At 36.1% G+C, this 72,089-nt stretch overlaps 3 protein-coding genes across 3 annotated transcripts; 2 read left to right on the top strand and 1 right to left on the bottom strand.

Moving 5' to 3' along the window:
* The first annotated feature begins 17,790 nt into the window (after positions 1-17,790).
* LOC129260913 (peptidyl-prolyl cis-trans isomerase D-like) lies at positions 17,791-34,871 on the top strand. The gene is made up of 9 exons (XM_054898918.2): positions 17,791-18,233; positions 22,423-22,560; positions 23,526-23,632; positions 24,584-24,775; positions 25,828-25,953; positions 26,379-26,485; positions 30,330-30,483; positions 31,526-31,655; positions 32,082-34,871. Exons 1-9 carry the CDS (start codon positions 18,158-18,160, stop codon positions 32,171-32,173), a joined length of 1,122 nt encoding a protein of 373 aa, XP_054754893.1. The 5' UTR covers positions 17,791-18,157; the 3' UTR covers positions 32,174-34,871.
* A 3,588-nt stretch (positions 34,872-38,459) lies between these two features.
* On the top strand, positions 38,460-41,531 carry LOC129260674 (uncharacterized). The gene is made up of 2 exons (XM_054898628.2): positions 38,460-38,902; positions 39,880-41,531. The coding sequence occupies exons 1-2, from the start codon at positions 38,460-38,462 to the stop codon at positions 40,526-40,528; spliced, it is 1,092 nt and encodes a 363-aa protein (XP_054754603.2). The 3' UTR covers positions 40,529-41,531.
* Positions 41,532-42,174: 643 nt separating this feature from the next.
* Positions 42,175-67,243, bottom strand: LOC129260914 (dehydrogenase/reductase SDR family member on chromosome X-like). Its single transcript, XM_054898919.2, has 7 exons — positions 67,225-67,243; positions 66,477-66,584; positions 52,122-52,229; positions 51,777-51,947; positions 50,925-51,132; positions 49,064-49,283; positions 42,175-46,466 (listed from the first exon to the last, which is right to left on the bottom strand). Exons 1-7 carry the CDS (start codon positions 67,241-67,243, stop codon positions 46,212-46,214), a joined length of 1,089 nt encoding a protein of 362 aa, XP_054754894.2. The 3' UTR covers positions 42,175-46,211.
* Between the last annotated feature and the right edge of the window lie 4,846 nt (positions 67,244-72,089).

The following is a 72,089-nucleotide window of genomic DNA, read 5'->3' as shown; positions in this document are numbered from 1 at the left end:
TCCACCATCTGCATGCCTCTGATCATTTCCATCCTTGTTTTAATACCGGCAATTATTGTATGATTAAAGATTACAAACATTAGCTATTGAATTTGGTCGCATGTCACAAGATGGTCCGATTTCGCGAACAGGGTAAAAATGGTCAAAAAATTATTTTTTGATATATGTTATAGGTATTACCATTCTGTAAATAATGAAAAAGTTTGAAGTTTCATATACCTTTATTTTTCATTAAAAGTACTAATTAACAACTAATTATGAAACTTAGTACCCCTAAATCCACATAATTCTATCGCCATTAATATTAAAATACAAACGAATACTGAGTGGGGATATCATCAGCTCACCCAATGCATATTCATGAGATATACACACCCGGCATTATGATAGAACAGTACACAGACATAATGCAAAAATTTGTATTGTCATAACTATGTTATTCTTGGTAAAATTTTGATGAATTTTTCAGTGTTTTATAAATTTTGTCTGCTTTTATTCTATCTGTTCAAATGGCTGCTTTGATGCAAGGGTGAAGAAAACGAGGACGTAAACACTTAATAAAAATACATAGGGATTCGTGCATGATCCCCCGAAACCAAACAAATATGAGCACGATGAATTGTTTGATATACTGACCCAAAAAGAGGGCATTTTAAGGATTGTTTGCAAGGACTCATTGAAGAGGATAAAATGCAGGCGCGTATCCAGAATTTTGCACCCCGGGGTCCGACCTAATTTGATTGATATTCTGACCTCAAATTTGGAAAATCTATAAGTACTTTTGGTAATCAAGAATACGATGGGTATCTATCTCAACAATTTATGCTACACTGTTAAAAAAACCTGACTTTACAGAAAAAAGAAGATTTAGCAGAAAGCAATAACAGAATCATTCTGTAAATTCATAAAACAGGAATATTTCTGCAATTTAACAGAACAGGTCTGTTTAAAAAGGGGAAAGGGTGTTTTATTAAAGGAAATTTGTAAGGTTCCATACACCAAATACCAATTTCCTGTAAGATTACAGGTGTTTTCGAGACTCTTCTACAGGAACTTCTTTTATTTTAAGGATAAATTTTCTAACAGTGTAGCGCGAAGCCCGAGCTGACAATTTTTGAATTTCCGACCCAAAACTGGCGGGAAAACTGGACATTCTAAGCACTTTTTGTAACCATGAACAGGATGGGTTCCTATCTAAAAATTTGATGCGAGGGCGAAGCGCGAGCTGAAAAAACTGATATTCTGACCTAAAATTTGGACATTCGAAGCAAAATTGGTAATCATGAACAGGATGGATATCTATCAAATCGTTTTATGCGGGCGCGTAGCGCGAGCTTAAAATCTAACCATGAACAGGATCGTCACCTTATATATCTCAACCTTTTTTGTAATTTCCGACCCAATACTGGACATTCTAAGCATTTTTTTGTAACCATGAACAGGATGGGTATCTATTTAAACAATTTTGCGAGCGCAAAGCGCGAGCTAAAAAAAATTGTTATTCCTAAAATTTGGACATTCTAAGCACTTTTGGTAATCACGAACAGGATGGTCATCAAACTTAGCAATTGATGCGTGCTAGAAGCACGAGCTGAAAAGTTTTGAGATTCTGCCTTAAAATTTTGACATAAGCACTTTCTGTAATCGTAAACAGGATGGGCATCTAATTAATAGATGCGTGCACGAAGTGCGAACTTAGATTTGTTTCTTATTCCGACCCAAAACTTGTCACTCTAAGCATATTTTGTGACCATGAACAGGACGAGTATCTATCTAAACAATAATTTCGAACGCGAACCCCGGCGCGAGCCGCGAGCTGAATTTTTTAATATTCTGATTTAAAATTTAGACATTCGAGTAAGAATTTTTGGTAATCATGAATAGGTTCAGTATCTAACAAAACAGTTTATGCGAGCGCGGAGCGCGAGCTGAATTTTTTTATATCTTTCGACCCAAAGTTGGAAGCACTTTATCCAACTATATAGACGCGAGCGCAAAGAGCGAGATGAAATTTTTTAATATTCTGACTTACAATTTTGACTTTCTAAGCACTGTTGGTAATCAACAGGATGGGCATCTAACTATAAGCATATAAACATGAGTTTGGCGCTCCCCCCCCCCCATGTGAAACATGAATTTGGCGCCCCAGGACAAATATCGAATTTAATTTGCGCTCCAAACGTCGAATATGAATTTAGCGCCCTCTCCCTAGGTTGAAAATGAACTTGGCGCCCCAGGACAAACATCAAATTGACGCCCCTATGTCGAACTTTAATCAGGTGCCCCTAGGTCAAACATCAGTTCGGCGCCCCCTATATCGAACTTCAATTCGGCGCCCCTAGGTATAGCATCAATTCGGCCCCTCCCCCCCCCCCCTAGGTTGAAGATCAATTCGGCGCCCCTATGTCAAATTTCAATTCGGCGCCCCACTGTGTCGAACATCAATTCGACGCCCTATAGGTCGGACATCAATTCGGTGCCCCCCCATCCCCTAGGTCGAACATTCGGCGCCCCTACGTCGAACATCAATTCGGCGCCCCTAGGTCAAACATAAATTTGGTGCCCCCCTCGGTTGAACATAAATTCGGCGCCCCTATATCAAACTTCAATTAGGCACCCCTAGGTCGAACATCAATTCGGCACCCCTAGGTCAAACATCAATTCGTCGCCCCCTCGGTTGAACATAAATTCGGCGCCCCTATATCGAACTTCAATAAGGCACCCCTATATCGAACATCCATTCGGCGCCCCCTCGGTTGGTGCCCCCTATATCGAACACCAATATGGCACCCCTAGATAGGACGTCAATTTGGCGCCCCCTATTTATGTTGAACGTCAATTCGGCGCCCCCCCCTCGGTTGAACATAAATTCGGCGCCCCTATATCAAACTTCAATAAGGCACCCCTAGCTCGAACATTAATTCGGCGCCCCCTCGGTTGAAAATCAATTCGGTGCCCCCTATATCGAACATCAATATGGCACCCCTAGGTCGGACTTAAATTTGGCGCCCCCCCCCCTCCCCTAGGTTGAAGATCAACCCGGTGCCCCTATGTCGAACATCAATTCGGTGCCCCCCCCCCCCCCCCCTTCCCTCTTCTTTTTTTTCCTCAGCCTTTCCCCCCCTTTTTTTTTAACTTTTTTTTTCTTATTTCCCTCCTTTTATTCTCCCCCTTTTCTTTCCCTCTCTTTTCTTTCTCTTTTTGGCGCCCCCTTTTTCGCCTACCAGGGGGGCCCAGGCCCCCAAAGCCCCCCTCCCCCGAATACGCGCATGAAATGTCCCACTAATCAAATAATGAGAGCGCGAAGTGCGAGATGAAAATATATCCCTCATGACCTGAAGGGACATTTTAAGGACTATTCATAAGAACTAATGAACTTGAGGATGAGTATCATCCGATATGGGCCTAATGCCATCCCTGTATAGGCACGAGGTTAGATTTTTTTTTTATATATCCAAACCTCCTGTGGCACTTCCATTGACGAGTGGATACCATGCGTGACCAAAAAAACATGTAAAAAGGATCTCTTTTAGGGCACGTTACGTACGTAACGTAATGAGGCCTTTTAAGGGTGTCAAAAACATTAAAATAATTAAAAGGGGTATATTTCGCCGTTTACGGTCCAATTTGCGAGGTAGGGTAAAAATGCTGAAATACATAACACTATACGTACGTGTTTAGGGTCCGATTTGAGCGAGGTGCATGGGGTGGTACTAAACCCAATGAAAGTTAAGGGGAGCCGACGTCCTTGATCACGTCCGTGACATACCAATTAAGATTGTTGTACTTGTTTAGGGGGTCAATTCAGGGAATACTTGTCATGGGTACCGTTTTGTTTCCAATACTTGTTAAGGGGTGCATTTTCAGAACATGGTAAATACTTGTTTAGGTAGACAGGAATAACCGTCGTTTCTGGGCAAGGGCGGAAATCTCTCCCCGAATGTAGGGGGACCAGGGGCTGGAAAATTTGACAAGAAAAAAGGAAAGAAAAGGTTATCACCCCAAATGTAATGTCATTTCGACCAAAAGAAACTTGACAAGCAAAAAAGCTAGTATGCAAGATCGATGAAAGCTCGAAGCCACGCGAGCAGTTTTTTTTTTGCACATTGAAACTTCAATGTGTTTTTTTAATTATTATTCGTCAATTTTTATAAGTTAGTATCCCGGGATATGCTTACTTGTTTTATTTGTTTGTTTTTGTATTATTATGTCACTTGCATTAACATGCTTTGATTTGAGAACTGCAATCCCCGCGAACTGTTTCAGAAGTTTGAGAAACTGTTTAGGTCTAAGCCTGATCTAACTCTTCCTAAATCTAATCCTGATTGTATTTCATTGCCAGAACGTTTTCAAAATTTCTTTGTGACTAAAGTAAAACAAATTTCTGATGATTTGTCTGATGTGTATGTTGAACGGGTTGCAACTCCTGAACACCCCTGTAGCAATTGTGGTTTCTCTAGATTTAAGGAAATTAATTTCAATGAAGTTGAGACTATTATCAAGAAGTCAACTTCAGCAACTTGTAAATTAGACCCGATACCTACATCTCTTGTAAAGAAGTGTACTCCCGAACTTGTTACTTATATAACAAGAATTATTAACCAATCATTTAGTGAAGGGTTATTTCCAGAAAGCCTTAAAAATGCTACAGTGTTCCCTCTTCTACAGAGTCCTATATTAGACCAAGAGGAGCTGAAGAATTATCGACCTGGCATTTCTAGGTAAAACTACTGAAAGAGCTGCAGTGCTACAGATTCAGAATTATCTATCAGATAATGATCTGCAGTCTCCATTTCAGTCTGCATATCGCCCATTTCATAGTTGTGAAACAGTTCTGTTAAAAGTATCAAACGACATCCACTCTTCCTTAGATAAGGGAAATGAAACCATTCTTGTACTGCTCGATTTTTCTTCAGCATTCGATACAATTAAACATTATGTATTATTGCAGAGGTTAAAAGTGAGGTTTGGCATAACGGGTCTTGCTTATAAGTAGTTTGAATCATATTCGACTCAAAGAAAACAGAGAGTAGTAATAAACGGGTTAGAGTCTTCAGTTCATGAGCCTTGTATAGGCGTACCCCAAGGTTCAGTGGTAGGTCCGCTGTTATTTACCATGTTCTCATCTCCTCTATATGATGTGATAGCGTGTAATGGATTATCTGGGATGTGTTATGCTGATGACACGCAAGTATATGTTTCTTTTAAACCATGTAACATTGATGATGCAATCTCCCAAGTAGAAAAATGTATAAGGGAGATCAAACAGTTGTCCACAGCAAATGGTCTGAAATTGAATGATCAGAAAACAGAGATTTTACATATGTCATCTCGTTTTCGCAGAAGTATGAAACTTCCAGTTGTTAAGTTTGATACATCATCAATTATGCCCACGTCAACAGCCAGAAACCTAGGTGTGATATTTGATGAAAATATGGTCATGAGACCTAGTTTGTTTCTGCAAAATGTAAATCAGCATATTTTGCTCTATGTAAACTTGGTAGAGTTCGGCAATTCTTAGATGCAAAGACTACCAAGCAGCTTGTCCAGGCTCTTGTAATATGTCATTTAGATTACTGCAATAGTTTACTCTATAGGATGCCCGATTCCCAAATTAACAAATTACAAGTAATTCAAAACTCTGCAGCACGACTAGTCACCCGTACTAAAAAATATTCCCACATCACACCTATCTTGAAATTACTACATTGGCTCCCAGTCCAGTCACGTGTAATGTTTAAATTACTGCTTGTAACTTATCAGTGCCTCCACGCAATGGCTCCAAAATATCTTATTGATTGTTTAGTTAAGTATGTGCCATCTCGTAATCTTCGATCAGCTCAAAATGATCTTTTAAATTGTCCTTGTGTTCAGACCAAGTTTTATGGAGAACGATCATTTGCCCATGCTGCCCCTTCACTTTGGAATACCGCCCTATCATATGTAAAGAACTCTTCTCCACCAGTTAGTGCCACAATTTCCAGCAAATTTCTTATTTTTTCTTTGCCTTTTCTGTCTCCTTTAAAAGTGCATAGGGACGCATTTAGCAGTGATATGCGCTATATAAGCATGTTGGTATTATTATTATTATTCAATCTTATTTATTTCTTTTTCTTCTTTCTCTTCCTATTTCCCTTGATCTTCTTTGCATTGACGCCATCAATGGCGACAATGCATTGTTGTTGTTCCGTATTCCTATTCCGCAATCTTCTTCTTCGTCTTTCGCCAAAAATCCCATTCACTTAACACATAGAGTTTGTTAACTCTGCCCAGGCCACCTTCCTCACCCAAATTCATCCAAATTTGGCAGGCATAGCCTCCCCAGCACCCCTAGTTGTGCACCTTTTATTTCATTTTCCAAAATGCATGACCGTGCAGGCGCCATTTTGTCAATTTCAAGTCCATTTGCATACCATTCTTTATTCTTTCATATCTCCGTTGTCCTGCATGCTACATACTTCTAACATATTGCTACAGATAGTCAAAGAGTCGCTCCATTATCTGCGACGCATAACCTGACCTTCAAAATGCCATCTTCATGCCCTAAATTCAAATCCGAAATAGCCTTCCTTCAAAAACTTCATATTTATTGAAATGTAAAGTAAAAAAAATCGTAAAATGGCCATAACTTTCTTGTATTTATTCATTTTGAGCTCATATTTTCAGGAATTGATAACGGTACCATATCATACATACTAGTCAGTTTTCACGCATCAATGAGCTTCTGTTATTGAAATAGCGCCCTCTAAAGTTTCAAAAACGCTTACCTTTGAATGCTCCTCATTGCGTCATGCATGGCCAAACCCGTACCCTTTTTTTAATTTAGAGTTTTCAAGATATATGCCCTTTCATGCCATTTAGAAAAAATATGTACCTTACCACTGACGAAATATCTGAAAAATGCTCCCGAAAATCAGCAAAATACGCAAAAATGCACTATAATGCCAGCACAACTTCAACTTGCTCTTATTTCCTTATTATTGAAGCTTATTCTTTCTAACTTGGCAGATATGAGTATTGATATATATTTCAACCGTTCGTCTAACTTTTGTAACAGAAACTGACAAAGAGCTGACGTCAGCTTAAAATTATTGTGCAAAACTTTCATTTTTAATGTCTTTCTTTATATGGCATTTACTTCCGGTCTATTGCTTGCGCACAAATAAGAGTGGTATCAATGTCACCGCATTGGAATGCTATTTCCAGTGATACCAAATTCGACATAGGTTACAACAGAAAATTTCAACATAAGCCAATCTGAACACGACATGGTATAATGCACACATTATCAACAACAGAATTGTACACAATGTCTATGTCATCGGTTTCACGCAAAAACGAACTTATCGTATTATGCATGCACATCGTTCTGATATGTTTACACTGAGTTACTTTAATGAATTGTCAGGGAAATTTGTAAGCTTATTCCTATCACTCTCTCTGTGTCTTTCTCTCTCTCTCTCTGTTGAGCGGCCATATGGTCTAAAAATGGACGAAATCTGTTTGACTCGAGAATGTAACTTCCTATATGGAAGGCAAAATCTGCCAAAATCCAATTTGATTAACATGTAATTTTTGTTAGTCCTCCCCTGCCTCCGTTCCTCATCCAAATTCATTCCGATTTGGTAGACATGTTGTCCATGATGCATTATTGTGTACCTCTTATTTCATTTTCTAAAATCATTCATGCATGACAGTGCAGGCGCCATTTTGTCCATTTCAAGTCCATTTGCATACCATTACTAATCTCGTCCTAACTCCCGCATCCTGCATGCTACCGACTTCTAACAAATTGCAGTAGATTGTTTAAGAGTTGCTCTTTCATATAAAAAATACGACTTGCCCTTCAAAATGCCGTTTTCTTGCCCTGAATTCAAATCCAAGATAGTCTACGTTCAAAATGTTCATATTTATTGAAATGCAAATAAGGAAAATCGTAAAATGGCCAAAACTTCCTTGTTTTTATTCATTTCCGTCTCATATTTTTATGGTTTACTAATGGTATCACTCTTCACAATTCAACAAATTTTTACGCATCAGTGACTGTTAAATTTACAAATAGCGCCCTCTATTGCAAAGTCAACAAACGGTAAAATGACAATAACTTTGTTGTTATCATTCATTTCGGTCCGGCTGGCTTATGATATCATCCTTCATAATCCATATTCTTTTTACGCATCAGTGACCATTACATTTAGAAATAGCGCCCTCTATTGCAAACTAAAGAAATGTTAAAATGGCCATAAGTTCCTTGTTTTCATTCATTTCGGTCTCATATTTTCAGGGTATGCTTATTGTATCATTCTACATAATCCATATGTTTTGTACGCATCAGTGACCATTACCTTTAATAAATAGTGCCCTCTATTGAAAAATCGAAAATAGTAAAATGGCCATAATTAACTTTCTTGTTTTCAATCATTTGGGTTTTACATTTTCAGGGTTTGGTAATGATAACATGTTTTCTAATTAATTTGTTTTTTTACGCATCAGTGACCATTACTTTTAGAAATAGCGCCCTCTATTGAAAATTTGCAAAATGTAAAATTGCCAATACTTCCTCGTTTTCATCCATTTTGGTCTCATATTTTCATTGGTTGCTTATGGTAATATCTTTCGAAATTCACAGGCGTCAATGCATGCACATCGTTCTGAATCGATTGCAGTTCTAATTTTCTTATTTCTCTTCTCCACTTTGTCTCTCTCTTTTAAGAGTCTGTCTAACGTTAACCTCCCTTTTTATGACTTTCTTTGGCCTGGCCTGGGATAAAGTGAACATTTTGCTGTTTCGACTATTGTCTTTGGAGGATTTAAAAAAATTATTATTTATTCATTGTGATTTTTTTTTATTTATTTATTTATTTATTTTTTTTTTTTTTTTTTTTTTTGGGGGGGGGGGTTCTCCAGACTCCACATATCTCGCCAGACAAGAAAAAAAAAGGTATAGGGGGTCTACATGTATTGGGCTACTTTTCAGAATCTATTGGCCACATCTGCCTCATTCTTGGGGAAGTTTTAACATTGAATAGGGAGTTGCCCGCCCGGGGCTCTTTTTAAAATTTCTTTCGGGCAGATTGCACAAGAGGTTTTTTACAAGGACAGTCTATTTGTGTCGTTGATTTGTAATGATGTGCCGTATGAGTCACATGTTTAATATCCATCACATATAAATATAAAAAGATCTACATGTAAGCCTAAATACATCTATTTTTTAGATTCAATATGTAGGTCTACTATGCCGGGGGGGGGGGGTACTTAGATTTGGTTTGGACAAAGATGTGCGGCTGAAGGTTTGAAACCCGTACCCATATTTGCAGGTCATTTTGGCTTAAAAAGGTACCCATTATTAGGGATTCATTACAGGGGCGGATCCAGGATTTCCAAAGGGGGGGGGCACATTTTTGCATGGAAAACATGACAAGCAAAAAAAAAAGAAAAAGGTTATCGCCCAAAATCATGAAAATGTAAGGTAATTTTGTATTTGCACCTAAGACATTGGAGTAGAATATGGACCCATGTTTAAGGCCGGTATCTAAAAATTGGGCCATGTTTAGGGATTTTCCAGCATAAAACCATACCCCATGTTTAGGGATTTCTTCCAAAAAGGCGACCCATTCCAGCGGCACATCCCCATATGCATTATTTCGTGAGTACCCCTCCCCCCGGGCTACTATGTAACTGACTCTAGTCTTAACTTGATTTTTATGCAAGCACATGAGGTGCTTTATAGATGACATATTTTTTTTTTCACTTTAAATTGTTTAATGGATGATTACAATGCTTTCCAGGTGCTTACAGTAAAAGGGTGTCTCATATGGTGCATCATTATTAATATTGAAGGCATAATCATGATTTATTTTACATCTTTTTACATCAAGCACAATACTCGGGGGGGGGGGCATATGGTCCCCTTGACATTTTTCAGAATAAATCTGCCACTCAAAATTTTATTACCGCACCACTGACTGACGTTTTATTTTCAAGTCTCACGCAACTTTTGAGACCAAATTTGCAATTCCCAGGTACAGGGTCAGGAAATTTTGCAACATTGTGTTTGTTTAAGTACATGTCAGACAAAAACATGATTACATGTAAAAAGTCGATATTCATAATTGGGTATTTTTTTTTATTGACAATAGTAATTTAATGTCACTGATGAACTTTGTCTTGAAAATAACAATTTAAAAAAATACATTTAAGAAGTTAAGAAAAAATATTTAAAAAAAACATCAAAGGAATTTTTTTTATACCAGATTTTTTAAAGTAAAGATGTTAGGAATGCTCTAGAAAGGAATATGTACACCAAAGTTTAGCATTCTATTACGAGCTTTTATAATGACTTCTATAATGATTAACACACTGACAACTGAGCTTAACTTGTATATTAATTTCATGAACATGTTTTATCTCTTTGCTTTTTGCTTTTAATTGCTTACTACAGTTATGATGACAAAGAAGTCTGGAATAAACAAGAAACCTCAGAACCACCATAACTGTGTCTGCTACAATGTGTGTTCTTGCAACCAGCTGATTGATTCATTTTATCAACTCTTAAATGGTAGGTTACATGTAAACTGTATTATTATTAATAATTCACCATGATCGTAATGCAGATGGGGGTGAAATCTGTACACATTGACCCAAGGATAATGCAAAATTAAAAAGGCAAACACAAATCCCTATCTTGACTGGACTTCTCAGCAATGAAGACACCCCATTGATGGGGGGGGGGGGGGTGTTGTTGTGCTCATCCAAGGTGTACTGTATGAAAGTGTGTATTTTGCTTTCATTGATTTAATTTATTGCATATTTTAATTTCCATGATTCATTTATTTGGGGAAAAACAATCAGTTCACACTTTTTTAGATTACATCATGGCAAATTGCCAATTACTATGGTCTCAGGAGTAAGCCACTATCCCTCTATCATTATCATCATGTCGGTGCAAACAACGCCCTTACCAGCAGGAAATAGGGGCATTTCTACACCGATGGGGTGCACAAAAATGTTTTGCTAAGGGCGGTAATTCTTGCACTGAAAGGACAAAATTTGAACTAACCCAAGCTATGTATGGTTATGGGCTTGCATTATTTCCTTATTATTATTTGTTTTATGAACAGGTTGATTATCAGAACTGAATTCAGAGCTGCTCCTGTTTGTAGTTACATCATTATTGGAAGAGCAGATTTCAGAATGAGGGCGTTGCTGCTTTAAAATTTTTTACTCCATGGAGCTCTCCAAATTCATCTCAAATTAGACTGCTTCAGGAAACCAGATTTGTTCCTTCAAGCAGAGACGCTGTGGCTTTCCTGACTGGACTTCTATGGATTCTTCATGCCAACCCTAAGGACTGTGGTCTTCTGCATGAGACACGTCAATTTCAAACAAGACATTCGGTGGTGAAACACTTGATGAAGATGATATTAAATTTTATTTGGTATAACTGAATCTCGGAGATAATTCATCGGGAGCAAGAAACAATGAAAAATAAAAATAAAAGGTCCATCAATAATGAATGTCTTTAGCAGTGTTCTTTTTTGTGCACAGATCAATGGATCTTTTCAGTTCCAAGCAGGGATGTAGTCAATGCTGACGGACCTCGAGGCAACATTTTACTGGCCTTGGTCCGAGTCTCTGTACAGAATGTATGGGAAGTTCTCTCAAGCTGCATGCCTCATGACTCTGAAGAATCAGCCTCGACCTCATCCCTGTATGCAACTCAATGCAAGTGTGATATATATCTGCGATGCAATCTCTATGAGGCGCCGAATGTACCAATATTATATAGAACAATTATTTGTTATATAATCATTATTTATTAAATAATAACTATTATTTATATATAATTTACATTTTATTTGTAAATAACTACTATTATATAAAATATCATTTCGAATTATTTATATATAATTCCAAGTAATACTTCATTATTTGTAAATAATAATAGTTCGACATTCCATTATTTACAAATAATGATTATTTGTTTTTCATTATTTATAAATAATGATTATTTGTTTTTCATTATTTATAAATAATGATTATTTGTTTTTCATTATTTACAAATAATGATTATTTGTTTTTCATTATTTATAAATAATGATTATTTGTTTTTCATTATTTATAAATAATTTGTTGAGTTTTCCATTATTTATAAATAATGATTATTTGTTAAATAATGAAAACGTCTACTTCATTATTTATAAATAATTTTTTCGAGTGCACCATTATTCTCATTATTTATAAATAATCATTATTTAATGTTCGAGTTTTCCATTATTTATAAATAAAGATTATTGTTAAATAATGAAATATCTACTTCATTATTTATAAATAATAATTTTGTTTCAATATCCCATTATTTATAAATAATCATTATTTATAAACAATTTTTACAGTTTGCCATTATATACAAATAATCATTATTTATATACAAATAACCATTATTTATTAAATAATGCCATTATTTATTAAATAATGCCATTATTTATTAAATAATGGAAAACTCGCTATAACATGCAAATGTGGGACCGCCCATGATATGAATATTCATGATGCGATTTCCTTTTTCGTGATTTTTCTTCACAAATTTTTGTCCATTTCCTCTTCATAATGACATTTCTTGAAGCAATTTTCTAGGGATATGGTCTGATTGTAATATTCTTCATTTTCTATATAACTTCGTCTTCGTAGAAATATCAAAAAGTGTAATTTTATACGATTTTTCCTACAGTTCACAATCCCCATAGGCGCGCGTGTACCATGTGTACGGTAGGGACAACCGGTGAATCGACGGAGTGCTCTTCATCGAAATACTACGTTGGTTGGTCCCCGGAAGTGGCGGGCGGAATTTAGCCCGAATCCTCGATGGAAGTCGATCAAGTGCATATGAGCTGAGAGAGTGAAATATCAGCGTACTTGTACAGGCCCTTCTACTTTTTAGAAATATTTCTTTTTGCTTTTTTTGTTAAGTTAATTTTTCCTGGTGTAGAGATAAGTTTCAGTTCTAATAATGCACTTCAAATACATTTTGGAGTGTCTGTTTGAGGCGTTTGGGGCGATTTCACCCTGGCCCCAAAATGCTCGCAACGACAATACGGGGGCATGATGACCCCTAAATTTTTAAAAACTTATTTTTCTATTGAAAATTATCACAAAATTCACCAAAAGTGTGCACGAAAGCCTTCGTATTTCACTTTTAAAACTCCTAAAAGTGCCCAAATGACAAGCTTGGTCGCTTCGCTGTGTCGCTTTCAATTTGAGAACGTTTACGCGCGTCTGCCCCCACCCCCCGAAAGAAATTCTGTGAACGGCCATGCTCAAAAGAGCATATGGCACATTGATTTATATGTACTTTTCATTTTCATTATTTTTATCACATTATCATCATGGCCTAGCTTACACATAATTTTTACCGGGGGGGGGGGGGGGGAGCAGCTAGGACGCGCGTAAAGTTTCTCAAAAAAATCTTGAAAGCGAGACAGCGACGCGACCAAGCTCAAATGACAAGCTTGGTCGATCGCTTCGCTTTTTCAAGATTTTTATGAGAAAGTTTACGCGCGCGTCCTGCTCCCCCCACCCCCCCCCCCCCCCCGGAAAAAATTATGCGTAAGGCCATGATGATAATGAGATAAAAATAATGAAAATGAAGTATACATAAATCAATGTGCCAGGCTCTTTAGAGCATGGCCGTATACAGAATTTCTTTCGGAGGAGGGGGGGGGGGGGAAGCAGACGCGTAAACGTTCTCAAATTGAAAGCGACACAGCGAAGCGACCAAGCTTGTCATTTGGGCACTTTTTGGAGTTTTAAAAGTGAAATACGAAGGCTTTCGTGCACACTTTTGGTGAATTTTGTGATAATTTTCAATAGAAAAATAAGTTTTTAAAAATTTAGGGGTCATCATGCCCCCGTATTGTCGTTGCGAGCATTTTGGGGCCAGGGTGAAATCGCCCCAAACGCCTCAAACAGACACTCCAAAATGTATTTGAAGTGCATTATTAGAATTGAAACTTATCTCTACACCAGGAAAAATTAACTTAACAAAAAAAGCAAAAAGAAATATTTCTAAAAAGTAGAAGGGCCTGTACAAGTACACTGATATTTCACTCTCTCAGCTCATATGCACTTGATCGACTTCCATCGAGGATTCGGGCTAAATTCCGCCCGCCACTTCCGGGGACCAACCAACGTAGTATTTCGATGAAGAGCACTCCGTCGATTCACCGGTTGTCCCTACCGTACACATGGTACACGCGCGCCTATGGGGATTGTGAACTGTAGGAAAAATCGTATAAAATTACACTTTTTGATATTTCTACGAAGACGAAGTTATATAGAAAATGAAGAATATTACAATCAGACCATATCCCTAGAAAATTGCTTCAAGAAATGTCATTATGAAGAGGAAATGGACAAAAATTTGTGAAGAAAAATCACGAAAAAGGAAATCGCATCATGAATATTCATATCATGGGCGGTCCCACATTTGCATCCCAGGACCAAAATCCAATTGAAACCAGTTGGATTTCCAACTGGTTTCAATTGGTTTCAATTGGTTTCAACTGGTTTCAATTGGTTTTAACTGGAATTTAACAATTTCCAGTTGAAACCAATTGAAACCAGTTGGGCAACTGGAAATCCTAACTGGAACCAGTTGGGTAACTGGAAATGACTTCCAATTGGAAATGATTTCTAACTGGAACCAGTTGAGTAACTGGAAATCCCAACTGGAACCAGTTGGGCAACTGGAAATCCTAACTGGAACCAGTTGGGTAACTGGAAATGACTTCCAATTGGAAATGATTTCTTACTGGAACCAGTTGAGTAACTGGAAATCCCAACTGGAACCAGTTGGGCAACTGGAAATCCTAACTGGAACCAGTTGGGTAACTGGAAATGACTTCCAATTGGAAATGATTTCTAACTGGAACCAGTTGGGCAACTGGAAATCCTAACTGGAACCAGTTGGGTAACTGGAAATGACTTCCAACTGGAAATGATTTCTAACTGGAACCAGTTGAGTAACTGGAAATCCCAACTAGAACCAGTTGGGCAACTGGAAATCCTAACTGGAACCAGTTGGGTAACTGGAAATGACTTCCAATTGGAAATGATTTCTTACTGGAACCAGTTGAGTAACTGGAAATCCCAACTGGAACCAGTTGGGCAACTGGAAATCCTAACTGGAACCAGTTGGGTAACTGGAAATGACTTCCAATTGGAAATGATTTCTAACTGGAACCAGTTGGGCAACTGGAAATCCTAACTGGAACCAGTTGGGTAACTGGAAATGACTTCCAACTGGAAATGATTTCTAACTGGAACCAGTTGGGTAACTGGAAATCCTAACTTGAACCATTCAGTTGTGTAACTGGAAATCCTAACTGGTACCAATTGGGTAACTGAGATGACTTCTAACTGGAAAGATGGGTAACTGGAAATGAATTCTAATTGGAACCAGTTGGGTAACTGGAAATTATTTCCAATTGGTTTCCAATTGGAAATTTTCCAGTTACCCAACTGGATCCAATTGAAACCAGTTAATTTGCATATTATTTGCCAGTGTGCACAGATTAATGTTTTATGAGATTAATCATCATTATCAATGTATCTATTTAATTCTTTACAATTTCAAGTACCACACTTTTTAAAGATAAGTATTTAGAATACTTAGCAGTGAAAACCATGTTCATAAATGTTATAGATTATAATTAAAACAGATTAAAGGGTAATTAGTACACCACTAACTGTTACCAAATTACATCAAATAAAAGTACATTATATTTGAAGATCTTCCATATAAATATATACACATGAAAGTCTGTATTTTATCAATGCCCTTTACATTGGTATTAATAGACATATAACACTGCTTCTGTGTTGGCATGAGAAATAGTTAGTGCAAATGCTAATTAATTTGTAACTAATTAAGTTCGTTCCAACTGGAAGTTCCAATTGGATCCAGTTGAAAACCAATTGGTTTCAACTGGTTCCAGTTGAAACCAGTTGCCTCCAATTGGTTTCAACTGGAACCAATTGAAACCAGTTGCCTCCAATTGGATTCAATTGGTTTTAATAGGGAAATTGGAACAACTGGAACCAATTGACAACAATTGCCAACTGGTTCCAGTTGCCCAATTGGTTTTAACTGGAACCAATTGGCAACTGGTTTTCAATTGGTTTTTAACTGGAACCAATTGGCAACTGGTTTTCAATTGGAACCAGTTGTTCCAATTTCCCTATTGAAACCAGTTGGCCAACTGGTTTCAATTGGTTTTGCCCTAATTGGTTTTAACTGGATTTTGGTCCTGGGATGTTATAGCGAGTTTTCCATTATTTAATAAATAATGGCATTATTTAATAAATAATGGCATTATTTAATAAATAATGGTTATTTGTATATAAATAATGATTATTTGTATATAATGGCAAACTGTAAAAATTGTTTATAAATAATGATTATTTATAAATAATGGGATATTGAAACAAAATTATTATTTATAAATAATGAAGTAGATATTTCATTATTTAACAAATAATCTTTATTTATAAATAATGGAAAACTCGAACATTAAATAATGATTATTTATAAATAATGAGAATAATGGTGCACTCGAAAAAATTATTTATAAATAATGAAGTAGACGTTTTCATTATTTAACAAATAATCATTATTTATAAATAATGGAAAACTCAACAAATTATTTATAAATAATGAAAAACAAATAATCATTATTTATAAATAATGAAAAACAAATAATCATTATTTGTAAATAATGAAAAACAAATAATCATTATTTATAAATAATGAAAAACAAATAATCATTATTTATAAATAATGAAAAACAAATAATCATTATTTGTAAATAATGGAATGTCGAACTATTATTATTTACAAATAATGAAGTATTACTTGGAATTATATATAAATAATTCGAAATGATATTTTATATAATAGTAGTTATTTACAAATAAAATGTAAATTATATATAAATAATAGTTATTATTTAATAAATAATGATTATATAACAAATAATTGTTCTATATAATATTGGTACATTCGGCGCCTCATAAATCTCATGATTAAAGAGGAGAAACAAGAGAGCTTCAGATTTTGAAGTGTAGCAATCTCCTGAAACTGTATGTTTAATTTAAAAATCAAACTAAAATAACTTAATTGGGCATGTTATTCATTATGATATGTATGAATGAAAGCATTAAAGCAATTTAGTGCTCTTGCAAAAAAAATCTGAGCTGTATTTACTAGCTGCAAACCCTCAGAAATATTGGTGAGCATTTGCCAGTGCATGAAGTGTTTTAATAAAGAGTGGCTTTTGTGCCTATGGAGAATTATTATTTCTTCAATATTTCTTCATACAAATTATTTCAGAAATCACAATTTGAATATTTCATGACCTCTGATAACGAGAGCAGAATATTTTTGGTGATTGACACACTTTAAAATGATATTAGGAGAGAATGTAGTGAAGTTTTGTGAAAATATATAATGGCATAATTGCTGTGTAGAGGCCTCTATGAAGGCTGAAAATAACATTATTTTAAGTTTTTCTTGAAAAAAACCTATGGGAAATTGAAACTGGTATAATTTACACAAGTTTTCCAAACAAAATCAAAAAAAAAAAAAAAATTGGCAGAATTAGTACACAAGCCTATGGACAATCAATTGAACGTAAATCGAGCGCAAATTTTGCGCGTCCTCAAAAATCTCACATAGGCCTAAGTTACGTTTGATTTGCAATCAATTGCAAAGCTTGCGCTTGATCTACGTTCAATTGATCAAACGCAACTTCTTCTTAATTGCAACAGGATTGAACGTAACTTGCGTTCAATTGCAGATTTGCGTTTAATCGGAGGACTTACGCTCAATTTTGGGAGTTGCGTTCGATTTGCGTTCAATCGCAGGTTTCACTTGCAACACCCAGGTCCCCCAGGTCCCATCGGAGGTCCATGCAGTCGAGCCCACGTCCACGGTCCGGCCCTCGCTCGCGTTGCGGGACCGAGGCCGAAGACCTACCCCGCGAGCGCGGCGCGTGGGTCGTCTGCATGGTCGTCTGTCGGGGCGATCGAGGCCGGCCTCAGCTAATTCTAGTAAATTCTGCACACATAGGCCTAGGCCTACTGTAGCTACTGCAGTCTCATGACAGTCATAATGGCATCCGAAGAAGCTTTTAATCCGAAGACTTATTTTGACATAAGTATAGGAGGAGAGGCAGGTATGCAACTACTTTGTTAAGATGTAAATATGGATTATTACAGTGTGTTTGAGCTTGAGAATATGCCCCTACTAATATAATTCTGTCTGGCGCGTGGTCTGCTTTGAAAGTTGTGTGGTCCCACATCTTGAGATCAACGTTATGTGGGAAAACTTGCTTCCGCTGCGCGCTGCTTTATGCCATGACTCTGACTCGTTCAAATAATGAACAAGGTTATGATATAATTTATAACCTTGTTCTCTGTTACTATTCCATGTAATACAGGCTCTAGGCCCTATAAGGTTTCCAATGTTTTCATTACAAGTAGAACTGTTCATCATATATTTTCTAAATTAAAAATATAATTGTTAGATTACTGATTAGTAAGTTATAAATTATGAATCATGTTCATGTTGTCTGTTGAAAAATGAATGACAATTTTCTTGCAATTTTGCTTCATTCCAATATAAAGGGCCTAGAATTCTATTAAAAATTTTGAACAAAATTAAAGTTTTTGAGTGCTCTGGTGAATAAAAAAAATGATTCCCAAGTTATTAATGAAAAATAAATAACGTTACATGGAAGTCGAAGGTCCTAAAGTAAAAAAAAAGTAAAAAGTATTTTTTGTTACGGAATTATAAAGTGATGTGTGTTGTGCATAGTCACTCATAGACTAGTACGGTACTAGATCTCAATAGTAGATTCACCATACTAGGCTAGTCTTGAGGACTCCATGATGATGTATTTTTTTAATCCTTTGACATATACTTCTTCATCATTGGAGTCTTGAATCCCCTCCCATATATGTTTAATACCCCTTTAATAAACCCAATTATGCGGATAATATCCGTATAATTTGGTTGTAAAATCGGAGCGGGACCAGAGTTATCCGCATTATTTCAATGCTGCAATTATCGGCATAATAGCGGCATCGGGACCAGATTTTGACTTTATGAACGCATTTCCAAAGTAATGCGGATAATTGCCATGGTGCGGTCACAAGGTCACCCTTTTCCAACACAACCCCATTGGAGTGTCCAAAGTATTGCGAGTTGGCTTGAAACAGCCCAAAATGCGCCGACAAGCAAAAGTTTGTTAATACCGTCTAAAATGCCAGTGGTTCCGTAGTCCTGCTCATAAACATTGAAAATCCATGTCGTTTTCATAATACTTTGCACATAGATACTTTAGCATATGAATATTCCAAATATGCAAAAATTAACATGGGTCCATGTGCTTGATTTTTTGCTATAGAGCTTATAAGTTAACAAAAAAATGGATGATGTTCTTAAGAATTGCGCATCCAAAAGAATTTGGCATTTTTAGACCTCACGAGATCACAACATTGAGTTTAAAACCAATGTTGTAAATCGGATCAAAAATCGGATCGAAAATCGGATCGGCAGTTAAGCTTCTTAAATCGAAATCGAATCGAAAATCGAATCGGCGATGTTAAAAAACAAATGAATACATCAAAATTTTGTTCGCGGTCGTGCGCATCTTCCTGACAAAGTCACAAAGACAAATGTTTAGGAATGGAAGTCGTTGACATGCGCGATCGTTTGGAACATGCTTTTAAAGGGTTTTGAGGTTTAACTGCTTTACAATAAAATGAGTGATTTTTATTAGAAAGATAAACGAATGACGCATCTTCCAAGCAAAGTCGCAAAGGAAAATAATTCTCGTAGATCACAGGTCAATGAACGATCGGCAGACATCTTTTATAAGTATTTTTATGTGAAGCTGAGCTCAGCTAAGTTCACTCATTATAATATGTGATTACAGCCACGCCCAATAACCATTCCAAAGTACACCCATTTTGTTATAATAGCTTACTTGGTACATCATTTCTCCGAATCAGTTCTGGGAAAAGTTAAGTCACGCCTCAGAATCGATCTTTTTGTATACCCACCCACTCAACAATATCAGTGAATTACGCAATGCGCGCAAGCATTCACACAATACAAGATAGTTTTGAGGCATAGCCGAGAACTGGAACCGCCCAGACTCGAATGGGCTAGCGCAAAATTCTTTACACTACCTTTTGTTTTGGCATGTGCACGTGGTGGGTTTGATTGACACTGCTAACAGTGCTATTCTTTGAGTTGGCTCACTGGCTGGATTAATGACAATATATCACTGCAAGTATGGCTTACATGATACATACAACACGCAACACATCCATACACACTGCTCTCAAACGTAACTCGTCCCTAGGCCGTGTGTGCACTTATGGGCGGGATTTAAGCAGGGCATTGACTAGCATATACAACACATCCATGCACCCATCATTCATATACATTTCTCAAACTCCCTTGCTATTCGTCCATTGTGTGAACTCATGGGCGGGATTATGAAAAAAATTAGCGCAAGCACTAGCATACGTATTACATACAATACATTCCTGCACCCACGCGGTCACACACAGCTCTCAAACTCCCTTGTCATTCGTCCATTGTATTCACTCATGGGCGGGATTTATCAGCGTAAGCACTAGCATACATAATGCATGTAATATTCATGCACCCATGCAGTCACACACAGCTCTCAAACTCCCTTGCTATTCATGGTCCATTGTATTCACTTATGGGCGGGATTTATCAGCATAAGCACTAGCAATAATACTAGCATACATAATGCGTACAACACATTCATGCACCCATGCAGTCACATACAGCTCTCAAACTCCATTGCTATTGGCCATTGTGTGCACTCATGGGCGGGATAAATGACAAACACAGTACAAGTACATGCTCCTTGTTTGTATTTTACAATACATTCATTCCAAGTTCCACTCCCACCATACCAGTCAGCGCAGCTACCGGTAGGTCATCATGAGTAGGTCAACCTTTTATGAGTTATTTCTGACATTTCAGGAATCTCGATTGTTTGAACTATTCGATTGTTAAAGAGCTCTAAATAGCTAGCACCTCCGCAAGAACAACCTTGAAATATGTTCTGACCTCCCTGTAACTAGATCTACAGGTATGCCGATTTTTTATATCCGATTTTTTCCTTCAAGGGGCATGATCGAAGATCGGCAAGTGATCGCCGATTGTTGTGAAATCGAATGGAATCGGTTGCCGATTGCAAAATCAGTTACAAGCTTATTTAAAACCCTATTACTCAGTCAAAATCCATGAAAATTTGATCAAATTTTGCAATATGATTAATAACTGTATCCGTAAGATGGATATTCTATGCATATTGCTGTCAATTGTTTGCTCATTTAAGTCTAATAACACTCAGTTCTTAAAAATTGCGGGAAAGATGCTCAACCTCAAAAATTTAAAATTTCAATAACAAACTTATTGAGAAGTAAAAGGAATGCTGCACTTTATTCAAAACCCATGTCATTTTTACCAAACTTTGCAATGTTGTAGAGGAAGGTTTACCTAAGAGGTGCAAACATTAAAAATATGGGTTCATGTGCTTGTTTTCAAACTATCAGCAAATTAGAGTAAATTTGCTTCTCAAAACACCCGAAAACGCGCCAAAAGCAGTATCTATGTGAGGAAAAATTCCGAACCACTTAAATTTCCATTTATTCAAACTCGGGGTCATTTTCATCATACTTTGCAGCATTACAGAGAAACTATTTTGAAATTGTAGAGGAATAAAAAAATGGTCCATGGAATAACTCCAGTTTATTAGCTTCATAAAATAACACATCAGATCTGCAGTTAGTGCAGATAAGGAGAAAAAATCAGCTCACATTACCTACAGCTGATTAAATCACAAGTTCGTCTATTGTGACGTCAGCGCGCAGAGTGTAAAATATGCGCAGATCATGATGCGCACAAACATAACTGTGGAACGTCCTTAAATTAAAAAAGTTTAGATCCCAAATAGAATGGGGCCAGCCCTGCTGTTAATCTACTAATGAGAATAATGTTGTCAACATAGTTCATCAGAAGAATACAGTTTCTTTACTGAGACTGAAGCCTTTGGTCTCTGCATCAACAGAGACTGAAGCTTTTGGTCTCTGCACCAATCCAAAGGTCATTTGATAATTGATATGAGCCTTTTCCTTTCGGTAACAAAGAGCTGCGCACACAATAGTAATCAAGATATTCCTAATTTCCATTGTCATTTTTATAATCCCTGAGACAATTGTACTGCTTGTAAATTTCCTATTGAGTTCTGAAATTCAAGTTCAACCCTAACAATGTTTTTTTTTTCTTCATCTTTTGAATTTGGATGGTTCTAGCTGGCAGAATCTTGTTTGAGCTGTATGCCAAGGACGTCCCAAAGACTGCTGAAAACTTCAGAGCACTATGCACAGGGGAGAAAGGAATTGGAAAGATGGGCAAACCGCTCCACTACAAGGGCTGTATATTCCATCGTGGTAAGTTGATTTTTGTTCCGTTATGCATTTTATGCAAATAATATTCTGGTAACTTTGCAGAAGTCAAATCTTGTAGAATCACATAAGTCTATTAGAATTTTTCAGGAGAGGTATATACATGTATACAACACCTGATTTGCATCAATCTGGTCTAAAAAGTTGCTTCAACTTGGGCAAATATTCAACCTTATACAGAACGGAAGGCCTACATGTACATATATGTAAGTTTAACTTTAGGAGGATTTATAATTATACAGAGCTTTTTCCAGTGGCACAACTGTTATTATCCTGGCTTCAGCTTGAGCTATCGCTTTATCAGCAGTACTTGGTGCATTAAAGGAGGTCATCTTGCCAGATACCCATGCACTTCACCTGGGTTGAGTGCAGCACAATGTAATACATTTCTTGATGAATAATGTAATATATGTACATCCTGAAATTTTCAGTTTTTTTACCATGATTGATTAGGGCTTCTATGAATACACAAAGAGGAAATGCGTAATTATTTATTTTTGTTGGAATCCTAATTTTTAAAAAAATTATGCATTGTACCTTTGAATTGTGCAGCCCACAGCAATTTGCAAAGATAATATGCATGTGATATAACATCTAATGTGTCTAATACTCTCAGTTTATCTGACACCGAATACAAACTTTAAAATGAATAATCTACATATAAGTATTACATTTTTCATCAAAAAAAGAGGGGAATGGTTATAGAATGTTCTGTTAAATACAATTAGTAAAGGTTTGATCACACATGACATTCTGTGGATTGCACTGAATTTTCTATGAGTCAAACTTGCTGCTTGAATACCACAATCGAGCCTAGGTACCTTGGTGCAGTACATCCATTGACTCTTCTTGCACATTGCTCATTATTTGACCCTGAATTCATCTGCTAACATGCATTATTTATATTTAATGGAGTCATGATTGGAAATCCTGTATTATTTTCTTGACAGTGATCAAGAATTTCATGATTCAAGGTGGGGATTTCACCAACTTCAATGGAACAGGGGGAGAAAGTATCTATGGAGAAAAATTTGCTGATGAAAACTTCACTCACAAAGTAAGAAATGTTCCTATATTTTTGCGTAATGTACATTCTACAGTGTGTATTAAAAAAAAGTTTACACTTTGAAATATTCCTATAAAATGATACATATTTCTGAATTCTGATATCCTAAAGCTTTTTACACATTTATCTATTGGTATAGGCCTCTCTAAGCAAATGACGATATGATTGTCAAAAAATCTTTCTGCTTGAGTGAACACCACTTATTTTGAAAAGTTCATGAAAAATGATTTGCGCAGAACTTGAAATTATTTATATGAATAAAAGCAGATATTAATCTTAAAGAGTGTATGGACTTCAGCATAGAGAATTGATTTGAAGATATCTGTTTCCTTTCTAGCTTTTTACCTTGGCCAAAACACCACCGTAACTGCCACTGCGCCACCGCCCCCCCCCCCCACCACACAAGCACCATTGCGATGATATCTGCTTTACATGTAGCAGTGATTTGCAAGAAAGAATATGCTTAAATTGTTCTTCTGTTATTCCTTGTCATGCTTTGGGAAGTGTGGAGAAACAAGTAAAAGATTAAGTATGAAATATAAACCCCATTTTAATGACAAAACTTAATAAAGATAAATCCGGGATATATCTGAAAAGAAATTTTACTTACATTGATTTGTATCATTTTATGTCCTCAGATCCTGCTGGAACAAACAACCTAATAGTTGTGTTTGGCCTAGGCTTAGAATGATCTTTTGGGTAGAAGGTTGTTATAAAAAGTTACAATGTAATTGTTTTATTTTCATTGACCCAAAGTGGACCCCAAAAGATAAAAATGTACTTCAAGGTCACTTTTTTTTTCCTTTTCCCATTGACACAGCGTGAAAACCATCATTTCAGTGCAAACCGATTTCTGCAAGCTTAAAAAAATGAACAGTGCTCATTCAAGTGTAAGATTCTGTTAAAAATTATATTTTATATATTTTTGTTTCGATTCTCTAGCACACCAGCGGAGGTCTGCTGAGCATGGCTAACTCCGGCAAGGACACCAATGGCTCTCAGTTCTTCATAACAACCACAGAGACTCCGCATCTGGACAACAAACACGTTGTGTTCGGCCGAGTTCTCAAGGGTATCGGGTTGCTGAAGGAGATCGAGAGCTCAAAGACGGGAGAGAATGATGTTCCCATCAGGGTGAGATATAGGACATGAGCTTATCAATGGGGATGTTGATAATGATGATGATTGAAATGATGATGATTGAAATGATGATGATGATGATGATATTGATAATGATGATGATGGTGGTGGTGGTGGTAGTGATGATGATGGATGATGATGATGATGATGATGGTGATGATTGATGATGATGATGGTGATGATGTGATGATGATGATGATGATGGTGATAATTGATGATGATGATGATGGTGATTGATGATGGTGGTGGTGGTTGTAATGATGGTGATGATGATGAGGAGGAGGAGGATGATGATGATGATGATAATTATGATGGTGGTGATAATTGATGATGATGATGATGATGATGATGGTGATTGATGATGGTGATGGTGGTGGTAATGATGATGATGATGGTGAAGAGGAGGAGGAGGATGATAGTAATGATTATGAGAGAATGATATTCCTTTCAGGGTAAGTTGTGGAGCATGAGCAGATCGATGATGATGATGATTATGATGATGATGATGATGGTGATGATAATGATAATGATGATGGTGATGATTAATGATGATGATGATGACGACGACGATGATAATGATGATGGTGGTGATGATGATGGTGGTGATGATTGATGATGATGATGATGATGATGATATTCCTTTCAGGGTAAGTTGTGGAGCATGAGCAGATCAATGGGGAAGATGATGATGTGAAATCTGGTCATAGTGATGGTAATGACAGTGGTAATGATAGTTGTAGAGATGTGGATGATGTTGGCTATGATTATAATGAAAAGATGAGGAGGAGGAAAAATTGGTATTTATGCTGAATATTGAAAACTTGATATCTATTTGTGATTCTTATAAAATAATATTGCATGACTATGATAAAAACAATGATGGTGGTAGTAAAAATGGTTATAATGATAATAACGATTATGGTTATAAAGATATTGATAACCATGGCATGCTGTGTATCAGGGTATTGACTTTTTTTTGTAATTCTAATTGATGAATATTGCCTGAATGCACCAAATATCTTTGATGATTATTTTTTTCTTTACAGAGGATTGAGATCAGTGATTGTGGAGAGCTTCAGCCAGGTGAGAATGATGGTATGGCCATTGTAGACGATGGAACAGGAGATGTTTTCCCAAATTATCCTGAAGATTCAGACTTGGATCTCACAGATGTGAGTATAGAATAAAGACTTTTGATTCACAGCCACTTATTCCTTAAAACTTGGCTATTTTGAAGCCTTAAAAGTTTGAGTGCAAGATCAATCAGAGCCAACCCCCCCCCCCCCAAAAAAAAAAAAAGTTGCCAGTGATGTAACGGTCAAGCAAATTTGGTCTGGAAAGAAAAGGATTAACCCTTTACTTTGATGGGGACTCAGAGTCCCCTCTTCAACACTTCTTGTGATATATCGGCAAAGTGCAAACAATAAGCATACCATTTTATTACAGCATTATTTTAACACCAAATACCGTACAAATAGATAGACATTTTATTAACAAGTTTCTATAGAGTTTTGTGTTTATTCTTTACCAGTAGAACCTCAGTCAAATACAAACTCACATGATAAGATTATTTCACTTTTGTCCAAATCTCTTTCAGTATGTGAAGGTCTTGGAGGTTGCCATGAAGCTAAAAGACATTGGAAATGGAAAATACAAATCAAAAGATTATGAGTTTGCCATCAGAAAGTATGAGAAGGCTATTAGGTAAGATTCTAACAGGATTGAATCTTTTGTTGTAGTATTTATTAATGATCAGAGCCCTGTTTCATAAAAGTTACTATTGTAACTTTGCCGTCCAATGGTAACTATCATGGTAACAATTCGAAGATTCCAGGAAAGATACCATTGGTTGGCAAAGTTACTGTCATAATGACTTTTATGCAACAAGGCCTTGGATTTGTGGTGGATCAGTTTGAAGAAAAAATTTATGGTGGGTGTTTCATAAAGCAAGCTGGTCATAAAGTTACGCAGGACTAGGACATATTTTCTGAGGTGCTCAATTACATAGGGATATATTACTTAGCACAAGAAAAGGTCTATTCATGCGTAAAGTAATCTGTTTCTTACAAACAGCTTTGTGAAACACCCATCTGGTCATGTCAGTTTGAATTGGAAATGTAAAGACTTTAGTATCAACTAAATAATTAGTTGTAGGTTGCTTTGAGTTGCATGCACAGCACACAGAAAGACAAGTATGGGACTACACACAGATGGTCATCTGAGCCTTATGTTATATTTTGAATTTTAGGGCATGTGAAGGACTATCCTGACATTTCTTTTATGATATTCTTTCTATTTCTAAAGAACATGAAAGATCTTGAAATTTCACATGTTAGCTTCACCTCTCAACAGGTGTTTTCCTTTAATCCCACTCAATATGACTAAAGTATTGTTTATACCCCTAAAAAATACTGGTAAATGATGTTTCATTAGTATCTATATGTCATTGACTCATTTGAATTTCCCTCTGCCTGAAGTATGTATCATAATGAGTGAAGGTTACAGATGAATGTGGTCTAGATTCTATGTACCTTTTTTGAGTAGAAAACCCAAGGGTGTTACACAAAAATTTGAGTCTGACTGTTTAACGACGTTCCACAGTTAAAGTGAAATCCATGTCATTTTCACCAAACTTTGCACATAGATACTTTAGAACCTTAATATTCGAAATATGCAAAAATTAACATAGGTCCATGTGCTTGATTTTTTGCTATAAGAGCTTCAAAGTTCACCCAAATGGATCTTCTTAAGAATTGCGCATTCAAAAGAATTTGGCATTTTTAGACCTCGCAAGATCACTACAATGAGTTTAAACCTCTATTACTCAGTCAAAATACATGAAAAAGTCACCAAATTTTGCAAGAGAGTTAATAAGTGTATCGTTAGAATGGAGAATCTATTTATAGTGCTATTTGTATGCAATTTTAAGTCTAACAGCACTGTCAGTCCTTAAAAATGGCATAAAAGATAACAAACACCCAATCTAAAAAATGTGAAATTTCAATAACAAACTACAAAAGGATAATAAAAGCTGCACTTTATTCAAAATCCATGTCATTTTCACCAAAATTTGCAAAGTTGTAGAGGAAGGTATACATAAGAGGAGCACAAATTAAAAAATAGGGGTTCATGTGCTTGTTTTCAAACTATCAGCATTTTTATTAGAGCAAATGTGCTTTTTAAAACACCAAAAATGTGCCAAATGCGTTGTATCTATGTAAAGAACAAAATCAAAACCACTCTACCATTTATTCAAACTCGTTGTCATATTCGTGATATTTGGCAGCACTGCAGATTAAAGTATTTTGATATTGTAGAGATATTTTTTTAAATGGTCCACGGAATAATTCAAGTTTTTTAGCTTCATGAAATAACGCATCGGATCTGCAGTTTAAGTGCAGATGATGAGAAAAATCAGCTCATACCCACAGCTAATTAATCACCTGTTCATTCATTGTGACGTCAGCGCGCAAAGTGTAAAATATGCGCAGATCATAATGCGCACAAACATAACTGTGGAACGTCCTTAAGTCATTCTTAAAATGTCTGGTATGTGCACAATGATATGTAACATAACCTAAATTGATGATTACAAAATAGCATGTGTTCCTGGAGCATCATCTTGCTAATGTTGTGATGCATTATATTTATGCCACACACAGCTTCACGGATGCCACTTAGAATTCATTAAAAAGTCTGAAAATCATCTAGAATGACTCTTTTCCTACATGCTTTTTTCTATGACCAAGAAATGATGAAAAGGTCTGAATTTAGGCTTTATTCGGAAAAGTGGCATTACTACAGCTTTGAATTTAATTGTGATTTTTGTCTCGCCTGCATCCAGCAGAGCGAGACTTAAAGGGATGGTCTGGGCTGAAAATATTTATATCTTAATACATAGAGTAGAATTCACAGAGCAAAATGCCGAAAATTTCATCAAAATCGGATAACAAATAATAAAGTTATTGAAGTTTAAAGTTTAGCAATATTTTGTGAAAACAGTCGTCATGAATATTCATTAGGTGGGCTGATGATGTCACATCTCCACTTTCCGTTTTCTTATGTTATTACATAAAATCCAAATTTTTTCATTATTTCATACGTGTGTGAATAATATGTCTCCCTTATAATGAAATAAGTTGCAGCAATAAATATCTAATGCACTAAATCAGTTGTCAATCCAATTTTTCTAGTTCTTGGAGGAAAAAATTTGAATAAACCTAATTTCATATAATAAAATACAAAAGAACAAGTGGGGATGTGACATCATCAGCCCACCTAATGAATATTCATGACGACTGTTTTCACAAAATATTGCTAAACTTAAAAATTCAATAACTTTGTTATTTGTTATCCGATTTTGATGAAATTTTCAGCATTTTGCTCAGTGAAATCTACTCTATTTATTAAGCTATAAATACTTTCAGCCAGGACCATCCCTTTAACCCTATCTTAACTGCTATTTCGGACCAGTATATACTGGGGGGTCAATTTGACCCCCCCCCCTCAGATCTCGGCCGCTGATTGCGCAATCGCCTCGAAAATTTGCAAGCGCCTAGAGCCAGATTTTAACTACAAGAGTGTATAGTAAAATTTTTAAATATTTTTTTATTAATTAATTATGCAAATAAGCATGAAATTTGCCATAAATTTGGTTTTTTGTGTATGTATTTGCCTTTAACTCAATTTATATAGCTAGTAGAATGCCAATTTTTGGTGGGAGTATCAATTATTACATTTCTAACAAATATCTACAAAAAAATAGCAAAATTAATTTCTTATGTATTTTTTTGTTTTTTTAATTCTTATGTATTTCTTTGTTTTTTCAAACCTTTGTTTTTTATTGTTTTTCCCAATGAACTTTGTCGAGGACCCTTTTGCAATCATAAATAGCATAAAATAAATCCATTTAAACCAACAAAACTAGAAATAATCATACATTTATGATTTTTGGTCGAAAAACACAATTTGCATTGACTTTTTACACAGAATCACGTTTTTGAGCAATTTCTGGTCTGACATGCACTTACAAAACGTTGCGTAATTTTGGAACCGCGTACCCGGGCGTCGCAAATTTGGTCTCAAAAGATGAGCAAGACTTGAAAGCAAAAAAGTCGGAGCGGCGCGGTCAAAAAATTTGTGCGACGGTGTAGTGACAAAATTTGTTGAGGGGGGGTCAAATTGACCCCCCCAGTTTAATAAGGGTTAAGGCGCCGTTTTCTGATGGCGGGGGCATCATAAACATTGAAATCTTAACCAAGGTTAAGTTTTTTAACCTTGGACATAAGGGTAATCAAGTATTAGTGAACATCCTACATGAGATTCAGGTCACATGGCCAAGGTCAAAGTCATTTAGGGTCAATGAACGTATTTTATTATCATGAATTTTTTATTAATAACTATTCAATAGTTGTTTTCCAAAGTCAGTATTGCTGCTATATTGAATGGCGTAATGCTGGCAAGGCTGCCAGAGGCGCTCCACTTGTTAGTCACTTAAATCTCTGTGAAACACCCATAGTAAATCACAATCCACACTCTTTATTCCTAGATACTTGGACACTCTTGATCTTGAGGGTAAGCTGAATGATGTCCCTGATGAAAAGATCAAGGTTCTACAAAGCTATCTCCCGCTAAGGCTGAATATGGCTGCCTGCAAGTTAGAACTAGACCTCAATCACGATGCCATAGAACAGTGTGATAAGGTACTATATGAATGTGTTTAAAGACAAAAGGCCCAACTTCAACAAGGTGGTTTTCGTAAACCTTCGGTTGAACCCATGGTTTATGCAGATTTCATGTATAAATTACGCTTAATTCACCATATTTATTGAAAAAGCACACATCAGTATTGGTCACTTGTCAATATACAAGGTAAATTAAGCATAATTTATACAGGAAATCTACATAAACTATGGGGTCAACCGATGGTTATCAAAACCTTATGCCATTACTGGGGTAAATGAAGAAGAAGAATGAGATCACTTGCAAACAGTACCGGTGTTCAAACTATTTAGTACTGTGATAAATTATAAATCATGCATGGCATGCTTAGCCTATTCATAGCTGCAGGTAATGTAAAATGGCAAAGTTGTTGACTTAAATATTATGTGTACTACTAAAAACTAAAATGAATATGTGTTTGGTACTGCAAAATCGTAAAATACCCTTAAAAATGAACATACTTACGCTTTTCGTCATGCATTCATCAAAGTAAATTCACATGAATGAACAGAGTGCTAGAATGAAACATTACATAATAGAACCAAAAAAGACATTAGACGCTAAACGACAAGCTGTGATTGGCTGTCAAGGTAAACACATTGTCTCTTACAGTTCTATTACTAGTACTGTATTATTTCGTTCCAGCATTCTGTTCATGCAATTTTACTTCGATGAGTGCATGACATAAAGCTTAAGTATGCCCGTTTTTTAAGGCTAAAAATTATAATCTATTTATTTTCGAATCTGGTCTCAAGATGTTCTTTGTTTTGCCTGATTGAATGTGTGAGCTAACTATGATTGCAATTCATTGACCTGAGATGGGTATTTTACTTATTACTGATTTATGCTATTGTCTTTGTGTGCAAATTTAGGCCACATTTGTGTGGAAGTCTGCTAAATGCATTCAAAATTATCTAAAAATTGTAGTGACAGCATATACTTCATTTGGTATCAGTTAAAAACATTATCTCAGTGTAAATATTTTCTTTTGTCTGAAATTGATGTTTTTATCTTATGTTACAGGCTCTTTCCATTGATGCAGACAATGCTAAAGGATGGTTTAGGAGAGGAAAGGCTCAAATGAACATGAAGAATTATGATGGAGCTTCGGAGGACTTTCAAACAGCATTATCAAAAGAACCAGAAAACAAAGGTATTTTTAACTATTGACGTTACTTGGAAGAATGTGAAAAATACATTAGCAACAACAACCCAACATGTAAATAAACAGAGAAAAGGTCAAACAAGCATGACACTTAAAAAGTTTATCAAAATTCAATGGAACATGGCAAGTTATGAAATTTGGTAGATTTCACCAATACATACCACATGAGGTATGAGATTGAGGGTCCTGATGACATCACAAATTTGCTATACTATGTATAGTTTATTAAAAGGAAATTCTAAATTCAATCACAATGATCTATGATCACAGTTGTCTTGAGACCATCTTGTCCACATTATTAATGCTTGTCAGGGACTCCATTTTATATTTATCTTTCATGTTAGAAGTGATTTTTCTTTTTTTAAATGGTGCCCAGTTTATCATTTTGCTTGTGTGTTTTTATACCTATTGCAGCTGCAAGCAATGAACTGAAGAAGGCCAAACATTTCATTCAAGAAAGGAAAAAGAAAGAAAAAGCAACATTCGCCAAGATGTTTTCCAGCTGATGTTTCTTCATTCCAAACAGTTTTAGGTGTTTTCTATGTCTATAAATGTTTGAAATACTCAGATACAGGGATAATGGACAATAGGTTTGTATACTGTAAGAGTGGAATATTTTGTGATGTGGAAGTGTTTCCAGTATAACTGGTGCAAAACTCAGCCAAGCGCAATAAGTTAAAGGGACGCTCCTGCTGCAGGAGACATTAAAACAATAAATTGTGAGCTTTCAAGGTATTTCTATGTTGAGTGTATAGTAGTGGTTTCATGGTACACCATATATTCTTTTGTGGGCGTATGTTGGTCCTGAAAAGGACCACTCAAATTTGACGTTTCTAAAATTGTGTTCTTGTCGTCTTCAGGCCCAGTAAAGAATACAGAGTGTATAGTGAAACCACCACACTGTTTTTCTTCACCATGTAAACCTTCAGAATTTATTTCGATCTTATTAAGGAAAATAGTCTATTAAAAATTCCACTTTAAAAATAGGCTTCTAAGTAGCCCCCACTTTCAAGCTATACACCCAAATAGTTGAAATGTTTGGACCATACTTTTTTGTGTATTATTGCATTTATGTAATGTTTGTTCACGTGGCTCTCAATAGACTTGTGTTAATTTCATATCATTTGGGTGATTCTAAAACCTACAGCATGTACACAAATTCTTCAATTCTCTATCACTTTGAGGTAATTTCCCTTTACCGGTAATCATTTTCATGATATGGGGCCCTATTTCATAAAGAGTTACAACTATGGTAACTTTACCACAACCTTTATTCTGATTGGCCGCTGAGCCCGGTTACCATGGCAATTGCCTTTTATCATGTTTGAAGTTGCAATAATGGAAAAGTTACCATAGTTGTACATCTTTATGAAACAGGCTCCAGAACTGATGTTTTACTTTAAACAAGTGGAAATGACTACTTTTACAATGAGCCACTATCAAATTTCTTGAAAGTTGTAGATTGTATTTGTTCCAATGCAAGTTGGCTCAGGATCCTATTTGTGAAAGAGTGTTCAAATGGTCGATATTTCATTCATGAATTAATGAACAAATCATTCAGTTATATATAGAGTCTGTGTAGCTTACAATCTATCAAGAGAATGTTTGTGTTTTTTTAGAGTCTTTGTTCAGTGATTCACTATGCAAAGTATTATAATGGGTATATGGTGTTTAGCACAACTTAATACTTTATTGCCTGCTTTTCCTGATCATTCCATGATTCATGCTCGATTCAAGAGATTTTGAGCTCATCTAAAGACTATTGATTGCCAGAGAAGTCTTCCAAAGAAGGGCTCATAGAGACTAGCATAAATTATCAGATTTGAACCTTTATTTTTTTATGCAGTGAAGAATTATGATTTAATGCATAAATTAGCATAATCAAAGAAATCACACACAACTGTTACTTTGTAATTATGTTTATTATCATTTATTCTGGCAAAAAATAATACATTTAAGAAATTTATGCAATAATATACAATGCAACAAAGTGTACATCCACTGGACTGCCAGGGTAAAAGTTATCTGGTTTGTCATAGATGTAATCAATATTATCTTTCCTAAAATTATGTCCATTTCAGAGTGGAGTACCCCTTTGATATGATATTGTGTATTATTGTTAAGGCAGGTGGATGAAGAGTTTGGTTAAATTGTCAGACCTCTTTGTAGAAGGGGAGTGTATTTGTTCATTTTTAGCTCATCCGGCCCGAAGGGCAAGATGAGCTTATGCCGTGGCGTGGCGTCCGTCGCCTGTCGTCCGTCCACAATTTCAAAATGCTTCTTCTTCGCCATTTCAAGTCCGATTTCAATACTGTTTGCTTTATATGATAGCATTAGGTGGGGGATTCAAAACTTCTACGCAGAATTTTGAAACTCATTAAATATTCTAATTTATGCGTATTTTTAAAAATTCGCATAAAATGCTTCTTCTTTAATTGTTGACCGATTTTGATTTTTTTTTTCTTCCATCTGGTAGAACTTCATGAGGTTCACCAAATTTCTACACAGAAGTTTGACATTTTCATTAGAAAATTATTTATGCTAATTTATGCGAAATTTATTCATAAATCACAGAAAATGCCCCTTCTTTATTTGTTGACCTATTTTGATTTTTTTTTTCTTCTGGTAGAGCTCCATGAGGTTCACCAAAATTGTACACAAAATTTTGTCTAGAAAATTATTCATGCTAATTTATGCAAAATTTATTCATAAATCACAAAAAATGTTTTTTCTCCTTCATTTGTTGATCAATTTCAATTTTGTTTGCTGTATATGATAGCTCTAGGTGGTGATACAAAATTTCAACACAGAATTTTGAAACTCATTAAATATGCTAATTTATTCATATATTTTCAAAACTCAAAAAATACATATTTATTGATTGATTTTGATTTTTTTTTTGTTCCATCTGATAGCAACATGAGGTTCACCAAGGTTCTACACAGACTTTAGACATTTTGACTAGAAAATTATTTATGCTTGATTTATATGAAATTTATTCATAGATCACAAAGAATGCTTCTATGTAATTTCTTCATCAATTTCAATTCTATATCTCAATTCATGTCACCAATATAGTTCATTACAGTGTCAACTGGGCTGAAATTAAAATTGTGTTAAATTTTGTTGCGAGATGCCGGATGAGCTCCACATCATTGATGTGCTAGTTGTACCATTAAAATGGAACTTTGTATTAAGAAGAAATGATTTGTTTTGTTTCTAGTTTTTGTTTTCCATACACGTATTTATTTCTCTTTATTTCTAGTGCACTTGGATAATGACACAAACCATTTGTATAACTTTTGTTGTCATCCTGAGTCCATTTGCAAATTAGTATTAGGGTAACTTTGCCATCATGGGTAAATGTCATGGTAACAATGTTACAATACAGCCAATCAAAATCAAAGATTCCAAAAAGTTATCTTTTTTGGAGCAAATTTACCTCATAGTAACTTTATCCAATGGCATGGTAACAGTGGGAATACAGAGATACCAACTGTTCCTTTTTTGCAGTATCTTGCCCTTTTTAAATGAAATAACCAGATTTTATAAATAATTTTTTTTTTTTTTCAAAATCATGAACCACCTATTGGCCTGCATCTGCGAGCTGCTACCGGTGCCTCATTGACATGGTTGACTTCATGCTTTTAACAGCAATAGTTCCAGATCGAGATAGAAGAAATGTCATAATTGTTTGTTTTTATGATCAAATTTCATCATGTCATACTGAGTTTTTTCTACTATGCGAAGGCAACTACTTGAGTTTATTTTGGCCATGACATTTTTTTTTTTCTGATGAAAGGCCAAAATCGGGGGTGCCCCTTATGCACAGCATTTTTTGTCGATACACATGTCTATTGGAGAAAGTTGAAAATACTCTTTTTCAACCAGAATCCTTTTTTTTTTCATCCCTGAAAATACTTTACTTCCTTTACAGGGTTCCGGTAAGCACCCTTGGGGATCTTTCATTATTGACTTGTTTCATAAAGAGTTACAACTGTGGTAACTTTGCCATCATGGCAATCATCGAGGTAACCTCGAGGTTGAAGGGTTGTTGTTAAACATGGTCCCCTGGGGGTGCAAGAAAACTATTTTCCTCAGATGAACAACCAAAGAAACCATCAGTATTGGATATGATTTTTACGCTTATATTCTTGCCCGGTATTCTTGAGATAATAATAGACCTGTGGTGTTAAAGGGAATCAGTAAGAGAGATTAAAAGACGGGCTTATGGAAGAGAGGGAAAAGCAAAGAAATGAGAGAAAGAAGAATTAGGCCCTTGATCATTCTGGAGCTTGTGCTATCAAATGAATACACGAATGATACAGATGGTGGTTGTGATGTTTTGATGGTTGTGGTAAAGAGAATATAACAACAAACCTTACTAGCGTTACCGTCGTAATCAGAATGGTGGAAAAGATCTGTTTCCAAGATTAAGAAATTTCCCTATCATTTCATTTCCAAACTGATAGTGCAAATTGTGGGTTGGTGTTTTAAAAAGATGTTCATAGGTTACGAACAACTTGACAAATGACTAGTGATCAAAGGGGAATCCAGCCTTGGCTATAAAATGTTGTGTTGGGAAGGAGAAAAATAAATGAAACAGAGTGGTGAAAATTTGAAAGAAATCGGACAAGAAATAAGAAAGTTATAGCTGCTTTAAATTGGGATCACTAATAGTATGTAGATTTCAAATTGGCAACTGGGTAAGTAAATTATGACAAGGGGCAAGGACAACTTTCCCATAGGCCATGTACTTTATTATCAGGGATTTGTGGTTTTCTCCTAAGTACCCATTCCCCTGGGGCAGTAATCTAAATATAACCCAGGTAGTATATTGTTTAATGTCCTCATGAAAGAAAAATATAATTTGAAATAAAACTTTGAGGAAAAATGACATTTTAGCAATAATATGTAGAGGAGTACATGGAAGAGTAGTCCTTGCCTTACATCACTATGACATCCCATATGCGGCCAATTTGAAGTCTCCATGAGTAAAGTGATTACCAATATTTACAACTTTGAAAAATTCATAACTTTCTTGTTGTTTGTCAAATATTGTTCAAACTTTCACCTATCAACTTGTCTGATTTTTCTTTTTCTTATAAAAACAAGTTTTTATTTGGGTTGGATTCAAAATCTGGTGTTTATCATTTACCACAAAAAGGTATCACCAGTTGTGCATCAAGTCATTCGTAACTTACATACATCTTTATGAAACACCCGCCTGGTTCAATTTACATCAGTTATGCACCAAATACCTCTAGCTGATGAGCAGACTTTGTAACCCATCCCAGCAGCTGTGCCAAGGATTATCTTGATGGGGGGTGAATTCTTAAAGTTGGCATGTTTAGTTTTTTTTCTTAGTTAAATTACAAGGAAATTATACAGATTTTCAACCTTGCCTTCTCTTTTCCATAATCTTTGGGTTTTGTTCATCCACCCCCCCCCCCCCACCCAGTGACTGCCTCTGATTGTTTAAGTCATGGATAATAATGAAAAGAAGGGGAAAGGAAAGAGTTATGACAAGAGAAGGCTGGGGCTGACATTTATGTAACGGTTGCGGAATGGTTATGAAAGAAGGGGGGAGCTGATCATGCAAAAAAATCACAATCAGATGGTTATTTTTATGGCTTTGAAAAAAAAAGTGGGGGTGAAGCCCCTTCCCCCCCCCTCCCCAGTTCCGCGGCCCATGTGTAATAATATCCATATTTTCTTTCACTGAGGAAAATATGCATCAACTTTAAGCCCTACCATTAAGATATCCTGTTGCCACCCCTATAGTTAATAATTATGAAATATGTTTTCTAATATGCTGAATATATATGAAGGTCTATATTCTTGTGACCAATCAAAGAGGATGCTACATCAGGAACTCACAAATCACAAACATCCTAAATATTGGGCAATAATGTTTCTGTATAGTATGAAGTTCTAGATTTGGGGGTCTTGGTGCATAAGAACAGAGTAACAGGAATAATTGTTTATCTAAAACTCTTTTTATGCGAATACCGGTGTGAATATGAATCTAAATAAAATTATTAAAGTGCAGGCTGATATCACCTTTTTACACTGGCATACAGATGGATGGGTGGCTTGGGGCATAGTCATAATAATCAAGAAAGATGGGGAGAATTGAAGGAAATGAAAATGGGTAAATGTTAAATTAGTTTATCAATTAATATTATGTCAAACTCTTTACAAAATGGGAATTTCGCATTAAAAGGTCAAAATCTTTACTCACTCGCTCACAGATTTTCAGAAATTTTGACCCATGGCAGCTAGGGGCGATTTTGCCCCTGAAATGCTCATTAGAGCCCTGGAAATTCAAAAAAGCTAGAGCCCATGCACAAAATGCCCCATTCACTGCAATCAAGCTTATCAAATGCTGCAGATTTAGGCAATCGGTTGTGAAAGGAAGCACAAGGCTGCTGCCTTTTTGCAAATAATAATTGTAGTAAGTACTAGTACCATGACTAGTACTTTATTCTAGAGAAATGGGCCGTCCTTGAAATAGGTTGCCCCGTTTCTTCGGGGTGACACGCCCACTCGAAAGTAGGTTTTATTAGTTTACAGCTTCAATCCATTTGTTATTACTGGAACAAACAATGTCATGTTAATTCAAGATATAAATACAATAAATACAATTTCGCTGGTGCTACATCATAATATTGTTTTTAATATATTTTTACAGATAATGTTTGAAATAATTTGTGAGATCTAAACCAGATTCTGATTTATTTGAAATAAAAACATAACATCAAAGTATACGTTATAGACTAATTCGTGCGAATGTTTATATTTCTCATGCATGATGCACGCGAAATTACGATCAAGCAGGCGCTAGGTCTTAGATCGAGAGACTTTGGTGTTTTAGTTTGGGGAGGAAAAGGTCAGACAGTATTTACATGTATCATGTCAGGATCTTCAGATTTATTAAAGGATGTCAAGCATTCCGTTCAGATGGAAAAAAGTTCAAAATGTCGTACTATAATGTGGTCTGTGCCCCGTTCCGTCTCGACCGCCCTGACCAAATGCATCGCCGCCGGAGCTCCGGCGGACAGTTCGGTATGGTTCGAGCCGTTCTGCTACAGCAGGGCAATTTCGATCATCGCTTCAGCCAAGCACAATCTTTCGTTACCGCTTGACTATGACGGAAATGAAAAGATTTTTGAGCAAGCAGCATCTGCTATTGGGGATATGATGTCCTGCAAGGTTCATCCAGAACATCTTACGTGAGTATATAAACTCTGTGTGATAATGATATATCTAACGACATTGTCAAATTGTCTTGACTAAATTAAAAATACCTGGTAATGTTGTTAGGCCTATTCTATCTAATGTTTTTATGTACTTAGTTATATATTTGTGTAGTTTTTTATATTTTTGTAAATAAAGTCAGATTGTCAACATATGTATACAGTACAAAAACATAATTAAGCTTTAAGGAACTTTCTGAATATGGGGCAGAAGCCCCCAGCCCCATCTCCCCGCCCTGTCATGGTTGCGCGGTCCCTATTAACATTAGTGTATAATGCACTGTATCAGAAACGCTTGTTAAAACTGGTAATAACATATGCCATGCCACTTATCTAAACATGCCTTCTGCATATCAACTCTTCCTTAAAATTTGTAAAGTCCATGAAATTACAGAATCTCCAATCAATGGGCCTAGATTTACTCATCAGTATTCAAAATACTTCTTGGAATATGTGCATACCATCGAGCTGTTGACTATATCACTAAAGTGTTTTATGCAGTCCGAGCAGAGCTGAGAAATTAAGCCATTTTTGCTTCATTTTGATTACTGGGTATAAAGAAAGATATTTGTAGTCGTTCTGTAAGTATTGCAATATATCAAAGACTTCACAAACTTTTTGACAAATTTCATGAAATATTTTAAACAGAGCAAGAGATGCCAACCCTCCTAATTCTTCCCAAAAGCTTCCCTCCCAAATCTTACTAAAAAAAGGTAAAATTTCATGATTGTAGAAAAAAAAATGTTTTCTCATATCTCAACAATCAGATTTCAGTTATCTCTCTGTTATATTTTTTTAAAGTAACTGAGTAGTTAAGTAAAGTCTGATGAAGATAATGAATTTACATGACTTATTATATAGGCCTACACTGCAATGTAGCACTGAAACCACATGTAGATTCAACTAAGGTTGCCTTTCAAAAAGTTTTTATTCTCCTTGTCTTTCCTGTATAGGTATGGGTCACTCAAACAGCTTCTAGAAAAAGATGCCAGCCCCTGCGTGTTCGTCAAGGACCTGGCTCAAGCAATGAATAAGGACAAGATCCAATATCTCCCTCAAGGGTACAAATATGTGTTCCTGATTCGACATCCCCTCCGAGTCTTCTATTCCTTTCGAAAGGTCGCATATGCGAACTCTGCCAAGTTTGAGGGGGACTGCAAAGCAACAATGGCGGAGGAAGAATATGACATAGAGAGAGATTATGTCATGTTTGATAGAGCTGGATTGTACTTCCGGGGTATTCATGAAACCTGGAAATATGTGAAGGATAACTTAAACAGTGAGCCAGTTGTGATTGACGGTGACGATTTGCTGGCTAGGCCTGCTGAAATGCTTCCAAAGATCTGTGAAGCTATAGGTATCCCATACAGTGAGAGCATGTTGCATTGGAATCCATCTACTGACATTGTTAAGAAATGGGTTCACCCAGCCGACGGATTACTGGATGAATTGATGTATATCTATGATAGAGCATTAACAAGCAGTGAATTTGCTCCAGCCAATCCAATGCCTCGCCGTGATCAGGTCACCCAAGATGTCATCAGACTTACTGATCAAGTGATAAAATATTATGAGGAGATGTATGAAACAAGAATGAAATGATGCTTTTGTTTTGGTCAGGAATTAATATTGTTGAAATATTCCATTAATCTGTAATAACTTGATAAATATATTCACCAGTCATTCAATGTAACACAATCAAACTCATCAACTTGAATGGTATCTGAGATGGGGCCAATTTATACAAGCAACTATGCTTCCTTTGACCCCTCCACATCTGAAATATATTTTTTATGTGAATTATTTGTATACTGGTAAATATTTTTTAATTGTGGAATTTAAAGTTGAATTGAATTGTTATCTTTAAGCAACCTGTATGCCAGTGCAATAACATATAAGAAAGGACTTAAAGAAGTGCCTATCTAATATACTAAAACATGTTTAAGTAACCTCTTCTGTCACATATATATTTAAAATACACATGGGTAGTTAATTCTGGATGGATTCAAAGATTTTGTATTTCAAACAAAGAAGGGCTGAACATTTGAAAATCGCCCCCTATTGACAAGGATGGTACCAAAATATTTCTATTGGGTGTGTTGGGGGGATGACCTGAAGCAAATTCTCAATTGAACAACAGGAAATGTAGTGTTTTTGATGATAAGACCTACCACATTTTCAATATTTGATCAATACCTACATGTAATCAATACTTCTACTGAAAGTATACGTTTACCAACTCCAACATTCTTTTTGAAAGTATTACTTGTTCTTCAAGATTAACCTTGGATGAATACTCATTGTATGGGCTTCTTGTGATACATTCTTCCAACTCATTAAAAGGTTCACTCCCCCAATTCAGAATAAGTTACGACACATTGATTGTTTTGGTCAAGGGCTCAAGGCTGACCAACAGCTGAAGTCTTGACCTGACAATTAAATAAGGGTTACACCTTAGAGTTTACATTTACATTACTTCACGAGTTATTATCATCTTCAATAAATATGAACTGTACATCTCATCTTGTTTTGTCTCCAGTAATGCTTGTTGAAAGTTTAAGTATATGTACAATCTATGCAACAGAATAACAGTTTGTCAAGGAAATTATTTTTCTTTTGTCTACCTTTTTCTTCCTTTCTGTTTTCTGTTGGTTTTTTTTTTTTTACAGCTGTTCATGAGAAATCAGGGGCAGTTGCCCCCTGCCACCCTTACTCCCCCATTGTAGTGCTGCCTTAGTTTTGTTCATTGTGGAAGTCTGTATAATGTCGGGGAGTGTGATTGGGACTTGCAGTATGAATTTGAAAAATGCCTTGTGACTTTATTAAAAGAAAAAAAAAGTTTGGCGTGTATGTGTGCTCACTCATACTTGACTTAGCTGGAAAAATTTTCCATGTAATGTAGGATTTGTAGGTATATTTTAAGTCATTTTGTGCTGATCTTTTAAAGTAATTGGCTTTTTACAGGGAACTTTCTATTTGTGTTGTGCTCAGTTCCTTCTATCAGAAACTGACATTTATTTTTATCATACAACAAGCTCAATAGGATAATAACTGGTTTTTTTTTTTTGGGGGGGGTCTTTTTTGTATGTTTTTTTTGCTTCTCTTTCAACCAATTAGTCTATAGCATGGATCTACAACCAGAGTTGAGAAATCCTGCTTTCCATGTAGTTACTTCTAATTATTGTTCAAAGATCTCCAGTATTTAAAAAACTACAGGATTTCAATAAAGATCGAATGGCCATGCAAAATATTTTACAATGTTTTATTTTAAAGGTTTATGCATCAAGACTATCAATAAAGCACATGGACCTATTGCAGTAACGCCACTGTGCTACCCACAGCCTATGACTTCAAAGCGACAATCTTCATTATTGATAATGAAAGCATCTTTATTCTTGATGCTACATGTACAATTTGAAAAGCTTGTTTTTACCATCTCAAAATTCATAGTTCACCTCACCTTTGATAGTATTCACTGTGGAACACATCATACAGTACAAATTACTGAATGTATGTACATGCACTATAAAATGCTTGCAAGGTTGAAAACTCATGCATTCACAATTAAAATTAAAACACAAAGTATGACTTTGTTATTTATTATAGAATATATTCCATTCATTTAATACTTTATTTGTTATGAAATCACAATAAACATTGGCAGACCTTCTGCAGCATTTGGAGCATTTGTTTTCCTTCAAGTAAAAATACATGTATAATGAAGGAAACAATATCTCTCACTTGAATATACTGTTCTAAAAATAATTATGATCATGCATTACCACACAGTGTATGCAAAATTTGAAATTATTCAAAAATGCAATTATGTTCAAATAATTCATGATATCAAAATAAACTTTACACCAATGTATAAATAAAGGAATTTATAAAATTATAAAATGATGAAAAATTAAATCTTTAGTGAAGTATATATACTACACATGATGCATTTTATTATCAAATACTATCTAAATGCAGCAATATATTTAAGTGATGTTCTAAGTATTTAAGTGCAAAGTAACCCTGTTCAAGAAAATAGATGCTTAAATAAACAAGAAATTGTGTGTTTACTGGAAACACCAAATCACAAATTACACAATATATTTAAAGGATATGAAATATGAAACAAAGGTCATAAAAGCATAATAATGATAGTAATATATATTCTGTTCTTTTATAGTGCATAACAGCTAACACATGTGTTAAAGAAACACAAAGTATAATTAAGAAAGCAAATGAAGAGTACTCTGTTGGCTTTTATGGCACCGAGTCCATTACATGTTTAAAAAAATAAAATAAAAATACAATTTTTACTTTTTAAAAATTAAATTGTCATTCATTTGTTACTTTTCTTTTTAAAAATCATTTGAAGTTGATTGTTTTTTAGTTTCATTTAAGGGTTGTAAGAAAGAATAATTGCACATATATACACAATCTCTGATTGCACTCGAGATTACAAACCATTGATTGTAAATCTTTTTTTCATATATAGAATATGCATGAATTCACATTCGGTGTAATAACACAACATTAGCGCAATACTGAGTTTCCATGAATTAAAATAAGTAAAAAATAATATACTATTTTATTCTATATTTTATAAGAAAAGCTTGCTATTATACATCTGCAAAGTGTATTTTTCAGCAAATTGAGGAAATACATTTTCACACACAGAAATACAATAAAAATACTGTACATGATGAATTAACATGATTACATGATTTTGAATGAAATGACGGGTAGGTGTCTTTCTGCATGCACATAATTACTTTTTTACTCTGTTTCATTCTTCACCCAACAACTGAGATTTTACAACCTTCTGGACACTGCTTCGTAGTCAGTCATGCATGCAAAGTTCCGTATGAAAATCACACCAAAATTGCGGGAACATTAACTCTATTAAGAAATATCAATAAATCAATGATTAAATGTTCATAGCTCAGACAAGACAACTTCAAATTTATGGAACATTTTTTTCTGCTCACTCTGTACATTAAGAATGATCTTTAACAAAATTACTATCTAATAGTTTAACTTGATTCACAAGCTGTGACGAATTGAGTTACAAAAAAATCAAAAAGTATCAAAATTCTAGCAAGTACCTTTTGTGTAAAAATATTAATAGTAAACATTGGTGCATGTCATGAATGTATTTTCAGTATGACCATTTCTACCTGAGAAATATTTTGCAGCATTTATATTTTCCTTCATATCTGAAAATATACTAAAAACAATTTTAAAAAATAATACAAATTGTAGTAATATGCCATTACAATTATCTATATATGTAACGTATGAGAAGAGATCATTTCAAATACAAGTACATGTGTATGAGTGTGATGGTACAAGATTTCTCATTAGGTGAAAGAAAAAGACTTAAAGGAGAATGAAACCTTTGGAACAAGATAGCTTGTCTGAAAACAGAAAAATCAAAGAAACAGATCAACGAAAGTTTGAGAAAAATCGGACAAAAAATGAGAAAGTTATGAGCATTTGAATATTGCGATCACTAATGCTATGGAGATCCTCAATTGGCAATGCGACAAAGATGTGATGTCACTTGTGAACAACTCTCTCCATTACTTTAGTATATATTTCACTTAAATTGCCTCTTTTATCACATCTATCAATAGATCATACGTTCTTTCTATAGCAGGGCATGTAATACAGATTTTTAAAGAATACATTATGGATAAAGAGTTTGTATCACCATAAGAAAAAGCAAAAAGAGACATTTTGAGGGTATTTTATAGTCCATCAAAGGGAAAGTTGTTCACATGTGACATCACACATCCTTGTCACATTGCCAATGGGAGGATCTCCATAGCATTAGTGATTGCAATATTCAAATGCTCATAACTTTCTCATTGTTTGTCCGATTTTTCTCAAACTTTCTTTGTTCTTATTTTTTCATTTTTCTGTTTCGACACAAGCCTACTTGTTCCAAAGGTTTCATTTCCCTTTAAAAGAGTGAATCTTTCTTATACTGAAGGCGAAATGTCATACCATTGCATTGAAAAGAATAATCACTATTAGCAAAAATACGAATAATAATCAATTTTCCTATGCTAACTATAGGAAGGAATCATTGAAAGAAAAATCAGAGTCCCTCAACCACGCCTCTTACCTATAATGGCAGTGCGCACTTAGCCCTACACCTGCATTTATTTACTAGTCGCAATGAATTGAATCGTATTGTGACATCAACTTCTACATGTAAGTCATGCAATGGTACATTTTGGAATGGTACGTGTACAACAGTACGAATGTTGCACATTCATCTTCTCATTAGCACGCATACAAAAACTAAGTAGGCGTTATATAATACAATATGTCAGATTTTCATATTGCATCCTCAGTTGGGACATTTGTAATTGGTTTACATAATGAACTGCATTTATAAATGTTCTATTCATGTTGTCGAGTTTTAAAAAATGAATGCATCATTTGTCAAGGTTAATTGGAAATCAGACTCTAACATAATTGGCACTTATTTGTGTTGCCTACATGTAAATATGGCATGCCTTATTGTCTTTAGTACAATTGAACATAATCAGCTGCAAATATATATAAGATTTAATCAAGTTCAAATAGGATTATATATATGAATATAACATAAAGAGTTGGAATGTGTTTAAAATGGTTGACAAATCATGTTGCTTTTAAGATGTAAGGCATGAATTGTATTGATATTTTGCAAACATATTACATGTAAGAACTTATTAAATGAACTTCAATTTTAGGAGAACTTGTGTTTTACCAAAATGGCAATATGGTATATCATTTTGACTAATATATATATGGGCAGAATTCAGATTTATGTCATAATTGGGTCTCCATTAATAATTCACTTTCATATGTGTTTTGCAGGTTTAGTTTTTAGTTTTTTTCTTTTTATAATGGGACCAAAAACTTTAAGGATATAGTGCACTGCCATATACAGTATAACAAGTCCTGAGCCCGTTGCATAAAAGTTACTACTACGGTAACTTTGCCATCCAATGGTATGGTAACTTCCATGGTAACAATGCTAAGCAACCAATCAGAATCAAGGATTTAAGGGAAGTTACCATAATATTAACTTTTATGCAATGGGCTCCTGGCCTATTGTTCTGCTGTCCTGAAATCTAATGACACAAACACCATTCTTCCCATCGTATTTTAATTGATTGTTATTGTTAAAATGGTTCCATGACACCACAATGAAACTGCCACAAGGATCTAGACCCTGTGGAAGTGTCCTGTTGATACCACCTGTAGAGGTTTATTTAATGAATGGTTTGAGTCACTGTGACCCCATCCTTGTCCTACCATTCTGCTGCTGGTTGTTCATCTCCTTCAATGTCCTGTGGCTGGTGATATCAACAGGAAGCCCGCACCACTCGCAGGATTCCTTCCACAGGGCTACCTGTAACTTCCTGTCATAGGTGAGGCTGCTAGATGCAACAGAGCCACAGTTATCAAGGTAGCAACCTCCAACACCTTCCATCTCATCCGATAAAGCAGCATATATCGATGTGGCACTGCCTTTTTTACTGGTCTAAAGGAACACAGAACAGAGATGGAAAGAAATGGTGAAGAAATAAAAGCAGTAAGGTTGGTCTGAACAAGGAGGATGCTCAAGAGAGAAATAAGTGAAAGGAGTGTCATAATCGTGCTGCGAGAATCTGTCACCCCTCATAGGGAATATGCTGACTGAAATAAATGATGATGATGATGAATGTATTTTGATAAAGATGATTTTGAATTATTCTCCATTTTGAATTCTACTTCTTGAAATACAATGTCATAAATACCTTTTGAACTGGTTACAATTATATATTCTCTAAATATTTGAGAAATTTCAAGGGAAAATTTAAAGGTCTACAGAGATTCCTTGAAGCATATCAAATTTTTGTGAATAATATTAATTCTACATGTATGCCCCTTTCAGATGCTGTCATTTTCAAATTTAAAAAATAAGGACAACAGAGGAGTAAATAAATGTGATGGGAAGGTCACTTTGTTTAATGTACTGTTCATTGTTTGAGAAAAGCCTATTGATGTACATCAACATGAAAAAAAAAGTGGAAAGGACATTTTTTATATATCCACCCAAACATTGCTTAGATCACATAAAAAGGCCACCAACTTTGTGGGTATTTTATTAAGTGTATTTATACCAAATTAATAGCAGACCAAACAGGTCCAGCCCATGTTTTATCAGACTATCTGTGAACCATCTTTTCAATTTAACAAAGTAAATAATAACACGTAGATTTAAAATAGAAATTAGACCAACCAGGCTTTGGGCCAAGTGAAATAAGTCTTAATGTGATTGTGTATTCCATCAAGTACATGTATGCTAGACAAACTGCTGACACCAAGTTAATATGATTATTAACCAAATTTTTCTCCTTGAACTGGTAAAAAAAACACAAACTATATAGCATCATGTTCTACCCATATTCCAATTCAGGCATTCACCCATCATGATAACTATGCCAAGGCAATGAGAAAACACAAAACAAAACATAAAACTATTTACCTCTGACCTACTTCTGAACTTTTGTGCAGAGTTCAACAAAAGAAACAAACAATAAATCACACAATGCAATAACACTTATATCAAGAATAACATTGGCCCAACGATAATCACTTAACTTACTAAAGTGACAATAGTATCAAGGGCACAATACCCCCCCCCCTTTTAGACACACCAAATTTAATCACACAATGGTATGGATAGATGTACGGTTTGATAGTAAACATATCATTTGGGATCATTCAGATGTTACAGCCCCATCAATATAAATACTGGCACAGTGGAAGAACGTCTGTCTCATAACAAGTCGTGGGTTCAATCCCTGACCAAGTCATACCAAAGACTTAAAAATGGGACCTTTTGCCTTCTTTTCAGGCTATCGATGTACAAGAATGGAGAAGGGTAATAATAACATCATGTTACACAGGTCCCGCTAGAACAGTTCATGAGAGCTGAAATGGCTACCCTGAGTAATTAAATAGTCAATATAAGGGCATTCAGACACAAAAGAAACACTGTACATATCCATTAGTGTATCTCTACGAGATCTCTCTTGTCTGAATGAGGGGTTTTGTTTGCTTGATAACTATGAATGGACCTTGGTCAGATAATACCAAGGTACTGTAATGTTTTGTTCTGCAGTTGATATGACAAGTATAAAGTCCAAGTCATTGTCCATGATTATCGCTTCAATGGGCATACAGCCAAGAAACCAAAATTTGTGACCTAAATATATTTGAATCTGATTCAGTGAACAGCTTGAATTGATAGGGATCTAATAGCCTATGAAAAGGTTTTTAAAATTGAAGCTTAAATGTCAAACAATTCTTAATTATTATTGCAAGAACAAGCCATATTATTCAGTTTAACTTTAAAAGTACCAACACTAATCAGATCATTAATACCCTTACAAGTGCATCAAACACATGAGTCTACTTTGTGATTGATTCATCAAAAGAGTTTTCATGTCAACAGACAGAGAAAATATCTTCTGGCAACCACATTGTGTGTATTGCTTGAACTATAATAAACTTAAACTCTAATCAGTACACCTTTAAACCTCTTATTGTTTCTTTCTGGCCATAAGGATTAAAGTGTTTTCACTTGGTCTACATGCAGTATTCTCAGATGGTTAAACACCATATATCTAGTTGGTCGAATATCAATTTGGTATAATTGCTGATGGGGATACACGTGGTCTAATAACCATCTAATCTTATTTTCATTCAGTCTAATGCCTGGATAATCTAACTTGCTACTTTGCCTATTGTCAAATGGCAATCTGGTGCATGACAAGTGATTAAGGCAAGTTAATTCAAGTAGTATTAGACCAACTGGATATTAGACAAAATAAGTACAGCCTAAATGAGAATTAAACAAAATGGTAATTTGATTTAGAATGGTAATTAGAGCTTGTTATTAGAAAAATGGTTGTAGGGAAACTAGGATTAGACCATATGGGAGAAGACCAAATGGAACATAGACATAGCCGGAGGAGACCAAGAGTCAATTAACCTGTTGACTACTGATTTCCTTGATTCCATAGGCTTTGTACATGGATCATTCGGTTCCAGTTGGCAAGAGGTCAACTGATTAAAGAGATACTACCTTACCCAAATCAGACCGAGCTGAGAAACAATAATCTTTGCCATCTGCATGATCGGATGTAGGTTCTGATAGAGTTGTGTTCCAACGACTCCAGGATGAAGGCTGTTGACGGTTACCCGACGGCTAGCTCGGTAGATACGACGCTGGAGCTCTTGGGTGCCTAAGACTACTGCTAGTTTGCTGTCAGCATAGGCCTTGTAAGGGGAATAGTCTTTCTTTGGCATGCTTGAAGAAGAAATAAACAAGCATCAAGATTACAATTTGAACAAGTGTCACTTAGGCAAGCACATAATACGCCCGCCTGTAAAGCGGAAAATTGAGTTATTGGTGAAGCAAGAAAAGTGGAAGGTGGCAACTTCACCTTTGACCTTCTGACCTCAAAATCAATAGAATTCCTGGCATCTATGCTAGTATCATACAAACCAAATTATATGAGCCTATAGGTTAAGTTAAACTAAAATTATCACGTTTACAAGGACTGCAGCAGGGTAAGATGAAAACATGTCACTGTGACCTTGACCTTTAAACCTCAAAATCAATAGGCTTCTTGGGATCCATACTAGTATCACTCACACCAAATTATATAAGCCCAGGTTAAGTTAAACTGAAGTTATCGCGTTTACAAGGAAAAGTTAACGGACGGACACCGAGCGTGATACCATAATACGTCCCGTAGGATGGGCGTATAAAAACGTGTGTGATTTATAGTAGAATGATATTCATGCTAATATGAAATGAAATTGAATAATATCAAACTTTACATAAATCTACTCAGCAATATGGCACTTTGACTCTCCATCTGGACATAAAAACGTTAAAGGCCCTGTCCCATTTTTCCGTGCAAGTCTTGCGGGTCAGTTGCGAGCAATCACACGCAAGTCGCCTGCAACAAAGTTTTGAGCATGTTCTACACTTTTCTGCAAGCAAATTAGACTTGCGTGCTCTGATCTTCAAGCAACTGCGTTTGAGATATTTGCGAGATACAGTCCGACCTCTCTATTATCCGGACGCACACTTGCCGAGATTTTAAATTTTTTTTCAATTCAATCTAGTACTAAGGAAATGAGATTTCAATCTAAACTCAATCCTATATGCAAACTCACTTTGATTACATATTTCCAATATGGTCTACCTACAACAACATTATTTTTCATGAAAATACCTCACCCAAATCACCGAAAGAACTTAGGCAGGATAATTTTCCAGTACATTAGGGTGTAACGCAAACATTTTATCACGTTCTTTTTTTGTTTCCCAGGAAAAACAACACATGTCTCGCTAGCTAACGCTAGGCCTCAATACGGACAGCGCCATCTATCATATTTGAGCCTACAGTCAGTATAACACTGGCTGACATTGCGAAGCTGCGATACCCGCCGCGAAGATCTAATTGTAAAACTTAGTTTCATTGAGTCATTCTCTTTCTTTCGAGGTATGCTCGATGTATACCTCAATCATTTTAGCAGGTAAATCATCCAACAGTTTTGGCCATCGATCAATTTCATTTCCGTAAACATACTACCTATAATTTGCACTGACACTGCAGTGAATACTGTCTGTACGCCCACTACAATAGATAACGTGTACGTAGCTACGTACTGCCATTGGGGAGGCAGCAGCTGTGTGTGTTTAATATTGGGTCTCCCAGGTCCGGATAAATCCCTTATCCGAATTGGTGCTGATCCCAACGTGTCCGGATAAGGGAGGTCGGACTGTACTCTCAATGCACTCAACCTGCAGGTAGCAAAAACACTAAGTGCAAGTTACACGCAATATTTGCACAGAACAATGTCATCGGGCCTTAATGTCATCTAGACAAGTCAATGACACTTGAAAGCTTTCATACATCTGGGCTCACAGACTTACATTTTTGGCATATGTGAGGCATCCATCCATCCCCCAAAATGGGCAATGGAAGAAACATTAATGATCCTTGTGTAACTCCTAGAATGAGCTGAGGTGTGGAGTTTATCTAAGAGGAGTCTGGTCAAGAGGTAATGGCCGAGGTAGTTGACCTGAAACTGCATTTCAAAGTCATCTGTTGTCTTGCAATACGGTGTCGCCATGACTCCAGCTTCAAGACAATGAGGTGAGTAAAATGATTAGTAGCAACCAATGTAATCCATTTCATGTTTTCAATAATAAAATTAATTTTCTAAGAATTATAATGAGATTAGATTTATGGCCTAGAGTTCTAATCAGATTTTAGAACTGAATTAAAACAGAAGAGAACTGAAAGATTTAGAAGCCGAGATGAACATAAATTTGATAGAAAGCAAACAAAAAGAAATGAGATAAAAAGTAATTAAACCCCAAATTATCAACTCTTTTGGGGTCACATAATACAAGCTACACGTATGCTTTTCATTAAATCCCCCTAAATCTGCAGATATTTATTAACCTCTATTTGAATGTTTATTTTGAATTGTCTATGAAAGCAAAAATGTTTGTCCACCTTCTTTATCTGTTAATTTTTAGTTATAATGATTTGGTATATATTTTTTTCTGTTAAAAATGAATTTCACAAATTTAATTTTCAACAATTGAAAATGCATCATATTCAAAAGTCCAGTAACAATGATGATCAAGGTAAAATAGCTAGATCTCTCATGGAGTTCAGTTCAGGTCGACGTATTAATAAGAGTTCCATACCACAAAATTATTTTCCGTATGAAACAGCACTAGACGATGATGTGAAATCACTATTTGAACACTCACCATTATTGACTAAAATATGTAGAGGTAGTTTCTTATCAAGAAAATTTTCAGCAAAGTCACGCACTGACTGAAGGGAAGACAAATCAAGAGGTATCCACTCAACGCGAGCCAAGGCATTATCCTTTTTTATTGCCTCAATAGCCTTTTGTGCTTTCTTACTATGAGGGGAACCTGAAATATAGCAAAGATTAGTGCATGATGAAGTAATTAGATCACTGTTAATGATATGAAGCTATAGGCCTAATATCTTCTAGTATTAAAATTTGAAAAACTTACTCTCCAAAATTACTTGTATCCTAGATATTTTGTAATCAGTTGGATGTAACTGAAAATATATTTACTCACCAAGTACTACTTGTACTCCTTTCTTGCATAATATTTTGGCAGTTTCTAAACCAATACCTGAGGCTCCTCCAGTTACTATGGCAACCTTTCCATCATGCCTTGAAATATCTAAGGTAGATTCAACAATAGAGAGAAAACAATTTTTTATCAATTATCAAACCTATTGTGGATAATTACAACAACAAAAAACACATACAAGGTTATTCAAATAATCAAGTTTGCTGACATGTACATCAGGGCTCGACATTAGCAGTGGCCCGGGGCAACCTAAATTGAGAGTTGGGCCACCAAATTCTGTAAAAGCCCACACTTGGTGGCCCAGCCGGGCTACTAAAGTTTTGATAAATTGTAAAGTTTTCTATTGTTCTAGGGCCGCCAAATGTGTTTTGCAGGCCACAAAAAAAAAAAAAAAAAATGAAAAAATATGAAATTGATGATTTTGGTGGATCGATAGGGCCACCAAGAAAAAAAGTTACTGTGGAGCCTTGTTACATGATACATGTCCAAGAAAAAATGTCCCTCTGACATATGGCTGAATTGATTCCAAAATTAAGTATGATTCCATAAATGTGCAGAACTAGAAAGCTCATTTCAAGTTCTAACTTTTATAAATATTTCATCGGTCTTGCTTTTGAATACAGTTTTGAATACCTAATCTATTGGGTAGCAGTGGTGCTTTTCAGCCCATTCCAGGTTTGCATGCAGTAATACTGTATGTTCTCCAGTGTCTATCATTTGATCATCCAAAATCTGACCAGGGAATTTCCTAATCTGACCAAGGAAATCAACAAACTTGGAATGGGCTAAAAAACACTGCTACACAACAAATTGACACTGTATTCATATTTTCATAAGAGTTAGAAAAAGAGATGAGCTTTCACTTCTTTACATTTAATTGAGATTTTTTTTTTCAATTCTTTTAAAAAATGGTTAATTAAAACATGCGTCTGCTCATTAGTCACAGCCAAAGGCTGATAAAAACAGGTGTACAATTCAAAAGCATATTAACAATAAACAAAATGATACTCAAATCACATACGCTGAAGTCACATACATGTAGTGGAAAATAATAACTTCTGATCCCGGGATAGCTTTGAAGCTGCTGAAAGGGATTACTCTTCAAGGTGATAATACATGGAAATTTATGCATGTAGCTATGTACATAATTGTTGAAAACAAAATATACACATTGTATTGAGCATTATAACACTAATACATTTTGGAAGTAATTGAGCCATATGTCACTCAGAGGGATATTTTTTTTTTTGGGGGGGAGCTGTATTATAATTTATTTATTACATTTTTAATGTAAAAAAGAGTAAATTGTATGAAACTATTGGCCTGTCAATATTATTTATATTTTGAAAAAATAAAACCTTACCCGGTACTTACAATCATACTTAACAAAATCAAAATAAAGTTTTGGGGGGAATCCCCCCCCCCAAAAAAAAAAAAAAAAAAATCTTCCAGTAGTATACTGTCATCCATGTAGACCCTCTATTAGCCTCTATTAAGTATTATTACATGTAGTTTTGACAAGTCATATTCTGGAAGAGATGGGTTTTTTAGGGAAGGGTCCCGAGGAGGGGGGGGGGGGGCAGTCAAATGTATTACTGACCAAATCATTTCCAAACACCCCCTAAACAAGTTTTTCTCTGTGTGCAATGTTACCCCCTAAACAAGTTTTTTGCGAGCTCCATTCACACATTTTGGCCCCTAAACAAGTTGTCGCCAGAATATGACCCCCAAACAAGTTTTGTCTATTAATATGCTAACAATAAGATTAAATAGACAAAACTATATTAATGGGTATTGCACACCCCCAAGTGCAGTTAGGGTTAAAATACCACAATAGGGATGAACCCGAACACTTTTCAGAAACGAGAACGAAAAAGCCCCGGAGAAAAAGCTAGAGGAAAAAACATAGATCTACCCTAAACACCTTTGGCTAGTCTTTAAAAAAAAGCTTTGGGAAAAAAATACCCTAAATATGTTTGACCTCAGTCATGATTGACCATTGACCAGTCTTTCAAAACCAACCTTTAAAAAAAAAAAATAAGTGTTTTTGTTGATACCCTTAACGAGTGCACGCGTGGCACTGAAAAAAAAACCCTTAAAGGGATGGTCCGGGCTGAAAATATTTATATCTTAATACATAGAGTAGAATTCACTGAGCAAAATGCCGAAAATTTCATCAAAATCGGATAACATATAATAAAGTTATTGAAGTTTAAAGGTATAGTGTATGATTGGTTCATCTCAGACAAGGGCAGTGAATCAATTGTGAATATATTTTTTTCATTAAATATCTATATCAATGCTCTACTTTAGCACTCAACAGAAATTGGTATAACTCTTCTGTTTTGGTGATATTGAGGGGTGAAATATATATTATAGGGATCGGTTAACCTATTCAATTTGTTTCCGCCCTCTCGAGTTAGAAAATAAATTGATATTAGAACGCCGTTTGATTCATGCATATTCATTATAACATCGTGGATATTCATAAATACGTCATGGCGCATGCGCATTATCAACGAATGCTAAACGCGTAGCGAGAGCAGGGTGGAAGTCATGCACCGGACGCTGCATGCACAATGCGCCGATGGTTAGGCGGCCACTGGCTGCTGATACTGAAGTCCACCTCCTGGACTGCCGAACACACAACACACTACATCCCCATAACATGCATACACACACCCCTGAATAGCCGGGGAAAGTAAATCAATGGGTAAAGTGAATCACTGTGTTAGTTGAATCACTGGGGGTAAGTGAATCAGTGGAGGGCGTGTGTGTATTCGTTGTGTGTGCGGGCGGGGGTACGGTCCGATAGGGTTTGCCCCTTTGGTTTGTCCAATCAATAAAAATCGTCCTGCAGCACATACACACTGTATATATACCAAAGACATACGAGCATGCCCTACATGAAACTTCAGACACGTTGATGAGCGGACGTGAATGACTACGCAATACGGCTTACTGTAGGGATTGTATGTCATGAATCTGAATGTACTCCAAGACTAAAAGAGATACGAGGAATCCCGGAGAAGGCAAGGGCCGAGTTTGATTTTTTTTAATGTCGGATCGTAGCTCTTTATGCACCCTTTCAGTTCCCTCCACATAGCTTGGCGTACTAGGTACGGGAAATCGGTCTCAGAGCGAGGCGATAGCTTACTATACTGACTCCATGGCCCTCCCCAAAGGGAAGAGGGAGGGAGGAGAGAGAAGAAAGAAAGAAGTGGATCGGTGAAGGAGAATAGGGAGAACGATCAAAAAGAGAATGTGAACACAACATACCCTAATTTTTTGTATATTTTTAAATCGTTGATCTTTCCTAAAATCATGATATCATATATTCTATAGCGTTTCAGTCAGTTTCAGATTATTTGGCTCCACACACCAATTACAGAGGAAAAGTTTGATAAAAAGCTAAAACAAAAGTGGTTTAAAACTCTAAATAGACGACCACCCCCATTCTGTCTAGTGCCGAGTATGAAGAAAGGGAAGGGCGAAGAGAAAAACAATTTTCAGGGCGGGAAACAGAATAATAAAACATAAAAGGAAGATAAATCAAGTTGACAGGACAATGAGGACACACATTATTGACATGAAAGTAGGTGCAATGCAACACAACTTGATTATTATTCGTTTGTTTAGACTGAACTTGCGAGGTCAAAAGGTGAGCGGAGAAACCCGTTGATGCAAAGTATGTACGTAGCGTAGTCTACATCATGTAGACCTTTGTAGTGTGTGTATGCGACCAATGCAGTTGCAAATTTCGAATAAAGTGTTATTTGGTCAATCTTTACAGGCGTCATGAGAAAAAAAATAAAATTAAAAAAATTTAAAAAAAACCGGGGGGCAGACGTAATGGGCAAGATTTCTCGGAAAACTCTTATTCTTGCAGCCACCCAAGATACCTAGATATGGAATAAGGAGAAGTTGAGTATATTCAATATTGCACGGCGCTATGATCTACGGTAGAACCACTCTATATACGTATGCAGAGGGGTGAATTTCAGTGCAGAGCCGATCAAGGGGGCGACCAGCATGTTTTACAACAGAACTTTACAAGTCACGCAGTGGGAAACAGGGCAACGAAGTACGTAAAAGAAGACTAAGCAAACTTGGAGAAGCAACGTCCGAGGGGATTGCACATGTACTAGTAATAGGATTTCCAGAGATTTGGTCGCAGAGCATTTCTCCAGTGGGGGAGGGTGAGGTAGCCTATAATCAATTCATCGGTGGATGGATGGATGACTGAAAGAATGAAAAGATGGAGGAATAGGCATATATGAATGGATCATCCGATGGCCCAAGAATGGATAGACATGGATACCAATGACAAAGTAATAGATAGGGGCGCCCCATGGGAGCTTTTGTTGAATTAGCTAACCCTTATTAAATAAACAATAAACAAAAAAATACAGATGGAAAGATGAACTTTTATTGCAACAAATGAGAGGCAGATAGGCCTACGCATACAGTGTGTGCACGAGCAGTTCAACTGTTGAAAAAATCTGAATGACTGTGGAGCGTGGCGACACGATCAGGACAAAAACATCACTCGCATCTTGATTGACTTATTTAGCAATGAAAGTGGAATTAACCGGGAAGTGGAACTCCTATTTCCCTGTTATATATAAAGGAAAAAGGGAATGATAACTGTTGTTTTATAGCAGAGGAAGTGTATTATTTTCATATTGGGATTGCCCGTGGGGTTGGGACCAAGGAGATTCCGGCGTTTCGACATTTTACAACTGATTGGGAAAATAATATGATAATCATTTTGATGGTTGAGAAAAGAAATGTGCTCAGTTCACACTCAGGATTTATTTTTGCTGGGGTTACGTGCTGAAGAAAATCTAACAAAGCAAAATAAAAACATAAGAAAGGTTCTGACACGAAATGTTGGTCATATTCCATACATTTCTCCAATTTGACACCTACCATAATTCCAGGGGGTGCTGCATGCCTGTAGAAAATAATACACGCCGCATCCCCAGCACCCCCGCTTCCAAGGGGCATACAATCGCGGAATAATTAGTCGTATCAGAAAGTATCAAATCAGTCAAGGCGATCGTATTAATCGTATATAGAAAGTGTTGGAATATGGTTCAACTATTTTGGCTATCAGTTGGTATGAAAGGCCAATCGTGCATAGTGGTGGTGATGACTTTCGAAAAAAATGAAATTTTTGGCAAGCCCCTTCTGGCGAGGTTCAATGGGTATACGCTTATTCTGATGTATTTACTTTATGGTGATGTGATGCAAATATGTTGACGATAAAAAATATAATATTTTGCCTTTATGGGTGTTTTACAACTCCAGGGGGGGGGGGTCAAGGAGATATTTCAGAGTACTCACTGAGAGACACGCCGATCTGCAAAAGGTAAAGTGGTCATGGGGCAAGCAAACAAGTAATACTTTCCTGAAAAGGCATACCATAATAAAGTTAATTGGAGAGAATAATATTGAACTAAAGAGAAAAATAACATTGAGAATGCGAACATAAGGAATACACAGCGAAAAATACAGAAAGATGTTATGAACATGCTTTCACCATATAGCTCCATGCTTTCACTATTCATGATGTATAATGCAATGATAAAAAGGGAAAATGTTTTCAGTTGTATTTAATTTCAACCAGTGGCGTAAATAATGAACATAAATAAATATGAAGGGCATATATATAGGGCACAAATCTTGATTTTTTTTTTTTGTAATCTACGATATATTTTGACATGATATTCAGACCCGGTATTCAGATAATAGTTTTCCTTCTCTCTTTCCTTTTTTTTTTTTTTGGGGGGGGGGGGCGTGACAAATTTGGGAATCCATATAGCCCTAAGCCTTATTTTGAACGCCACCGATTTCAACTGAATACAAGGTAGTCAAGTGGGCAGCCGACGCAGCGTGTAAAACAGTATAAATTTCATTGCATGATAATAATAAAATTATAAATAATGTCTTGTTCAGTTAGCAGAAACGAGGATAGGACGTTTTGTAATTCGCTATGCAGTAAAATAATGAGAAAGGCTGAAACGATATATATTCAACTGGATCAACTGGTTATTAGACGGAATGGCATGTATGTACATAGGCCATGTGGATAGTGAACGAACTGATGGTAGACCAAATGATATTAGACGAGTTGGCAATTGGACGATTTGGCATCGGACGAAATAAAAGTAAACCGATCCAATCCATGGACTTAGCGCCTATTATCACGCCGGTATAGATAAGGAGGTACAATGTTGGAAACGATGCCCAACGGACATGTGCGTATCCAGGATTGAGCCTGACTATTTTGGCGCCCCTCTGAACTTTTCGTAAAATGGCACCCCGACCCGCCCAGCCAGGGAATCATAGGTGCCGTAAATGCAGTTTGAATTATCGTATTTCATAATCACGTGAAAAATACAGAAAGATGTTAGGAACCATGCTTGAACTATTCATGAATACAACCATTGGCGTAAAAAATATGAATTAAGGGGCCAGATATATGTGTCGGGCACAAATCATTTTTTATCGGTGATAGATTTTGACATAATATTCAGATATTAGTTCCCCTTCTCGCTTTCTTTTTGTATTGGCCGTGACAAATTTGGGAATCCATATAGCCCCAATCCTTCCCCATTATTTTGAACGCCACTGATTTCAACTGGATATCGTCAAAAAATATTGATTGATTGATTTTATTTCGCAAGTCACCATAATATATATACAGTAGCATTAAAAACAACAGGCTTACACAGGATGACCCACGAAAGCTCTAAAGCTATTTTCCAGTGGGGAAATAGGCTTTACCTTGTAAATAAATATTACCTTGGAAATAAGCTTTACCTTGTAAATAAATATTTACAAGGTAGTCAAACTGACAGCAGATGCAGCGTGTAAACACAGTATGAATTTCATTACATGATAATAATAAAATGATAATTACGTAATGTCATGGGTGGTGAAACAAGGATGGGACGTTTTGTAATTCGCTACGCAGGCTTTTGATAGTAAAGCTGATGAAATACAGGGTTGAAAGTAAAATAATGAGAAAGACTGAAATGAAACGATCTATTCAAAATATAAATTCCATGAAAGAGAAGCGATTCAAACAGAGTATTATATTGCGTTTACATTCCCTCTGATTCATATTCTTTTGATTCCCTTTCAACAATCTACTTCTTTCTTTCTTTCTTCTCTCTCCTCCATGCCCCCCTTCCCTTTCTTGGGGCGGCGGGGGATGGGGGGGGGGGGGGGTATCGGATATGAGAAAGCATGCAGTTTAGGTGTTATGGCACACTCGGACAAGTTCAATTTAGTGGCCTAGTAGGTCCATTGGTAAATTGCCAAGTCGTCGACTGCCAAGTGCCAACTTGCACTCACCACATGGTCTGATTTAATTTAGTCCATATCCATTCCGTCCATCAATATTTCGTCGAACAACTATTTGGTCCAGTATCCAATTCATTTTCATTCATTTTGCACAATAGCACGTTGTCCAATTAGACCAAATGGTATATGGACTAAATGGCTATTGGACCAACTGGTTACTAGACGATAGTGGATGAACATAATTATGGTAGACTTTAATGATAGTAGGCGAGTTGGCAATTTGACGATTTGGCATCAGACGAAATGGAAGTAAACTGATCTGATCCATGGACTTATATAGTATCACACCGGTATAGATAAAGAGGTACAAAAGTGGAAACGATGCCCGACGGACATGCGCATATCCAGGATTTTGCACCACGAGGGGGTCACTATTTTTGCGCCCCTGTGAACTTTTCGGAAAATTGCACCCCGACCCGACCACTCAGGCAATCAAAGTGCCTAAATGCATTTTGAATTGTCTTATTCCACAACCACGTGAAAAAGGCAATCGAAGACCATTTTTTTGTAACGTGTCCATGTAAAAAAGATCAAAGTTGTATCCACTTCTTGAAAAGAATAAATGCGACCAGAAAGCATAGAATTTTTAAGCGTTTTGGGGTTTCAATTTAGTTCAACTTTTCATCAGAGTGGTAGACCATACTAAAATTATGTGCGGGAGCTGTAATTTCTTAACCGGGGCTAGATCCAGCTTTCGCCAATAGGGGAGGGGGATATTTTCATCTGTTTTCCGATCAAACATTCTACGCTTTTTGCAACCGTGAACATGATATGTATATGAATTATTTAAACAATTATTATTGATACGAGCGCGAAACGTGAGCTGAATTTTTTTTATATTCTGACCCAAAATTTTTTTGGGGGGGGAATCTATGAGCACTTTTTGCAATCATGAACAGGATGGGTATCTATCAACATTTTATGCGATCACGAAGTGCGAACTGACAATTTTTGAATTCCCAATCCAACACTGGACATCATAAGCACTTTTTATAACCATGAACAGGATGGGTATATAGCTAAATAATTAATGCGAGCGCTAAGCGCGAGTTCAAATTTTTTGATATTCTGACCTCGTAAATTTGTGCGAGTGCGAAGCGCGAGCTTAAAAAGTGATTGATATTTTGACCTAAAATTTGGACATTCTAAGCACTTTTGGTAATCATGAACAGGATTGTCATCTAACTAAACATTGATGCGTCCGCAAAGAGCGAGATGAAATTTTTTCATATTCTTACCTAAAATTTGGACATTTGAGTAAGCATTTTCGGTTATCATGAAAAGGATGATCAGTAACAAAACAGTTTATGCGAGCGCGAAGCGCAAGCTGAATAAAAATCTATATATTTTGATACAAAGTCAGACATTCTAAGCACTTATCTTACCATGAACAGGATCGCCACCTTACTAAACAATTAATGCGAAGAGTAGGATGAATTTGTTTTTATATTCTGATCTAAAATTAGGACTTTTTAGGCACTTTTGGTAATCATGAACAGGATTGGTAATTGATGGGAGCAAACATGAGTTTGGCACCCCCTCCCCTCCCTAGGTAAATTGAACCTGAATTTGATGCACCGAGACAAATATCAAATTGGCGTGAGGTGAATATCCATTCGGCACCACCTAGGTTGAACATCAATTCGGCGCCCCTATATGTCAAACAGCAACTCGACAACCGTATATAGGAAAAATAATTATTCGGCGCCCCATCCCCAAGGTTAAACATCATTTCGGTGCCCCTATGTCGAACATCTATACGGCGCCCCGAGGTAAAAACATCAATTCGGCACCCGCTATATACATGCTCTAGGTTGAACATCAATTCGGCGCATCCACCCCCCCCCCCATGTCAAACAGCAATTCGTCAACCCTACGAAAAAAATATCGATTCGGCGCCCCCTTGGTGCCCCTATGTCGAACTTCGATTCGGCACCCTCCTATGTCGAACATCTATACGGCTCCCCGAGGTAAAACATCAATTTCCTCCCCCCCCCCCCTTCCTAGGTTGAACATCAATTTGGCAGCCCCTAGGTCGAACATCGATTTGGCGCCCCCTAGGTCGAACATCAATTCGGCGCCCCCTAGGTCGGATATCAACTCGACGCCCCTTATTTCGAACCACAATTCGGCTCCCCTATCTATGTTGGACTTAAATTCGGCGCCCCTAGGTCGATTATCGATTCGGCCCTCCCCCCCTAGGTCGAACACCAATGCGGCGCTTCTTTTTTCCCTCCTCTCTTTCTTGCCCCCTTTCTCTTCTCTCCCCTCCCTTTTCCTCCCCTTTTCTTTCCTTCCCTTTTCTCCCTATTTTGGCGACCCCGAATACGCGCATGGTAGAGCTACGGATATAGAGAAATAAGGACAAAGATGTAATGAAAATATAAAAACTCTTGAAATACTTTACGTTTTCTAGGCAAACAAGAATCCAAACTCCAAAGCGTATAAATAACGTCCGGCTGAATAGACCTCCATTTGCATCCTGTTTGATATGCTTTCCTGTAAGTTCCATTGTGGGCAAAATAAAGGGCAAAAGTAAGTCTGCTTTCTTTGAGAGGGTGTAAATGATGATATATTAAAATACCAGCGAGTGCCATAGGTGCTAATCATAGGCGACGGAACGTATTTTCAATTTTTTTTTTTTTTTTTTTTGGGGGGGGGGGCAAAGCCAAAAAAGGCACTTATATGCAAAAATTTGCATTTTTTATGCAAACTGATATTTTCACCATGAGATTATCATCTGTGTTAAGTAGTTGTGCGTTTTGTAGTAATTAAATTGAGCAAAACCTTTTTAAAGTCTTTTCTTATTGATAAAATATCTATTTAGGCTTTATTTTTCCGGGAGCGAGCGTAGCAAGCAAGCAGTTTGAACATTTTCAAATCTGAAGTTGTGAAACTCGCCGCTTTTTGGTCAAATCGCGCAAATTATTGTTAAAAGAGCATTCTTGCGAGGTGTTAAGAGCGCAAATCGCGAGCTATAAATTCTAGACATTGCTTGTACTAACATGACTAATAAGACATGAAAATCAAACATTCCGAGCAATTTTGTTATGAAAAAGATGTGCATCTAATTGAAGAATGGACGCGAGCGCGATATTCCAACCAGAAAACTGGACATTCTAAGCACTTTTTTTAACCCAAGAACTTAATTGTGTGTCTTAATAAATAATAATTGATGCGAAGCGCGAGCCGAAAATTTGTAATATTTCAACCTGAAAACTGGATATTCTAAGCAGTTTGAAACCGAGAACATAATGTGTACCTTTGATGCGAGCGGAAAGCGCGAGCTGAAGATTTGTGACATTTAAACCTGAAAATTGAACATTATAAGCACAAGTTGTAACCAAAACAATGTGAGTGCCTTCCTAAAAAATAAATGATGTGGGCGCGAAGCGCGAGCCAAAAAATTTGTGATTTCCAACCTAAAATGTATCGTTTGACTTCAAAAAAGGTATTTTATTTTGAAAAGGGACATACATGTACATCATTTTGAAATAAGTGCACTCTCCATTTAAAAAAGGCATTTTTTTCCTACTGGGATTTTTTATGTAGGGGGTTAAGTGCCCCTGCCGCCCCCCGGTTCCGCCGCCCCTGCTGCTAATATAGCCTCGGGTTATAATTTTTATCTAAGTTCAAACTGGTATTAACAAAAAAAAATGTTGGTATGACTGCATTTTATAACGATGGTTTTCTTTAAAATATATATTTTTTACCATTTCGATCCATCACATGTTTGCATTTTTTTGTCCGTCGATATGCCCAGCGCTGAGAGGTCATGCCAAAACGTGATTTTGCATGAAGTACATTCTCTGAACCATCATCGGAACTTCGGAATCACACAGAGATGGAAGACCCCTTCCCCCACATAGTTCCGCCTAGCTGTATGTCCTCGAATATATATATATATATATTTAATAAGACATCATAAATGCGAAACACAAATTCAAGAGTAATGCAGTTTTTGCAATAAAATTTGCAATTTTATTATATATACATATATATCACCATGATAAGTAAGTAATTTTATTATCCGAGTCCATGTAGCGGACCGAGGTGGAGTGGGTGGAGGGAGAGGCACCTATAGGAGACGTCATACTTGTTCTTGTTCAGTATATACTACCATAACAAGTTGAAAATAAAAATACAAAGAGAAACTTGGAGGGGGATCGATGATACATTGTTATAAACATACAGACCTACGCACCGGTATCATAGGCGGATCCAGGAGGCCGACGTTACGCCCCCCCCCCCCCCGATATTGGCGGCGCAAAGTAATATGAACGAGAGCAGAGGGGGGGGGGGACAAAATATAAGAGGAAGAATGAATAAAAAAAGGTGAGGGGAATTCAGACTTGGGGAGGGGTGGGAGCCAATCATGTCACTACACATGTATAAAAACAATTTAGCCCGCGCTTTGTGTTCGCATTGCCTGTTCGATGGAACATCTATTCATCTATACCAATTCATTTATTGATTTATTCATTCAGTCATGGTTAAACAGGTTCACAAGTTCAGAGTTATTAGTATATAAAATCATAGTAACAAGTACAATAACAAGGTATAATTCATATCAAAATAGTATGAGACATAAAGAAATATTAACTGATCAATGTAATACAAAACACGGAAACATTGTTGAAGGGCTTATAGTAAAACGAACAAGGGAACTAAATAGGCCTTTACTTATTCAAATTTTTGGGCACCTTATCCGTCAGTGTGCATCTTGTTTAATGATCATATTGCTCAGATCAATTTTCAGGACACAATACACAGTCCGAAAATAATACCTCACGCTCGCATTTTTTATAGGGCTTAGTACTGTTACGACTATAGATTCCAACAAAAACTAGCTTTGAGCTGCCGATCGATCGGGAAAAATGTGGATGAAAATATTGTTCACCCCGGCCCCGTTATTAGTGAAAGCTGGATCCGCCCCAGAATATATTGTTTAAAAAAAAGGCATAGGCCACGCGGTATTTGTCATTTTTTAGTGATAAATACATTGAGGCAGTATATTGACAAATAATCACTGGAAGAGAAAGAGCATCTTTCGCCCTATATAACGCACAAAGCAAAATAATGAAAAATGGCGGCCAAGCTAGTTCAATACAAAATGATTTCCTTTTCCTTTAAAAAAAATGTTACAACACATTATAATAATGAACAAATCAAAATACAGAACTTGAAGAAATTGATAACAATTCAGTGAATCGGAATCGAAACAAAAATGCACATGTAAATATAATTATAAAATAGAAATAAAAAACGGGGAAAAAAATAAGAATAGCCCTTTCACAAGCAACCATAATTCTCCCTCCCTTCATACCCTGGACAAGTAAAGAAAAAAAAATACAGCTAGAGAAACGAAGCAAAGATGAAAAGCAAGGAAAGGGAAGGAAAGCCGTCTCTCGGTACCTGGTACCCTGCCCAGATATCAAGATGTACGTAGGACCTATTCTCCGCGATTTGAAAAACAACGTGCATAACATCACAATTATTATGATGGTCATTTCAAAAAGTTCCTTGGTTGTTTCCAAGTTATTTAATTTGCCGTCGAGGGACTGCGCGAATGCACACGCTCCTACAGGAAATGAATGAAAAAGTCGCAAATAGACTCCGGCGTTCAATCCGATACTGTACTGTATAGCCGGTATACAGATCGGCACGTGAGACAAGCGCAGAGGCGATGGATATGAATATTCATGAGCAGGTATTGATGTCATTTGGTCTCAAGGTGGCGCTCTTCATTTTTTATGTCCATTTCAAAATCTGCATCAAAAGAAAGCTCACTTGGCAAAATTTATCTTCTTTATATATTTTTTTGAGAATAAAAACAGTTCTTTTGGCCAATGCAATATATTTTATGGACTCAGAACTTGTTTATGAGTATTTTGAAAAGCGAAGAGTGAAATCTAAAAGAAAGTTTTGAAATAAACCAATGTCACAATTTACCTTTAAAGTTTAGCAATATTTTGTGAAAACAGTTGTCATGAATATTCATTAGGTGGGCTGATGATGTCACATCTCCACTTTCCGTTTTATTATGTTATTACATAAAATCATAATTTTTTCATTATTTTATACTTGTGTCAATAATATGTCTCCCTTTGGCATAACCCAGAGAGCTCCCGCCCGCGCAGCGGGCGGGAGCCCAGAAGCTCACAGTGTATTCTACCATTGCCACCGAACAAGGGTGATTTATGGTCTAAATATTTCTCCAAATGAATTGTGAAAACAAAAAGTGTACAATTACCACGATTATATGGATGAAGGTCTAGCGAGTGGCAGATTCCTGACATCTGAGCACAGTCTGGAACCTCAAAAAAACCAAAAGTTCTCTCCTTCTACCCAGTCTCGATCGGCCGTTTTGTTACGATTTTTAACAAAAATGGCCGATCGAGACGGGGTAGAAGCAGAGAACTTTTCGTTTTTTTGAGGTTCCAGACTGTGCTCAGATGTCAGGAATCTGCCACTCGCTAGACCTTCATCCATATAATCGTGGTAATTGTACACTTTTTGTTTTCACAATTCATTTGGAGAAATATTTAGACCATAAATCACCCTTGTCCGGTGGCAATGGTAGAATACACTGTGAGCTTCTGGGCTCCCGCCCGCTGCGCGGACGGGAGCTCTCTGGGTTACCTTTGGCACAGCACACTGAGCACAGGCAGGCATTTTAAGTAGATCTTTCTAATCTAATCTCCTGCTGATTTGGAAATGTCAACATATATCGTTAACAATAACACCAACATGTTGAGACTAATACTAGCATTTAGTAGCAAGTGTCCTTAACACAGTTAGAAATCAAATTATGCCACATGCCCTCGGCCTCGCCTGCTAGCTGCTTGAGCTGAGCGCAACCACCCAGCGATCGGGCGCGGGCCGCACCTCGCGCCGGAGCGCAGCAGGACGATATGCCGCCCCAAGTCCACCTTCCTTGCAAATTGCAAGAATAGTTCTCACCTTCGGGCTTTTTGTTGCCTCTCAAAAGCTGACGGATGGTCGCAAATATTGCAATAGCATAGATAACAATCATATAAAACGCCTGCCTCCACCACTCCATTCCGCCATCTGTATAATCAAGACAAAAATCTGTGAATTAGGAGACACTTCTCTGTCACATCTTCAACGCAAAAGCAACAGCAACACTCAACAGCATGTGCTATCGCTATAGTATATATATCCTTTGGCTATATCATATCACGTGTGCTAGTTTTGTCACGTGATATCTCTGTTTGTAAACATTGGGTTGAAATAATATTGGCTCATTTTATTTTGAAATGACTTAGCTTGTATTTGTAATGATCAGGGGCCGCGGAACGGTTTTCAAAGTGGGGGGGGCTGACCATGCTAAAAATCACGATCATATGGTAATTTTTACGTATTTGTACACGGTTTTGGAAAAAAGTGGGGGGCTGAAGCCCCCCCGGTTCCGCGGCCCCTGATGATTAGACGTTTTATCCGACAAGTCCTGTTTATCATGCAGTAGTGCAGTTACCATACATCAGTCAATCAAATTTGATGAAAGTTGTCAGATCTGACAAAACTGTCGGACGTGGAACTTTAGTTGGGAGGGGGTATAAAGCAACCCCTCCCCCCTTGATCCCGCCCATCCTTGCTCTGCCCCTTGCAATTCAATGAATTTCATCTTTCCTAATTTTCCTGGATCAATCTTTATGAAGCATTTAACGTTAATAATATGAGTACGTACTGCAACCTAGCTTACACATGATTTCTCATACATATGAGCTAGCTGTGTTAGGATCGGAGCTAGAGTCGCAGCAGGGGCGCAGAAAGAATGAGCAAGAGTTGCCAAGAAAGATGCCTTGGTCCAGCCTCCGCCAATAGGGGGGGGGGGCCGATTTTTTTTTCACCCATATTATCCCCGATCGGCCGCTCAAAGTTGATTTTTGTTTGTTCCTTTGAAGGGGTTGTCCCAGTGGCGTAATGAGCCAACAATTTAGAGGGAGCTCAATATGGCGTATTGCGTAAAATTAATAAAAAGTTGTGAGTGAGCGAAGCGAGCGAGCAAAGATTTTGACATCTTTATTACGAAAATCCAAGTTCATGATAGATTTTGAGATAATATTTGGAAAATAATATTATATTTCACCCTTATCCCTTTCCTTTTCTCTTTTTTTTCTTGGTCGTGATTTTTTTTTTTTTTGGGGGGGGGGGCAAAACGCCCATGTCCTGACAGTCATTTTGCAGGAGTTTCTGCATTTCATTCATAAATCAATAACAAATGAAAAAAAATTGATACAATAACAATGACATAAATGAGTACATTTTTGTGTGACGATAAAAAATATGAATAATGCTGTATAAGACTGAAAACTACATAAATAAAGCATGTAAAATTATAGTAAAGTGGGTACAAAATGCAGGGGCCAGCTATAACAAGCAGGTAACTGCTTGAAACAATAGCAGTCATGAGAGAGGGCTACATAGGAACCGTAATATGTTATAAATATAATTAGATAAAATGATGTCACGAAATAGAAAGTATGAAAGTTTAGATATTTAGTGGGGAGAAATAAGATAAAGTTTAAAAAAAGTGCGAGTGAGTGCTAGTGGGTGAGTGCAGGTGATACATTTAAGAATACTTAGAAATATGAAACTTTTCAATGAAGCTTTAAAAGAAATAAGAGACGCGGACTGTTTAATGTTATGTTGCAAGGCAATCCAAATATCTGAACCATGGTGGCGAATTGTCTTATGAGTGAGTAATATTCTGGGGTTGGTTAAGTGGATATCTGTTGAATGACTCGTTGGATAAGTATGTTTGTCTTTGTTATAGATGAAAAAAATTGCGAAATGGAATTGGAATGGTATTTGTAGAAAATGTAAACATGAATATGGCTATTTGGTATGTGTTAATATCCTCAATTTTCAATGTCTTTAAGTTGTGAAATATTGGATTAGTGTGTGCAATGTAATGTGAAAGTGTACAGATGCGAAGTGCTTTTTTTTAAAGACGGAATATCGTTTCTATTCTCGACTTACTACTATACCCCCAAACAATGTTGCAGTAAGATAAATGGGATAAGATGAATGAATTGTAAAGCATAAATAATTACTTTTTGAGATATAAAATTTCAATCTATATAAGATTTCTTAGCTTTATTCTTATAAACAACATAAATGTGTAATAATTTCATAAGTACTATTTAAATAGTGTGAGCGTGAGCTAAACAATTTTGAATTTTTATGTATTTTGTCCTGAAAATTGAACATTCTGGTTGTGAACCTGAACAAGATGCGTATGTAACTATATAGATAATTACTGCGAGCGTGAAGCGCGAGCAGAAAGTTTTATAATGCGTTCTGGCCTTGTCGAAAAGGGACCTGTTAAGGACGTTTTGCAGTTAGCCATTAGGACGATACATATTTAAATTATTAAATAATGCGAGCGCGGAGCGCAAACTAAAATTTCTTGACGTTCCGGCCTAAAATATTGACGTTCTATGCACTTTTTGTAATCGTGAACGGTATAGGTATATAACCTAACAATCGATGCGAGCGCGAAGCGCGAGCGGAAAAAAAAGAGATTTCAAACCTAAAAACGGGACACTCTATTCATGTTTTGTTAATCATGTAAAAGGTTGGGTATAATTTGGTATCTTCTTACATTATAATGCGAGCGCAAAGCTTGTGCGGAAAATTCTTTATATGGCTGATCGGAAAATTCTTTATATGGCTTATCTGAAAATTGATAATTTTAGCACATTTTGAATAAAGATCAAGCTGCGTATCTCAATAAACATGCGTGCAAATTAGGCATTCTGAATTCATTTCATTTTTCATCATGAAAATCAATAATGCGAGCGCGTTGCGCGAGCTGAAAATATTTGATATTCCGATATCAAAAGGATCAGTTTTAAGCACTATATATAAAGCACTCAGTAGGGAAATTGTGAAGTGGATGTGGATAGCACTTAACAAGTGATGAGACCACGATGCAGGAGCTGATATTTTATTAGCATTTTGACCAAGGATCGGGACATAGTAGGCCTAAGGACATTTTGTCATCATATAAAAATGATGACTATCTTCCTATTCCTCTTTCTAAGCGCGATATGAAACTTGTCGATATTCCTTTCTAAAAAAGGGACAATTTAGTTATTAGGAATTCATTAAAATTTTGATATCATATTTATTATATCTAATAAGCCTAATGAGTGCGTGAAATTTGTTGACAGTGAGGCCTGAAAATATGATATTTTAAGCACTTTTGTAATCATGAATTGGATTCATGTGTTGATATATTTTTAAAGAATAATGCAAGCGCAAATCGCGAGCCGAAATTTTGGGTTGAAATTTTGTATAAACTGTCATAAATGCGGGATTTGTTATAGAATTAATATATACATAAATCACCCATCAAAATGCGAGCGCACAGCGCTATATAGCTCATAGGACCTTCATTTGCTACAATCAGACACCTGAAAAGAAATATCTTAAGAATCTTATGGAATCATATTTTGAATATTGTGCATGAACTTGGAAAGAGTTCAGGTCACGATGGTGTTGATGTCAAAGTCTTTAAGAAGTCCATTTATTTTATCTTAGATCCATTATGTAATGTTCTCAATCTTTCCCTTGAACAAGGTGTATTTCCCAACTGTTTGAAAATTGCAAGGGTTGTTCCTATTTTCAAAAAAGGACATCGGTATATATTAAATAACTATAGACCCATTTCTATACTTTCTGTTTTCTCTAAACTTTTGGAGAAATTAGTATACAACAGACTTTTTACTTTTATTTCAAAAAATGATATATTATATCAATGTCAATTTGGTTTCAGACAAGGATTTTCTACACATATGGCATTATTAGAATTCACAAATAAAATATCGGAAGCTTTTGAAAAAAAAAGAATTTCTCATAGGCATATTTTTAGATCTTTCCAAAGCTTTCGATTGCATTAACCACCAAATTTTATTACAAAAAATGCAATGTTATGGAATCCGACGTACATGTTTGAAATGGTTCTATAGTTATTTAAGCAATCGAAAACAATACACAAATATTGATGGTTTTAATTCAAATTTATTAAATATTAATATAGGCGTTCCGCAGGGTTCGGTCCTCGGGCCCCTTCTCTTTATATTATTTATCAATGATCTTCATTCTGTCTCACATCATTTGTTTTCAATAATTTTCGCTGATGATACTAATTTTTTTATATCTGGCAATAAATAGTAGAGAAATCAGTAGAATTCTTGATTCCGAGTTGTCTAATATACATAAATGGTTCTCGTGCAATAAGTTAATGATAAATCTTGATAAGACTTGTTATATGATTTTTAAGCCTAAGAATAAGACTGTTGAAGTTAATGAATTGGAAGTATATATGCATATTTACAAACTCAAGAAAGTAACTCAGACTTCATTTTTAGGTTTAGTCATAGATGATAAATTAAGTTGGAAAGAACATGTTAATGATACTTGCTGTAAAATGTCAAAATCGATTGGTGCAATGTATCGTGTTAAACAATTTATACCAAAACAAATACTGTTAACTTTATATAATACTATGGTATTGCCTTACATTACTTACTGTAACATTGTATGGGGCCATTGTGCCAAATATTTGACCAAAAGAATAATTATACTCCAAAAACGTGCAATCAGAATTATAAGTAATACTCATCTTCTTTCACCAACTGCTCCTCTTTTTTATCAATATAGAATTTTGAGAGTAACAGAAATATGTGAAATCCAAACAGCAAGTTTTATGTTTCTATACTTCAAAAAATCTTTGCCTGACACTTTCAATGATATATTTTTATCTGACAACTTGACCCGCAGATATGAAACTAGGTCATCTATTACATGTAGTAAGCGTCTCCCTTTATTTAGATATAACTTTTCTCATACAACTATAAAATATTTAGGACCTAAATGTTGGAACAGTGTACCATATAACTTGAAAGCTTGTAACACACTTGCATCATTTAAACGTAATTATAAATTATTTATTCTGAAAAGATTAACATTTACAACTTAGAAAGCCTGCTTAGGGGGGGTTCCTTTCTTTTTAGTATTTATTTGTGATTGAATTTATTTTTGTTTTTGTTTTTGTTTATATCTATCTTTTTTAACCATATGACCCTGGGAGCAACCTCAATAGGTATTTGACCTTTGTTGCTCCCCCACATTCTAGACATATATTACTTTTTTTGTTGTTGTTCATTTGTCTGCTTTTTATTCTGATGTATTATGTAAGTTTTCTATGTACTGGTGTCTTTGACATCTTTTTATGTATACGAATGTGGAAATAAATTTTTATGAACTTATACACAAAGACAAAACAATTAGGTCTACTTGGCAAATCAAATAATGCGAGCGCACAGCGCAAGCTGCAAAATGTTGATATCAACACCTTAAAACGGACATTTTACAGAGCACTTAAAAAAAATCAATTGGTAAATCAAACAAAATAATGAAAGCTCGATGTCCGAGCTGAAATATGTTTTGTATATTGACTTCAAAACTTGATATCAAAGCTACATATCAGCCTATTGAGAAAGATATATTATGTATCCCATCAAAACAGGCAATATAATGGCA

This window comes from Lytechinus pictus, unplaced genomic scaffold (assembly GCF_037042905.1).
Source record: "Lytechinus pictus isolate F3 Inbred unplaced genomic scaffold, Lp3.0 scaffold_19, whole genome shotgun sequence".
Classification (NCBI taxonomy): Eukaryota; Metazoa; Echinodermata; class Echinoidea; order Temnopleuroida; family Toxopneustidae; genus Lytechinus; species Lytechinus pictus.
Note: the sequence above shows the minus strand (reverse complement) of the source record. Positions and strands in the feature narration are given on the sequence as shown.

Excerpts from the sequence above, each read along its gene's own strand:
- LOC129260913 (XM_054898918.2), top strand. The coding sequence starts at position 18,158 with ATGACAGTCATAATGGCATCCGAAGAAGCTTTTAATCCGAAGACTTAT. Across the intron at positions 18,234-22,422 it reads AAGTATAGGAGGAGAGGCAG|CTGGCAGAATCTTGTTTGAG; the intron begins GTATGCAACTAC and ends GGATGGTTCTAG. Across the intron at positions 31,656-32,081 it reads AAAAGAACCAGAAAACAAAG|CTGCAAGCAATGAACTGAAG; the intron begins GTATTTTTAACT and ends TACCTATTGCAG.
- LOC129260914 (XM_054898919.2), bottom strand. Across the intron at positions 51,948-52,121 it reads AGGAGTACAAGTAGTACTTG|GTTCCCCTCATAGTAAGAAA; the intron begins GTGAGTAAATAT and ends GCTATATTTCAG. Across the intron at positions 49,284-50,924 it reads GCCTCACATATGCCAAAAAT|CATGCCAAAGAAAGACTATT; the intron begins GTAAGTCTGTGA and ends TTCTTCTTCAAG.
- LOC129260674 (XM_054898628.2), top strand. The coding sequence starts at position 38,460 with ATGTTTATATTTCTCATGCATGATGCACGCGAAATTACGATCAAGCAG. Across the intron at positions 38,903-39,879 it reads GTTCATCCAGAACATCTTAC|GTATGGGTCACTCAAACAGC; the intron begins GTGAGTATATAA and ends TTTCCTGTATAG.